Below are 72,089 nucleotides of genomic sequence, written 5' to 3'. Positions count from 1 at the left end.
CACGGATCACTCTTGCCCTTTTTAGCCCCGCTAGTACTTGCGAAGGAGACCATAGTTTCACTCGAGCTATGACGAATTGGTGATTGCTAGCACCTCATGCCCGTACCTTCGTGTATATAAAAGAGCCACAGCCCTACTGCTGTGCTTAATGGACAAGCTCGTATGGGTGACCCTTTTTCTACCCGATGAAGCCCATGGACCATAGATTTCAGCCCTAGGTACCCCATAGATTTTTATTGTGCTGGATTTATAACCTTATTTTTAAAACCATAAGTTTTAGTGGTAGTTGAGATGAACCAAGTCCTATGCATAAACCCAATTTGTGTATAGGCCCAAGTCCGTTTCAAAACCCGTGTTAAGAAAGAGGATGCTTACTTGGTTAAACTTTAAGAATATAAATCCTTTGCTTGTGAGGGAAGGATTGTCCTGGACCACCCCCGGTTGGTGTGTCTAGTGTACCGTAGCCTAGGATAGAAATTTTTCTTACCCTGCACGTGAGAGTTGAAGGTATAAGGGGGCGAAGATTCAATTCTGGAGATTTTTTTTTTCAGTTTTGATTCAGTCTTTGGTTCGATCTTAGTTCAGTTTATATAGTCTGGTTTTGGTCTATTGGTATGGTTCCGTTTTGGTTTTGTAAAAGGAAAGGCAAAAAAAAAAAAAAAATGGTCCGTTCATGCATTACATTCATGTACATAGCATACTTAGGTTAACCCTTAAATCTTTTTTTTTTTTTAGCAAACATAGCCTCAAAACACACCAAAGAGACTTCTAATCAGGTCACTTGGGTTAGGGAAGGGAAGAAACTAGTAAGGATTTCACCTGCACGACTTAAGATGGAAGAAACTATGGCCGATTTCTGATGAAATATTGAACGCCAAGATGTTTGAGCTCAAAGAGATAATTGTGGTCAACTTTAGAAAGAGGCCCCAAGGTAGTCCAATTAAGTGGCATTAAAGTTATTGAGGTTCAAATTGTGTCTCATACCCCAAAGAGATTTTTCTAATTCAGCCAACCCTTATCCAAAGTTTTGGAGTGTCTCAAAGCTCAAGACCTCCTATAGCTCTTAGTACCTAGACCACTATTAAATCCACTCCCACCTAGCTATGATATCAACCAATGTTGTCGATTCTACTGTGTCCACAAATATGACACCGATCGATGCTTTCAACTTAAGCATGATATCTAAGACCTAATTGATGCCAAAAGAAATAATTGACCCAGAAAATCAACAAAAAAAAAACCACACTAGCCCCATGCTTGTCCAAAATTTCCACCTATACTAGGTCTCTACATGATCTCCATCACCCCAAATAACCCTAACAGAATTATTGACTTTATCCAACCCATCCAAAAGCCCACTGAACCTATCCAACCCATCCAAAAGCCTAATGAACCTCAGTCTATAATGGTTGTTGACATTTCTGATAATTCTAGCTATGATGAGGGTCCTTTGGATGTCTGGACTGATTCTGATAAGGAGATAGTTACATTACAACTAGATAGTTCAGTTCCACTAGTGTCTGATTTTCAAGTTATTGGGATCTATGAAAACTAGATGGATCTAAAAGTGGCTACTATGAAGAAAGGGATGAAGTTTTTTCTTAGCATAGGCCTAGGAGAAAGTATAGATGGCCTAGTGGCTTTTCTTGAGATGAAGGGATAGATCACAAGGTGTGGTTTAGGCTATGAGCTAACTGAAGAGAAAGAAGAACCAAAGCCTCCTAAGTCCCTGAAAGAGGGGGCAATTACCTGAACATATGATTAAGGGTTAGCACATGTGAAAGAGCTAATGCAGAAAATCAGCACCATTAATCTAAGGACTGCATGGACAGCCAAACACCTAAAGCTACACCCCTAAGTTTGAGTCTGTCTTTTGTAATGCTCACAGTAGTGATACTGATGTTTTTAATTCTGATGTACTTGATAAAGATTTTGAGGCAAAGATCATTAACATGACCAGTCCTTTTGCTTACTTGTTTGATGTTTATTCTAATAGGCATATGCATGGCATTCATAATCATTTAGAATCAGTTTCTATTAATGTATCAAAATCGATCTTTATTAATTTGGGTACACCAAATAATACTAAAGACATTAAGTTAGCTGAAGATTTAACCCAAGAAGAAAGAGATAAATTTATAGCCTTATTAACAAAGTACCAAGAAGCAAATACCTTGAGCTTAAAATGATATGGTCGATTCCTAAGCCACGCTGATGTCCTCATAGGAAAAGAGTGATCAAAAGTTGACTAGGCAAGTTATCCTAATGAAGAGTAAAATTTCATGCTATGAAGGATTAGTAGTAGCACATGTGGACCTAGAGGAAGAAGGAAAATGATATGAAGACATAAGGAGGTCTCTGGAAGTGAGAGAATACTCGCAATAAGCCTACAAAAGAGATAGAGCAATAATTCATAGATTAGTCACTCAACTTACTTTAGCTGGAAGGCAATTCTACAAACTCTTATGTGTGATATAAAAATAGGCTGAGCAAATAATGAAAGAAGTACATGCAGGAATGTGTGATCCCCATATGAATGGAAAGGTTCTAGTTGGGAAAAAATGTTCAAAACATATAAGGATAGGCCTGGAAAACTCCCTTATGTTCTTTAAGGTTATCGTAGTACTGCAAGGACATCCACGGGGGCAACCTCATTCTCTTTAGTGTATGGGACTAAAGCAGTGCTATCCATTAAGCAAGAGGTCAAATCCTTAAGAGTGATGCTAGAAGCTAAGATCCTAGAAAATGAGTGGGCCTAGAAGAGATATGAAGAACAAGCTTTGATTGATGAAAAGAGGACGTGAGCCTTGTATCATATGCAGGCTTATCAGAGGAAGATAGCTAAAGCCTTTAATAAGAAGGTGAAGCCAAGAAAGATCAAAGAGGGAGACATGGTTTTGAAATAAGCTCGGCTCGTCCCTTTTGATTTAAGAAGAAAGTTTAACCCAAACTAGGATGGTCCATACATAGTCAAAAAGATCTTGCTACTGTAAGAATATCAGACCTGGATGAGAATGAGTTTCAAGAACTACCAATTTAGACAAGCTTAAATGGTACTTTGTGTGAGACAGTTCGCTAGGTCAAAAACCTACAAAAGGTGGTCTAGGCAAAAGTAAAGGTCAAAGAAAAAAAAAGAAAAGAAAAGAAAAAATGCTAGATTGAAAACCTGCAAAAGGCAGTCTAGGCAAAAGGAGAGATGAGAGAAGATCTGGGTGGAAAACCTGAAAAGGTCATTCGGCAGGTTATAAAGCTTATTTCTACTTTAGAAGGTTAGAAATTTGGCAAAACTAAATGTAAGAGGGAGTAATGGTGTACCTGAATAAATAAAGAAGTTTTTATTGCATTAACTAGGAATGGATTTTATTTAATTATGATTGTGAATGTTTGTGTCTTGAGAGATACATCAAATGATTAAGTACTTGAACTGCATTGTTTTGATTTAATCTATGTCTTCTGAGTATGACAAGATAGGTGCTTGATATGGATGCCCTGGCAATTGTCCAATTTCAAAAAAAAAAAAAGAGAAAAAAAAAAGAGCTCACTAGGTGGAAAACCCAAAAGGGCCGCTTAGGCAAAAGTTAGAGCAAACCCGCTGAGATGAAAACCCAAAAGGGCATTTCAGGCAAAAGTTAGGGCACAAAGAATTGAGTTCATGGAAGAGAAAGGAGTCAAGGCAGAACAAGATTTTGAAATGGCTTTAGAATAATGAACCATGGGGGGAGAGAAGAAAAAAGAAAAATCAGAGAAAAATTGTATTGTGACCTTAAGGAAGTCTTTTTTGGTGAACAATTCTTCTAAAAAACTTTGAGGCTATAAGAAAGTTTTTGCAAAAAGAGGTCCCCCAGAGGACTAAGTTTTTTTAGAATCTTTAGTAAAATCAGCATGCCCATGATAGGAAGTAGCATACAGGAAACATAAAAATCAGAGAGAATTTTGAGACCCAGTTATCCCAATTTTTTCAAATCATGAATTAGATATTTTTTAGTAAGTCTTTAGATGTTGTTTAGGGCGCATGACATAGTTGTGTAAGACATAGAAGAACATGCATCAACATGTCACCTGTAGGTGTGTAAGGCGTAGCATAACATGCATCACCACAGTTTCAAGTGTCAAACTACGAGGGGGTCTGATTCTTCCTTAGGATAGCGAGGGGGATACGTAGGTAGTTTAGGACCGCGGTCCTAAATACGAACCCATAACATTTCATGACAGATATTTTTTGGTAAGTCCTTAGACGTTGTTTAGGGCATATGGCATAGTTGTGTAAGGCGTAGAAGAACACGCATCAACATGTCACCTGTAGGTGTGTAAGGCATAGAAGAATATGCATCACCACAGTTTCAAGTGTCGAACTACGAATGGGTCTGATTCTTCCTCAGGATAATGAAGGGGATACGTAGGTAGTTTAGGACTGCGGTCCTAAATACGAATCCACAACATTTCAAATAACACAGTTGCCATTGTCATGAGACCGTAGCTAGTCTCATGACACAGAGTGTACCGACAGAGCAAGATGCACTCAATTTTCACATGACACAGTTATACTATTATGAGACCGTAGCTAGTCTCATGACGCAGAGTGTATCGACAGAGCAAGATACACTCATTTTTCACAAGACACAGTTATTACTGTTATGAGACCGTAGCTAGTCTCATAACATAGAGTATGTCGACTGAGCAAGATATACTTGATCCTCATAGCCAATGTTTCATAGTTATTATAAATTTGAGTTTCACTTTGACGAAACTTGAGCAATGCTTTCGCATTGATTTCAACTTTCTCCAAAGTGGGGGGCAAACTGTAGACCCTTATTTCGTGATGAGTATGTGCATTAAGGCCGTAGGAAACCCGATGATGAAAAATTATATGACTGTAAGATGTTATTGGAGGCATGGAGCTGAATTATTAATTCCGTGGCATGATCTTGAAAAAATAAAAATAATAATAAAGTTTTGGGGAAATTAATTTAATTAAATTTAAATAAAATTTTATTTTGTTTAAATTTAATATGGGTAGTTCTTAAATGAATCTAACTAAGTTTAATTGGGCTCTATGGGCCTAAGAAAGCCTAGTTAGAAATTTTAAATGAGACCCATTTAATTATTTTCTCAAAATTAAAATTACAAAATATCTCTCTCCTCCTTGGCCCCAGTCTCTTCCTCGCTCCCTATTGGTGCCTTCCATTTTTTCCTATCTTCCTATTTGTTGAAACACCTCACCTATATCCCAATCTTATTCGAATTCTGCAATCGTAGTTGTTTAAGTCATCTAAACTTTATCACCCTAAGACTCCAAACCCTATCACACCTCTTCCTCACTCCCTATTGGTGCCTTCCATTTTTTCCTGTCTTCTTATTGGTTGAAACACCTCACCCATATCCCAGTCTTATTCGAATTCTGCAATCGTAGTTATTTAAGTCATCTAAACTTTATCACCCTAAGACTCCAAACCCTACCACACCTCTTCCTCATTCCCTATTGGTGCCTTCCATTTTTTCCTGTATTTCTATTGGTTGAAACACCTCACCTATATCCCAGTCTTATTCGAATTCTGCAATCGTAGTTGTTTAAGTCATCTAAACTTTATCACCTTAAGACTCCAAACCCTATCACACCTCTCTCCCAAAACCCTATAAATACCCTACTAGAGAAGGGAAGAAAGGAGGATGGGAGGAAGGAGGAAGAGAAAATTCAGAGCTATAAGAAATTTAAAAATATTCAAGACTCTGAGTTCTTCCTTATTTTTTCTTTTCTTCAAGAAGATTTTCATACAAGATTTCTGGAAGGTCAGTTTTCATTATTTTCTTTTCAAGATCTATGCCACACAATATTTTAATTCTATGCTCTTTGTCTTCAATTTATTTTATATGTTCATATAGATCATGTAATCATGTTTAATTTGAGGGGATACACAACTCTGCACATGTTTAGTTTCTGTCTCTTATATTTTTATTATTTTTCTTTATTTTCTGAATCTGTAAAAAATTTGTAAAAATTATATTCATATTCTACACGAAATTCCATTAATTTTAGGCTTAAGAATCACTAAAAAAGCTTTAATATTTTGTAAGTTATGGCTGTTTGAAGTTAGGGTTCCTGTAAAATTTGATTTGCAGGATATCCGATTTGTGGAGCCCATATCTCCCTTGTTCCTTAATATTTTTATGTAAATCTAGTGTCTAAAATTAACTTCAGAATCTTATGAATCTTTTCCAATTGGATTTGCATTCATATCTATTGTGGTTAATGAGTTATGAACTTTATAAAAAAGTAGTACGATTCTGTCATTTAGAAAAGTTACGATTTATGTAGACCATTCGGCTAGAGTTTTATTTGATTTATAAATTTTATGATCTTGTATGATATGTAGGCTGTCTTCTGTAATTTTTTTTATGATTTTTAGGCATGTATGACTATTTTTAAAAAATCGGATTTCTTGCTACTGTTAATCTACCAGAATTTAGAAATTGTATATTTATGCATGTTCTTGTATTTTCTTGGATTTTAATTGATATTTGATCTATTTTTCTGTGTTCTTTTAATTCAAGAAATGTTATGAAGTGTTTGGATCATGTTAAAAGACTTGGACCATTAGGTAGTTATAACTAATTAGGAATCTTAACCCTTTAGGAGACTAGAGTTAGAATCCAATGTAAATTGTTATTAATATTTTCTTTATCTCTTTTATTTTCTTTAGTTTCTTTATTTTTTATTATAAAAAAAATTAGTAAGTAGCCCTAAGGTAAGTACCAAAGAGGGCATTTGCGTGGAGCTTATATGGAGCTAAACGGGAGTAAGCCAGGGATATCATTGCCATACTAGAAGAGAAGACCATTTTTTAAGGGTAGCTTGCCCCAATGGCAACTGCATTTACCAACAGGTAAGTAGCTCTAAACTTCTCGAATAACCATTGGCATGAAATTGTAGTAATAATAAAACTTTTATTTGGTAAATTAAAATTAACTTTGTTTTTAATTTAACTGATCTTTGCATGTAATTAATTTAAATAAATATTTTGTAAATTAAAATTAATCTTATTTATAAATTAAACTAACATTGGCATGTAAATAAATTTAATTTAATACTTGGTAATTGTAAAATAAATTTGCATGTTAGAAATCTTTATTAGGTTGTGATTGTTTGGGCCTTATGTGATATTAGAATAAATTACACATGTACATAATTAACTTAGTTCAATTATCCTTAGGGTAACTTGGTGAAAATTAATTAATTAGGTTAAATAAAAACGTAGGGTTATTTGAAATTGAATTTGTTTGTAAATTAAATTCTAAATAATAAATTAATTTTAGTCATCTGGTAAATATCATTTAAATAATTAGCAACCCCATATATAGGAATTACTTGTGCATGAAAATTATGTGTAAACAACAACTCTTTTGTGAATTACTTGAGTATGTAGGACTAGAATTGCATTTTTTAGGATAAAGTTTAATAAAGAAATAATAAATAAGACTTCTAGAAACATTAGTAGAGGACTAGCACTCGAATCAACGAGGTTAGACCAGGCGTAAGGGGTGCCTAACACTTTCCTCTTACGTACCCACTATCTCGAACCTAGACATTGGGCTATGGTAATGACGGTTGTGGAAATTCTGCAAGGAGTAAGTTGCCATCCATGACCCTCGGAAGAAACATTGAATATGTCCCGGTTATTACCCGGGTGGCAACTTCTGTTTATCTATGCCTTCGTGGCATAAATCCTTAGTACCGTGGTAGTGTTATGGGAAGACGGTACTTACCAGTGGTTTGATTCTATTAGGGTTGTATGAAGTGCATGTCTAGGAAATGCTGTCTAAGGAGGTGGTATTTAAGTGAGACCATTGTGACTCCACCATCTTTCCTGGGCATTACCTGGTGCATTTTATATAATTCCAATGGATGATATTTCGCCTCACGCCCCCCTCCTCACAGGTGTGTGCCTCATCAGGTTCATTTTGTGCAATAAAAAATTGCACATGTTCATGAACATCATCAACAGTAGCAGATTGATTCTTCAACCCAACACGAAGAGGGAGAGACTTTGCAAGAATTAACTGTTAAGAACGACTTACAACTAGTTTCTTCGATAATATATAGTTATGTGGAATTTGGTATCTTCAATTTCTACAACTACTACCTTATGGTTGAAATCCAAAGCTGAATTAGAATGAGAATCCTTGCCGTGTCTTGCTAGATGTGTTTATTCTACATTAATTTTCAATTTTACTTAATTTTATTTTTAAAATCAATCTTCAATAAGATTTTAATTTTAATTCCACTTTCAATTTCAGCTTTAACTTTAATTTAATTTTATTTACATAAAAAAAGAAAGACAAATTTGTTTATATATATATATATATATATATATATATATATATATACACTTGAAAAAACCCAAGTTCAATAAATAACCAACATATTGGTTAGTTGATGCGTTGATAATGATAACTTTTGCACATCAGGCTGAGTAACTACAGCATAATAGGCATGATAAAATACCCTTATATTTTTTATACTATTTATTATATTAAAATTTTAATTAAATTTTTATTCAATTCAAATTTTTATCTATTTATATAAATTTTATATTTTTATTTAATGGCTAAATGATTAAAAAAAATAAAACCTTTATAAATTTTTTTAATTTTAGTATAATCTTTTATTTTTATTAATTTAATCTCAAACTTTGATATTAGTTTTAATTTTAGAAATTAGACTAATTGTATTATTTAATTGATAAAAATAATTTAACTATTTACATACATTATTAATATTAACTAATTATTTTTACTTTTATAATAATTTTAGCATTTATTTTTAAATTGATAAAAATTATTATTTTAATTAATTTATATATGATTTTGAAAATTGTAATTACATTTATTTTTGTTTTATTATTTGTCAATATTTTATTTTAAAATATTTGATTTTTTTTTTCTTTTTTTTTTCCTTAAATTTGAAACAAAATGGTGAGAAAGATGTGAATTAAATGTATAAGTGAAAAGAAAAGAGAAAAAAAATTAAAAATTTAGATAATAATATTAGATATGTTATTCATTTATTATTTTTTTATCAACATAAAATTTGTTAAAATTAACAAAAATATTAAAATTATTGAATATCTTAATGAAACTAAAAGAAGCAGCTAAAAATGATAACAAATGAAAAATTTAAATTATTTTTGTCAATTGATGAGTTAATTATTTTTAATTAAATTTATTATTAAAATTGAAAACATATGGAAAGGTTCATGATTAAATTGATATAATTAAAAGTTTTTGCTATAATTGATAATTAACATAAAGGTTTTGATTTTTTTTGTCTTTTAATTTTATTTAATTATGTAAATATATGAGTATCTAGAGTTATATTAAAGAATAAAATTAATCTATAATATATAATTATAACAATGTATTTTTAAATTATATAATTTAACTTTTCATCAATATATTTACCATATATAATTTTTTTAAATAATTTAATTTTTAATTTACATTATATATATATATATATTTATAAATTAATAAATAATAAAAATTCATTAAATCAGTAGCATAATTTTTTACTTATAATGTTTTATTCTTTTATAATAATTAATTAATAAATATAAAAATATGAATGGAGGAATTTACCAAATGATCAAATTATTTTATATTTTTTTAATTTACAATATATAATTAATATATTAAAATTTTAATCTTATTATAAGTCTTATTTCAAAAAATACTTATATAGATAAAAATACTAACTTATAAATAATTTTATTAATAGTAAATAATAGTATCTAATTTAAAGGCTTAATACTAACAATTTTTTTTTCAAATTTTTATAATTATAACTTTTTTAAGACTTTTAGAATGGTGTTAAAAGTTTTTTTTTTAACCTATAATCAAAATTAATTTAAATTAGTTAACATGATATAATTTTAATTATTGATTTCTTTTAGATATAGTTTTGACTATCAATTTATTTCAAATTTTTATTGTTAACTAAAAATAATAAATATTTAAAATCAAACTAAAATTCTCAAAAATTAAAAAAAAATCAACTATAATAGAAAGAAGTTGAAAAAAAAATTTAAAAGTGGGAAGGGGGGACTATTAGAATTTCAAAAAATACTCTTCATTATTTTTATTATTTACAAAAATACAGGAAATGTTTTTATAAAAAATTATTAGGTAGAGAAATTAATATAAAATTAAAAAAAAATACCAAATAAATCAAAAAAAGAAAATGATGTAATTAGATTTTAAAAAATTTTATAAAAATCACACTAGGTGAGCTCCCTTATGTAGGCCTAATAGTAACTCAATTCAAAATAATCATCAAAGGTTACCGAATATGAGAGGTCATAAAAAAAATATATAAAATAAAATCAAGATGCATGGTTGCCTAACACTTTCTACCTTGTAATTAATGACTATATTTAAAATTTTAATATTTTTTATTTTATAAACTTTTTTAAATCTAAAGTAATAGAATTGTGATTTCTATTTTCTAAGAACAGGTTTTATCCTTTTGGGATCAGAAAGGAAATGAAGGATAGAATAAAAGAAGGATTGTGGATTTTATTTTATTTGTATCCTATTTCACTAATTTTATTTGAGAATAATTAAAAAAAATAAAATCTTTATTGTTCAATGCAATTGAGTTGTGTTTATGGAACACAAGAAGATATTGAACTTGGAATGTGGGTTCATCCAGCCCCCTTCTAATGGGTTGATTTGTATATAGTTTTTGATGGATTTTTGCTTGTAAATCTATGTGAAATTGAAAGGACATCATCTAAATTTGTATGTATTTCTTTTGTATTAGGTGTGCTTCTTCTGTGAGGGTGTAGATCTTAACTTTGGGGATGTCTTTAGTTTATTGGGTTGGAAGGAAGACGGCATCTTGAGCATGTAAGTGTTAGCCTCCTCGTTCGGCTACCCCTTTTGGCTATAAGAGATGAGAAGTCTAGGGCTTTATCTCTTCCTTTTCTTTTCTTTTCCCATAGTCTCAGAGATTCTGACTTTCATGACTTTGTATTTCAATTAATTCAAATAATGCTTGGTTGCTGCCACTCAGATCCTTGATACAATTTTTCTTGGAGTTTTGTTTTAGGTGTTTCAGTCATCTTTTACTTCAACGTTCTTTGGTTGGCTCCATTTTCCTACTAGGTGAGAGGCTTCGTTCTCAATGGTGACATTGCTCTTTGGTCTTCGGAGTTACGGTTCAAGTGGGCAAACTGTCTCAACTAGGAACTAATTTATTTGGCTTGAGGCAATTTTTTTGGGTAGCTAGACTTGTTGTTTTAAACATGAACTTTCTTTTTTTTTTTTTTTTCTAAACCCTTTACTAAAACCTCCAAGTAATGTTGGCTATAGGCTATTGATGTGTTCAGCATCAAGTCCCTTGCAACTATGCATTTGTTATGACTCACGTTGTGACACTTTTTCTAATAGATACTTCCATTTTGGAAATGGTCCATTATTGTAACCGTATTTTCTTTTGCCAAAATTTAAATTGCTGGCTGAGCTCCAATGACACCGTAGAGTACCTGAAGCCATTAGTATATCATTAATAATAATAGTAATAATTTTATATGATGTAACAGACTCTTACCTATGTCCAAACCAAGAAAGAATGAACATTTGTTACAACAATTGAAACCCAAAAGCCTGGCGCTACAGATTCGAAAAGGAAGCTTGGAGCCTCTTTATCATCTTCTTTAACCAAGCATCAGTGAGCAGTAACTGGAGTATGCTGGTCAGAGAATATGGAACAGTGAAGTGGTACTAAATATCCATGTTTAACTGCTTCTGCGAACCTTTCCTCATTAGCAACTAAAGAAAACCAAATCAGAGGAAAATCAAATGTCTAAATAAGGGTCCTAAATTTAACATGCAAATCCTCAAAATTAAGTACTGTATTACTTTTGCCCAAAAGAGCTAAAAACAGTTTCCATCTGATTATATTTAACCATTTTTATTTGTTGAAATTTTTCAGAGAAGCTAAAATGGCATAAAAAAATTTTTAAAAATATTTATTATTTACAGAAAAAACAGAAGGTCTTTTATAAAGACAAACAATTTAAATTATACTTTACACCACAAGAATCTCAAAGAACATAAATTTCTAAAATAAAATTTCAAATAGCCCCTCTTGATTCTATAACTTTGTTTGTGGCACTCCTTTGTGCTTGCATTCTCATCGTTCATCTTCTTAAGAAGAATAGATGGATGAATGAGTCAATTACAACCTTTTTCATTGTGAGTTGCTCTGTATATTGTACGTATAGTTGGTTTTTAAATTGACACTAAAATTCAATTTATTGCTGTAATTGTGAAGTTGTTAGTTGAATATGTGGTTTGGGCTTGTGGAAGGCATTAGGCTGATTATCTGGCTGTTTTATCATAGCGCCTCCATGCTGGGCTTATTATCCTGCTAATCACTGAAGGAAAAGCTCTCACCCTTTTCTCTTCAATGAAGAGCTTTTCTATATATATGTTCTTCCACTTATCATATTCAATCTTGGGTAAGTTTTATGTCTTATTTATTCCTCTCTCTCTCTCCCCCTTTGTTATCCCATTGCAATTTGGCAAATATCTTAGAAATATGACACATCATTCTTAATATTTTTTGAGGTTTAGAGTCTGTCCGTTGCCTATTTGTATATTTCGTGTGTGTCATTTCCCTCCATTTTCATCTAGACTTGCCAATGTATTGAATCTTAAGTTTAGCATGATGCTGAAGTTATAATCAGATGAACCTGACGAGGTATCCATTTTAAGTCTTATACTTCTTTCATTGCCAACAATTTTTGGTGCCTATTATGCAAGACACTGGCCTTTGGTGGGTAGCTGTGTTATGTATTAAATTGAAAAGCAAACTTGCCCATAGCAGAGTCACATTTTCAAAGCAACAATCAAGGTTTTTCGTTGAGTTCTTTTTTAACACCCTTTGGAAGTATACTTGGGTTGTGGAATTGCTCAGATGTGATCAGTCAGAATTTGCTGCAACTGGGCAAGCTACTTCCCAACTTGCAAAAGGTTCCAAGATCCAAATATCTAATTCTTTCATGGTGCAGTTTGATTTGTAAAAAATTTCTTATTTTTTGGTTTGTTTTGGTTTGGTTTTTCTATATTAACTGAAATTATGCTTGATATATACATGTTGATACTCGTGCTAAGTTTTGCTTTTAAGGGCTTGACTGTAAGTTGTAGAACTTAGAAGGTACTTCTTAGGTGAATCGTAATTGAAGTCTAGAGAGGGAATTGATCTGCCAAATGTTACAATCGGCATTTGTTATTTTGCTCAAATGTTGAATGCAATTCATGGAATTCAAATAGAATGCTTAGAGAACTTGGTTTTGGTTTACGGATAATGCTGGCATTTTTTTTCTTTTTTTATTATGTTTATGCGGATGTCATGTCATTGAGATTCTGTTTGGTGACCCAGTATCTGTTACTTTGTCGACATCTCATACTTGCACTTAAAATTCATTTGAATGAGGTAAATGTTACATGGTCAAGTTCGGAATTCTCTTATCTGATGTCAATTTAACTGGATGAGTGATTCAAACTTGCTTTTCATTTCACAATGCTCTGTGAGCATGACGCTAATCATTGTTAATTTTTGTTACCATCCTTCATTCTTTCTCTTACCCATGTAATCCTTCATTCCTATGTAATAGCTATACATCTTAATTATATTGAAAGTGGTTTGCTAAGTTACTTTGGATAGATTCATGGTGAAACTTTTAGCTTAATTCAGTCATATTGACAGAAGGAAATGTGAATTAAGATTATAAAGCTCTGTGCATTTATTTATTTCCTTCTTTGCCTTTCTTTTTAACATGAACTTTCTCATCAAGTTCTTGATCTTATACTCTTACTTTTCATTGTTAATGATCTCTTCCTTTCTGCTGGGTAGCTGGGTATGGGTCCCTATTTACACGAGTTGCAAGTTTTACTTGCAGCAAGATAAGTGTTTCAGGATTTCTCCTCTCGTACTTTGTTTTAATAGATTCTAAATTTTGCATCTTTGGTTGCAGAAATAACAAGCTAACTCAAATCCCTAAAAATTCCTTGTGCAAGGGACTATCCTTTAATTGTGAGGCATTGCCATTGCTTTTTATATTAGCTAGCTATAAATGATAAGCCTCATTTGTTGGAGGCATGGGACCCTGCGAATGAATGCAGGAATAAATGACAAAATTAAACTCAACAGATATGCATTGTTATGTCTTATGACTCTAATATCTTAAAATGTTATTGCCAGCAAAAATTATGTGCCATTTTTATGTGGTTAGAAAGTGCCTATTATGTTACCGGAGTAGTTTTCGCTTGCTGTTGGTAGCTTAAAAAATGTCCCTTTTTCTTCTTCTTCTTCTTCTTTCTTCTTCTTTCTTTTTTTTTTTTTTTTTAATTCCAATTGCTACAGGTGATGGTCATGCTTGAATCACTAATTCTAACCTTAACTGTGGTTTGCTCTCTAACTGGATGCACCTTTTGGGCTTCTAAGAATGGTCAAGACTTCAGCTTTTTGGGACTAATTTTATTCACCAGCCTTATTATACTCATCCTAACCAGTTGTATCCAGGTTAGATGTCTCATTTCTCTTTGTTTATTGAAGCCATCCAGCCATGAATACAGTAGTTTACAAATATTGGGAAATATATAGTATTTTTCTTACTTTTATGTTTTATTATGAAGATGTTTCTGTTGCAATATAAAAGATACAATGTTTTCTTAACTCGAGTATGATCCCAAGCCATTTGCAATACCGTTTGACTGCATCAACACTGGGGCCTGCTTCTAGTTTTTGTTAAGAGTTATTTGATTTTATGATAATTCAATTAAATCTAAATTTAATGCTATTAATTGTCTTTAAAAATCTAATAAAATAGGTTATTAACGTTTAAAAAGTTGGATAAGCCCATTTTTCAGCTTTCTAATCCACGGGGTCATTGCAGTTCTTTTCTTCCTTGTCAATTTGAGTGTATATTCTGCATTTGTATTTGCAGTTCAAGAGGTAAAAATTGCAATTCCACCTGTTTGCTGTATTTAAAGATTAAATTGTTCAAAGAACATCAAATTATTTGGATGATAGTACCTGTTTTATGGAATCCTTTGCGGAGTTGCTTTGACACATTGGATATTAACAAGATCTGAGAATATAACAGCTGTGAAGTGCAAATTCCTAATCATCCAACTACATGGAATGAATATTGACAGAATAGAGTTACAACTAGTCTATATATTGTCCATTGAAAAGTTCCGTGATTGGCTTTCAAGAAGACTCTTATTTTCAAGCTATTTCTCTGCTTTGAGTTAAGAATTCATGTTTTCGAGGATTCAAATCGAGCAATTGCTATGTATTGTGTCCGATCGCAGATATTGAGTAATCTTCTAAATTTTAGAGAGATTTTGCACTTGGGTTATACCTAAGAATTATTAGATCATTGAGAAAACCTTAACCTCATCTGAGATTAGATCATTGCATTGTGAAATAACTATTATTAGCAAGTCACAAAAGATAGCTAAAAGAATGCTAGATTTGATACGTTGATAATAACTTCAAATTCTAAACTAATATATGGAATGGGAAGTTGAAATCAATAAAAACAACAAATTAATTAATCATCTTTTTTAAACCTGGAAATGTTAAGTTCCCAAAAAGAAAAATAGTCTTAGAGACTATGGCAAATCAAGGCAAAGAAGTAAGTATACTGGAAAGAGTGAACCAAAAGGGTTTTCTTCCTCTTCTCATTGACGAAATATAGCGAATTTGAATGGAAGAACCATTACATTAAAATTATAAAATCTAATGAATATAATTATTTTACGTTAGAAATTAAAGCGAAATGATTAATTTCTTAAATTGTTTTTTTAATAATTTGATTGGCCTAATAATTTAGACTAAAATTAATGTTCATAAGGACATAATACATGTCCATGTGATTATTTTCAAATTATGATTTTAAAAAATAATTTATTTTTTAAAATATATATTGAAAAAATAGCTAATATAAGAAAATAATATATATATATATATATATATATATATATATATATATATATATATATATATATATATATATATGGATAATAGTCATGTTCTAATTGTGTTACCATCATATTTCAGTTGTATGACTTCCAAGATAAATTATTAAATTATTTTTTACCATTTAATTTTATTTTAAAATTTATAATTTAAAAATTAAATAATTCAAAGAATTTATTCTAAAGCTATTTGTTCTTTTCTTTTATTGTCCTATTTTTTTTAGTAAATGATAATATTGTCTAATAATTATTTGATTAGTATTATAATGATCAAATGTTTATGTCTTATAAAAAGTGGAGAAACTTCCCACATATTCTCTTTCTGGCCTAGTAGGGCAACAGTTTTTTTTTTTTTTTTTTTTTTCGTTTGGTGGTGTATCTCAACTGCTAGTCAACCAGATTAATCATTCCTTGAGCCCCAATAATAGCCTGAAAATCACAGGAGTCAAATAGCGAGTTGTAAGACCTCAGATCAAATGGTACACTTACATCCCTCAAGTTTGAACCTGTAATCTTTTCCAAGCCCGCCTCATCATTAACCATTAGGTTAATAAATCATTGGTTAGTAACGCAACAATTGAAAATATTAAAAGGAAGAAATAACTTTTTTTTTTCATGGAATATATCCCATGATCTCCAAGGCCTTCAATATGATGTTGAGAGATTCTATACTATATTCTACCTTTTTAAGTAGAAATTGGCACACTTGTTGATTTCTTCAAAGTGAAAGCTCTTCGTCAACATTCTCTGGACATGTTCATTATATGCCATTCTGATTCTGAGCAATTCTTCACATGTGAGATTGAGTCCTGCATAGTCCATACATAAATATGTGGAATAATAAGATATTCTATCCATAAAATATCACATTTATAAGGAAAGATAAGATATCCTGTCAATTAATAGTCATGGGGATCACATATTAACAAGCATCCTATCATCTGTTGATATTCTTTTCACTATAAAAGTTCACATGCCATTTGTTTTATGCCAAAAATTTATGCACACATATAGGACTATTACCATGCATACGGAACATATATTTATTAGGACTATTACCATGCATACGAAACAAATATTTACTATCTTCCTCCTTGCGTACTGAGTGAAATAATTCCTATTTTCCCCTACTGTGAGCAATCGAGCTCAAAAACTCAATCCTTCTTCCTTATATAAAGGAGTCATATCATGTTCTCTTTTCAAAACCAACTTATAAGCTTTTCAAAACCAACAATGAAGGTGCCTACTTATATCTTCGCACTCACTACTCTCTATATTTTTACTATTGCTGCTAGTGTGACCACATATAATGCTTTTTATTTAGTGTTTTGGTGGCCACCGTCTTATTGTAAATCTAGTGTTCCCATGGAATGTGGCCTGTCAATATTGGTGGCCATAGTCCTAATCCTAAGAAATGCAAAGGACCTCCCTTTGATGCTAACAAGGTATGTGCATGTATTTTTGTATAAAGTTAAAGTTTAGTGTTCTAATTCTCAAAAATTAACAATTTATTTATTTTTAATTATTTTACAGCTGATTAACTCTCCCATTATTAGTGAGCTAAACAAGTTGTGGCCAAATTTCGATGCCAAACAGTCTAATACTGACTTATGGGAACATGAGTGGGTTAAACATGGCATTTGCACTGGTTGGGACCTATTCCAGTTCTACAAGAAATCAATAGACAGGGTTGAGCAAGTAAATATTCTCAGAGTATTGGAAACAGCAGGTAGTAATTACTCTATATTTTCTTAATATTTTTGTTTTTATCTTATATAGTATTAAAACTTGTTAAAATTCTTTTTATTGGAACAGGCATTACTCCAAACAATGCTAAATACAATATCGATGATATTAAAAGAGCTTTCAACCACCTGACAAGACCCATCATACATTGCAATAAAGAAAAGTCCATTCCGAAGAAGATGTTATTTCAAGTATATTTCTGTCTTGATAGGAATGGAGAACAATTTCAAGACTGCTCATTGATGCCAGAGAATGAATTAGTATTTGGATGCAAGACAGGAGATGAAGTTGTATTTCCTTCAGCATGAATAAGTCCTGCCAAAAAGCTGAAGCATGTTAAAATTGAGTTTGCTAGGAGAGGAGCCAATCATTTGGCCGTCTAGTTAACAAAAGCTGGCTGTTCTAAAGCTGAAGTCTCCAATTTACCTCTGGTTTTTTTATATTACTTTGGTTGTTGTTTTCTGGTGTTATATATATATATATATTTGGCTAATAATGTAAATGACTTTGCTCATATGAAGTACTCTAATTTTAGACATTTTACATACTGTTTTGCATGGCATAATGATTAAATTTAACACTTCACAGCAATGATTATGCTCGTATTATCGAAGATGAGTTTTAAATTTAAAGTTGAATTTATATTGAACATAATATTTAAAGCCAGTATTCTGTGGTGAGAGAGTGAAAACAAACTTTGTCCCAACTGATCCTGAGAAGCCATTAGAATGCGAGACACACCAGTCAATATCCCCATTACCCCAAATGCTCCTCTGATTGTTGAAAAGGAAAGTGAGTCAATTTTTCAAGAGATGTGCATGTGGTAGATTCCAATTCCAAAACCCAACTCAATAAAAATTGTGCCAGAACCAAAATGCAGAGAGGTGTGTGCCTCGTCAACAGCAGCAGATTGATTCTTCAACCCAACACGAAGAGGGAGAGACTTTGCAAGAATTAACTGTTAAGAACGACTTACAACTAGTTTCTTCGATAATATATAGTTATGTGGAATTTGGTATCTTCAATTTCTACAACTACTACCTTATGGATGAAGTCCAAAGCTGAATTAGAATGAGAATCCTTGCCGTGTCTTGCTAGATGTGTTTATTCTACATTAATTTTCAATTTTACTTAATTTTATTTTTAAAATCAATCTTCAATAAGATTTTAATTTTAATTCCACTTTCAATTTCAGCTTTAACTATAATTTAATTTTATTTACATAAAAAAAAAGAAAGACAAATTTGTTTTTTTTTTTTATATATATACACTTAAAAAAACCCAAGTTCAATAAATAACCAAGATATTGGTTAGTTGATGCGTTTGATAATGATAACTTTTATACATCAGGCTGAGTAACTACAGCATAATAGGCATGATAAAATACCCTTATAGTTTTTATACTATTTATTATATTAAAATTTTAATTAAATTTTTATTCAATTCAAATTTTTATCTATTTATATAAATTTTATATTTTTATTTAATGGCTAAATGATTGAAAAAAATAAAACCTTTATAAATTTTTTTAATTTTAGTATAATCTTTTATTTTTATTAATTTAATCTCAAACTTTGATATTAGTTTTAATTTTAGAAATTAGACTAATTGTATTATTTAATTGATAAAAATAATTTAAATATTTACATACATTATTAATATTAGCTAATTATTTTTACTTTTATAATAATTTTAGCAGTTATTTTTAAATTGATAAAAAATATTATTTTAATTAATTTATCTATGATTTTGAAAATTGTAATTACATTTATTTTAGTTTTATTATTTGTCAATATTTTATTTTAAAATATTTGATTTTTTTTCTTTTTTTTTCCCTTAAATTTGAAACAAAATGGTGAGAAAGATGTGAATTAAAAGTATAAGTGAAAAAAAAAAGAGAAAAAAAATTAAAAATTCAAATAATAATATTAGATATATTATTCATTTATTATTTTTTTATCAACATAAACTTTGCTAAAATTAACAAAAATATTAAAATTATTGAATATCTTAATAAAACTAAAAGAAGCAGCTAAAATTGATAATAAATGAAAATTTAGAATTATTTCTGTCAATTGATGAGTTAATTATTTTTAATTAAATTTATTATTAAAATTGAAAACATATGGAAAGGTTCATGATTAAATGGATATAATTAAAAGTTTTTATTATAATTGATAATTAACATAAAAGTTTTTATTTTTTTGTCTTTTAATTTTATTTAATTATGTAAATATATGAGTATCTAGAGTTATATTAAAGAATAAAATTAATCTATAATATATAATTATAACAATATATTTTTAAATTATATAATTTAACTTTTCATCAATATATTTATCATATATAATTTTTTTAAATAATTTAATTTTTTTAATTTTTAATTTACATTATATATATATATATAAATTAATAAATAATAAAAATTCATTAAATCAGTAGCATAATTTTTTACTTATAATGTTATATTCTTTTATAATAATTAATTAATAAATATAAAAATATGAATGGAGGAATTTACAAAATGATCAAATTATTTTATATTTTTTTAATTTACAATATATAATTAACATATTAAAATTTTAATCGTATTATAAGTCTTATTTCAAAAAATACTTATATAGATAAAAATACTAACTTATGAATAATTTTATTAATAGTAAATAATAATATATAATTTAAAGGCTTAATACTAACAATTTTGTTTCAAATTTTTATAATTATAACTTTTTTTAACACTTTTAGAATGGTGTTAAAATTATTTTTTTTAACCTATAATCAAAATTAATTTAAATTAGTTAACATGATATAATTTTAATTATTGGTTTCTCTTTTAGATATAATTTTGACTATCAATTTATTTCAATTTTTACTGTTAACTAAAAACAATAAATATTTAAAATCAAACTAAAATTCTCAAAAATTAAAAAAAAATTAACTATATAATAGAAAGAAGTTGAAAAAAAAATTTAAAAGTGGGAAGGGTGGAATATTAGAATTTCAAAAAATACTCTTCATTATTTTTATTATTTACAAAAATATAGGAAATGTTTTTATAAAAAATTATTAGGTAGAGAAAATAATATGAAACTAAAGAAAATACCAAATAAATCAAAAAAAGAAAATGATATAATAAGATTTTAAAAAATTTTATAAAAATCACACTAGGTGAGCTCCCTTATATAGGCCTAATAGTAACTCAATTCTGAAAATAATCAGACCAGTGAGTTACCGAATATGAGAGGTCATAAAAAAATATATAAAATAAAATCAAGATGCATGGTTGCCTAACACTTTTTAACTTGTAATTAATTACTAAATTTAAAATTTTAATATCTTTTATTTTATAAACTTTTTAAAATCTAAAATAATAGAATTGTGATTTTTATTTTCTAAGAATAGAGGTTTTATCCTTTTGGGATCAGAAAAGGAAATGAAGGATAGAATAAAAAGAAGGATTATGGTTTTTATTTTATTTTTATCCTATTTTACTAATTTTATTTGAGAATAATTAAAAAAAATAAAATCTTTATTGTTTAATGCAATTGAGTTGTGTTTATGGAACACAAGAAGATATTGAACTTGGAATGTGGGTTCATCCAGCCCCCCTCTAATGGGTTGATTTGTATATAGTTTTTGATGGATTTTTGCTTGTAGATCTATGTGAAATTGAAAGGACATCATCTAAATTTGTATGTGTTTCTTTTGCATTAGGTATGCTTCTTCTATGAGAGTGTAGATCTTAACTTTGGGGATGTCTTTAGTTTGTTGGGTTGGAAGGAAGACGTCATCTTGAGCGTGTAAGTGTTAGCTTCCTCGTTCGGCTACCCCTTTTGGCTATAAGAGATGAGAAGTCGTGGGCTTTATATCTTTCTTTTCTTTTCTTTCCCCATAGTCTCAGAGATTCTAACTTCCATGACCTTGTATTTCAATTAATTCAAATAATGCTTGGTTGCTGCTACTCGGATCCTTGATACAATTTTTCTTGGAGTTTTGCTTTAGGTGTTTGAGTCATTTTTTACTTCAACGTTCTTTGGTTGGCTCCATTTTTCTAACATTGCTCTTTGGTCTTCGGAGTTACGGTTCAAGTGGGCAAACTGTCTCAACTAAGAACTGATTTGTTTAGCTTGAGACAATTTTTTTAGGTAGCGAGACTTGCTGTTTTAACCATGAGCTTTCTTTATTTTTTTTTTTTAAACCCTTTTCTAAAACCTCCATGTAATGCTGGTTACAGCCTATTGATATATTGAGCGTCAAGTCCCTTTTCTAAAATTTGAAACTTAAATATGTATTTTAAAAAATATAAAATATTTATTATTTAATTTTAAAATAATTTGATTAAAATTTCAAACTAAGCTTAGACATGTTTTTTAAATAATATAAAGATATGTCATTATAATTTAAGTAATAAATTATATGTTTGTGTTTATTTTTTTAAGCCATATATGGCATGTCGTATACAATTGGAAGCTTCCAAATCAGTATGCCATTGAAAGCTTCCAAATCAGTGTTCTTACTTAGTGGCTAAGAATTTGATATTTGTGAGAAGTGTGCTCTCTTCTTTCGGCTATCTTTCTTGGCATTCTGATCAAGAAAACTAGTATCTACCATGGCTGTTGATTATCTGCCTAAACATTTGGTACTCAACATCTTGTTCAGATTACCCGTCATATGCCTCATCAGATTCAGGTGCGTCTGCAAATCTTGGTGTGCTCTCTTTTCTGATCCTAATTATATATATAAGAACCTACTCTCTGATTCTGATTCTGAAGATTTGAATGCCAATCCCCGTGTCCTTGTCAAATTTCAGGATTATAACGCTGAGGATTTTGAGGATTATGCTTTTTCCTTCCTCTCCTCTGATACAATCGATTTGTCTGCTCCTCAGGAGATACCATATCCAAAGGATATAATTGAAAAATGTTCATTTATTGACATTGTGGGTTCTTGCTGTAATGGTTTAATTTGTCTCCGTGATGTATATTACATTGAGAATTTGCTAGGATTATGGGATGATATTTATGACTCTGAGAGTAACATCGTTCTATGGAACCCTACAACCACAGAAACTAAGATCCTACCTGAATCGAACGTTCCGCGTCCTCCTCATCATTCTATTTCATTGGAAATAGTAGAATTCGGATTTGACCCAAGAACTAGTGATTGCAAAGTTCTCAGGATTTTTGAATATTCATCTGTTGATTCCCAATGGGATTACCTGGTGGAGATATATAGCCTAAGGGATGATACATGGAGAAAAGTTGATGTCACTTTGAATGCTTGGATTTTGCCTTCTTATAAATATCGTGATGGCTTTTTTAATGATCATAGAGGCCATACGGGTGCAAATGGTACATTTCATTGGAGGACAAGATACCATAGTCCTGAAGATGTAATTGTTTCTTTCGACTTGTGCAATGAGGTTATCAAAACAACAGGTCTACCAGATCCTGTCGATTCTTTTGAGTCAATTTTTTCCTTGAATGAGTATGTTGCTCTGCCCCTCCATGTTCCTCATCATGTTGAGTTGTGGATATTGCTTGAATATGGAGTTAAAGAGTCTTGGACTAAATTATTTACCATAGCATACCCTGAGGTTATGCGCCCGTGCTTGCCATTGGGATTTTCAAGGAATGGTGAGCTATTTTTTTCAGATTTGGGTGGGCAGCTGCTGGTTTGGAACCCTACTGCGGAAGCAATTGCCCGTGTTCAAGTGGGTGGACGTGTACCATGGGATTCCTTGCAAACTGTCGCTTACAGGGAGTCCCATATTCCATTGAAAGGTGGAAACCAATTAGAAGATGAGCAAAATTCTGGAGATGCAATTCAAAGTTGAAGGTTCTTTCATTAGAACTCTAGTGCTTGATTTGATCTCACTTGTGCATCCTATCTATCATGTCTTTATAAATGTCTCTCATTGAGTGCCTTTTATTCCTATTTTTATTCCTCAACTATCTTCTTTTATACTAGCTCTATAATATGCTCTCAAACCTTTAATAGTTTGTTGTAATTAAATTTCTCTTCTTCCATCTATTACAATTCGTACAAAGTTTTAATACTACTTTTTTTAAATTTGGCTTTGCTTGTGTATTATAACTGACACGTGGCACTTCGAAGAACCAAAATGACAATGTGTTTGATGGAGCTAGTGTGATTTCGATGAGACTTTGGCAAGGTGAACCAAAAAAAAAAAAATTTTGTGTTTATGTTCTTTAAGTACATCTTTATGTTGGTTCAAACCTTATGTTGCTGCTGGGAATAACTTAGCCTTATGTTTGCTTGCACAAAAATAGATTGATTTTTGATAAAACTTTTTAAAGAATTGAAAATTAGAATTTTGTGTGTAAATGTGATAATATCATAACAAATTAAAAAGTTCTCATATATTAAGCTTATTTTTAGGAAATTAGGAAAGCAATAGAAGTTGGTTAAGCCCAATTTTTCAGCTTTATCGTCCACATGGTCCTTTTCAATTCTTTTCTTCCTTATCAATTTGAGTGAATATTCTGCATTTGTATTTACTGTTTAAATATTAAATTGAGTGAATATTCAGTGCCTTCAAACAGGTGTTTTGGCTTGGGAACATTACTGTACCTGGTTTTTTCTCTGTTCCTAATCTTTGATTTTGTGATTTTTGAATTCACTACATCTGTTGATTGCCCTTTGTGGTGTTGTTGAGTGTTTTGATAATTTTAGAAGAAGTTTATATTGTGAGACGGTTATTTGCTATTGTATTGTGGGTGCCTGCTCAGTATTGGTCCCATAAAATGGCAGAAAGTAAGACCATGGTTGCTGACGTGATTCCAGTGATGACAAACAGTTTTTGATCACTGGTTCTTCTTTTCTTCCCTTTTGAAAGGGCATCAGATGAACCAAGCAAGAGGAAGTCTTGCTTGCTTCCAGAAAAACAGTTTTTTATCACTCAGAAGTCGGAATGGTAAATGATGCCATCTTCCACCATTTTTTCTTTTTAACAATCTCTATTTAGTTATGCAATTTTCAAGAATCGTAAAAAATGTTAGTATACATTTATGGCATTTACCAGGACGGATGGCTATTGTTATTCTTAGGAGAAAATATGGTTTAGGGAATTTGTAAGTCTCATTGTTTTGAATGTTAAAAGAAGTACAAGTTTTAGTCCTGTGAAATCACTGAAAAAGTGAAAATATATCCATATTCAATTAGAATAAATATGGACCACTAGCATTTTTTTTTTTTTTTTTTAGGGCTAGAAAATTTCTACACTGACCATGTAAGTTCATGACAAGATACGAGCTTCCTTTTAGTTCCCTGCCTGTGAAGACCTGCATCCTGATGCAAATCCTTCCCCAGCAGAACCTAAAGGGAGAGAAAAGAGAATCTAGAGGGTGTATTCTAGAAGAAGCAAGAAAGTTGTGGAAGGAGGCCAGCTCAGCTTAATTCCGTTGGAGTGATTCTCAGGAGTATGCGATGCAGCAGCTAGGAAAGTTTATATTGAGAGAATAGAGTTGAGTGGGGGTCATAACTATTTTGTGGCTATTTTCTTCCAGCTAATAGATAGCTTGGGGGCAGTGTGATTACTGCTGGGGTGGGAGAATGATCTTGTATCCATTTTCACCTGTATTTTGAATATTGATAAATAAAATTCCTCCATTCTCATTGCTGCTGCAATACTTTGTCATTATCTCTGTTCCTAACTTGTTTTTAAGCACTTTTTGATTCCTTACTCTTTATCACATCTGTTGAAGAAGAATATGAAGCTACTGAAGGTGAAGTTCTACTTGATAATGAAGATAATGATGGCTGGCGGGTGAGTCATTGGAAACCAAAAGGTACATTTCTTACTAAAAAGCTGGATATTTTGTAATTTATGTTTAGTTATTTGCCTTCATGTGTTATTTATTTTTTTATTTTTATTTACGGGGAATTTGCTAGTCTTGGGTGATGAAGGTGTAACTGTTTTCTCAGATGTTGAACATGTTATCATGAAAAGGTATGCTCATTTTCCTCTTTTCCTGGTTGGTTCTCTGTTTGATAGCTTAAAAAGTGTAGGAAAGAAGAGCTTCCCATGTCTAATCCTCAATTTTGATAATTCATTGGTAAAAGGGCAAAACCTGTTTTAATTGTGCCAATTCTGGTGGAGATTATAATGTAGCAATGTACAGTGACATTACCAATTTTTTGCATATTATATATCATTTGACATTGGACATTGCAAGCTAAGCGCCCAATCATTAGATAAAATCTTCAGTAGTAGTTTAATTAGGCTGTATATTCAAAGAATTGATAAGTTTATGACTGAATTGTGCTTTGAAAAACAAAAAGAGTATTATAGAACATTCAATTCATCTATAAAGTTTCATACCACATAAAGTTTCTGGAAGTTCAGTAATAACCTGGCGTTTCCAACCCTCTGAAATTCTTCTTGGTATTGTCATTGGATCTTCAAAAAACTCATCAATCAGCAATGTAGCATGGTTTCTAAAATGTGGGTCAGTAAGTAGTTTCAAAAAAGAGTAAGTATGGTCTCTATTCTGATAGCCAGGACTATAAATGAAAGGTCAGGGTTGGTGGGAATTAAGAACATCATATTCTTTAATTTATATCATGAAACGGAATTATCAAATGCTGCTCCAATCTATATGTTTACCAAATACTCCAACCCATTTGTTGGGAGTTCAAATGCCAAAATGTAAATTTCAGATGTTAATGAAAATAGAAACTCAATTGATATCTCCTTAGAAGATCAGATACAATGTCTGGCAATTCCGTCCAAAACATTCCAATGTACCAAAACATAAGGAATTGTACAAAAGTTAAAAGGGTTTGATACAAGTTCTTGCGGCAAGGTTAATTTCAAAAAAAAAAAAAAAAGGGGCTAGAAAATCTGACTACAATATCAATCCTTCATGTGTTTCAGCTTCAATGAGGTACCAGGCAGCAGTATGGTTTAAGGCAAATGGACCAAGGTACATCAGCAACTCTACCCAAAGATCCCTCTGAGCAAGAGTTTCGCCTCGCATTAAGAAATGGTGTCATTTTCTAGAATGTTCTCAACAAAGTCAATCCTGGTGCTATCCTCAAGGTATTTTCACCTTGCAACTATGCATTTGTTATGACTCGTGTTGTGACACTTTTTCTAATAGATACTTCCATTTTGGAAATGGTCCATTATTGTAACCTTATTTTCTTTTGCCACAATTTTAATTGCTGGCTGAGCTCCAATGACACTGTAGAGTCCCTGAAGCCATTAGTATATCATTAATAATAATAATAATAATAATAATTTTATATGATGTAAGAGACTCTTACCTATGTCCAAAACAAGAAAGAATGAACGTTTGTTACAACAATTGAAACCCGACAGCCTGGCTCTACAGACTCGAAAAGGAAGCTTGGAGCCTCTTTATCATCTTCTCTAACCAAGCATTGGTGAGCAGTAACTGGAGTATGCTGGTCAGAGAATATGGAACAGTGAAGTGGTACTAAATATCCATGTTTAACTGCTTCTGCGAACGTTGCCTCATTAGCAACTAAAGAAAACCAAATCAGAGGAAAAATCAAATTTCTAAATAAGGGTCCTAAATTTAACATGCAAATCCTCAAAATTAAATACTATATTACTTTTGCCCAAAAGAGCTAAAAACAGTTTCCGTCTGATCATATTTAACCATTTTTATTTGTTGAAATTTTTCAGAGAAACTAAAATGGCATAAAAAAAACATTAAAAAATATTTATTATTTACAGAAAAAACAGAAGGTCTTTTATAAAGACAAACAATTTAAATTGTACTTTACACCACAAGAATCTCAAAGAACATAAATTTCTAAAATAAAATTTCAAATAGCCCCTCTTGATTCTATAACTTTGTTTGTGGCACTCCTTTGTGCTTGCATTCTCATCGTTCATCTTCTTAAGAAGAATAGATGGATGAATGAGTCAATTACAACCTTTTTCATTGTGAGTTGCTCTGTATATTGTACGTATAGTTGGTTTTTAAATTGACACTAAAATTCAATTTATTGCTGTAATTGTGAAGTTGTTAGTTGAAGATTTGGTTTGGGCTTATGGAAGGCATTTGGCTGATTATCTTGCTGTTTTATCATAGGGCCTCCATACTGGGCTTATTATCCTGCTAATCACTAAAGGAAAAGCTCTCACCCTTTTCTCTTCAATGAAGAGCTATTCTTTATATATGTTCTTCCACCTATCATATTCAATCTTGGGTAAGTTTTATGTCTTATTTATTGCTCTCTCTCTCCCACTTTGTTATCCCATTGCAATTTGGCAAATATCTTAGAAATATGACACATCATTCTTAATATTTTTTGAGGTTTAGAGTCTGTCCGTTGCCTATTTGTATATTTGGTATATGTCATTTCCCTCCATTTTCATCTAGACTTGCCAATGTATTGAATCTTAAGTTTAGCATGATGCTGAAGTTATAATCAGATGAACCTTCCTAGGTATCCATTTTAAGTCTTATACTTCTTTCATTGCCAACAATTTTTGGTGCCTATTATGCAAAACACTGGCCTTTGGTGGGTAGCTGTGTTATGTATTAAATTGAAAAGCAAACTTGCCCATACCAGAGTCACATTTTGAAAGCAACAATCAAGGTTTTTCGTTGAGTTCTTTTTTAACACCCTTTGGAAGTATACTTGGGTTGTGGAATTGCTCAGATGTGATCAGTCAGAATTTGCTGCAACTGGGCAAGCTACTCCCCAACTTGCAAAAGGTTCCAAGATCCAAATATCTAATTCTTCCATGGTGCAGTTTGATTTGTAAAAATTTCTTATTTTTTGGTTTGTTTTGGTTTGGTTTTTCTATATTAACTGAAATTATGCTTGATATATACATGTTGATACTCGTGCTAAGTTTTGCTTTTAAGGGCTTGACTGTATGTTGTAGAACTTAGAAGGTACTTCTTAGGAGAATTGTAATTGCAGTCTAGAGAGGGAATGGATCTACCAAATGTTACAATTGGCATTTGTTATTTTGCTCAAATGTTGAATGCAATTCATGGAATTCAAATAGAATGCTTAGAGAACTTGGTTTTGATTTACAGATAATGCTGGCATTTTTTTCTTTTTATTATGTTTATGTAGATGTCATGTCATTGAGATTCTGTTTGGTGACCCAGTATCTGTTACTTTGTTTACATCTCATACTTGCACTTAAAATTCATTTGAATGAGGTAAATGTTACATGGTCAAGTTCGAATTCTCTTATATGATGTCAATTTAACTGGATGAGTAATTCAACTTGCTTTTCATTTCACAATGCTCTGTAAGCATGACGCTAATCATTGTTAATTTTTGTTACCATCCTTCATTCTTTCTCTTACCCATGTAATCCTTCATTCCTATGTAATAGCTATGCATCTTAATTATATTGAAAGTGGTTTACTAAGTTACTTTGGATAGATTCATGGTGAAACTATTAGATTAAATCATTCATATTTACTGAATTAAATGAGAATTAATATAATAAAGACCTGTGCATATATTTATATCCTTCTTTGCCTTTCTTTTTAACATGAACTTTCTCATCAAGTTCTTGATCTTACACTCTTACTTTTCATTGTTAATGATCTCTTCTTTTCTGCTGGGTAGCTTGGTATGGGTCCCTATTTACACGAGTTGCAAGTTTTACTTGCAGCAAGATAAGTGTTTCAGGATTTCTCCTCTCATACTTTGTTTTAATAGATTCTAAATTTTGCATCTTTGGTTGCAGAAATAACAAGCTAACTCAAATCCCTGAAAATTCCTTGTGCAAGGGACTATCCTTTAATTGTGAGGCATTGCCATTGCTTTTTATATTAGCTAGCTATAAATGATAAGCCTCATTTGTTGGAGGCATGGGACCCTGCGAATGAATGCAGGAATAAATGACAACATTAAACTCAACAGATATGCATTGTTATGTCTTATGACTCTAATATCTTAAAATGTTATTGCCAGCAAAAATTATGTGCCATTTTTATGTGGTTAGAAAGTGCCTATTATGTTACCTGAGTAGCTTTTGCTTGCTGTTGGTAGCTTAAAAAATGTCCCTTTTTCTTCTTCTTCTTCTTCTTCTTTCTTCTTCTTCTTTTTTTTTTTTTTTTTTTTTTAATTCCAATTGCTACAGGTGATGGTCATGCTTGAAGCACTAATTCTAACCTTAACTGTGGTTTGCTCTCTAACTGGATGCACCTTTTGGGCTTCTAAGAATGGTCAAGACTTCAGCTTTTTGAGATTAATTTTATTCACCAGCCTTATTATACTCATCCTAACCAGTTGTATCCAGGTTAGATGTCTCATTTCTCTTTGTTTATTGAAGCCATCCAGCCATGAATACAGTAGTTTACAAATATTGGGAAATATATAGTATTTTTCTTACTTTTATGTTTTATTATGAAGATGTTTCTGTGGCAATATAAAAGATACAAGGTTTTCTTAAGTCGAGTATGATCCCAAGCCATTTGCAATACCGTTTGACTGCATCAACACAGGGGCCTGCTTCTAGTTTTTGTCAAGAGTTATTTGATTTTATGATAATTCAATTAAATCTAAATTTAATGCTATTAATTGTCTTTAAAAATCTAACAAAATAGGTTATTAACGTTTAAAAAGTTGGATAAGCCCATTTTTCAGCTTTCTAATCCACGGTGTCATTGCAGTTCTTTTCTTCCTTGTAAATTTGAGTGTATATTCTGCATTTGTATTTGCAGTTCAAGTGGTAAATATTGCAATTCCATCTGTTTGCTGTATTTAAAGATTAAATTGTTCAAAGAACATCAAATTATTTGGATGATAGTACCTGTTTTATGGAATCCTTTACGGAGTTGTTTGACACATTGGATATCTACAAGTTCTGAGAACATACCAGCTGTGAAGTGCATATTCCTAATCATCCAACTTCATGGAATGAATATTGAGAGTAATAGAGTTACAACTAGTCTACATATTGTCCATTGAAAATTTAAAGGAGAAATACAGCCACATATGACCTGCAACCATGTTCCGTGTTTGGCTTTCAAGAAGACTTATTTTCAAGCAATTTCTCTGTTTAGAGTTAAGAATTCATGTTTTCCAGGGATTCAACTCTGAGCAATTGCTATGTATTGCGTCCAGACTGCAGATATTGTGCAATCATCTAAATTTTAAAGAGATTTTTGCACTTGGGTTATACCTAAGAAAAATTAGACCATTGAGAAAACCTTAACCTTACTGCTGAGATGAGAGCATTGCATTGTGAAAGATCTATTTTTAGCAAGTCACAAAATTTAGCTGAAAGATTGCTAGTTTTGATACGTTGATGATAACTTCAAATTCTAAACTAAAGTATGGGATGGGAAGTTGAAATCAATAAAAACAACAAATTGATTAATCATCTTTTTTAAACCTGGAAATGATAAGTTCCCAAAAAGGAAAATAGTCTTGTAGACTATGGCCTTATAAAATCTCAAGGCAAAGAAGGAAGTATACTGGAAAGAGTGAAGCAAAGGGTTTTCTTCTTCTCATTGATTTAAATATAAAACAATTTGAATGTAGAAATTATACATTAAAATTATAATATCTACTGAATATAATTATTTTACATTAGAAATTACACCAAAAGGATTAATTTCTTTAATTGTTTTTTTAATAATTTGATTGGCTAAATAATTTAGACTAAAATTAATGTTTTAATAAGGATAAGGACATGATACATGTCCATGTGATTATTTTCAAATTGTGATTTTAAAAATAATTTATTTTATAAAATATATATTGAAAAAATAGCTAATACAAGAAAAGAATATATATATATATAAAAGTCATGTTCTAATTGTGTTAACATCATATTTCAGTTGTATGACTTCCAAGATAAATTATTAAATTATTTTTTATTTTTAATTTTATTTTAAAATTTATAATTTAAAAATTAAATAATTCAAATAATTTATTCTAAAGCTATTTTGTCACGACCCAACCTATGGGCCTGATCGGCACTAGGACCTGAGCCAGCCTAAAGCTCCCGAGGCCCGTAGTAAGCCTAACTATTCATCAACCCAACTCTAAGGCCCATTTGGGCCCAATTTCAAGAATTCAACCGGACAGAGTTCGGCCATAACATGGACCATTTAACGGGAAGTTTTTAACTCACCCGACCTATAAACACACAATATATAATCATTTGGGGAGCTCAGCTCACCCTCCATATAATCAAATGTCATAAAAATAAATGGGAGCTCGGCTCCCTCATCCCATCCAACCATACATGCATTTAATAAGTTTACAGGTCCAACATGACAATTATATTATAGACCCAAATCAAATAAATATTTCTAACACATGCAGAAATTTTAAGAGTTAACAGAATTACACAAATATTAATAAACGACCTGCGAAGAAGAAAAGCAGGTTAACCACAACAATAATCCTCCTATAGCCTGGAAAAATAATGAACAGGAGTGAGCGTTCGACTCAGAGAGTAAAATATCAATTTTAACTATAATCTTTATAGCTATTTAAAGCTAATGCACCCTGTAGAGTGAAATGCAACAACGTCAATATTTTCATATCATAACAGCAAAAAGGCAATTTGGAGCACTTACACACTCAACACTGTCAAACAATACATATATGGGAGCTGATCCCCTATACATTCTCTTAATCCAACCTCTGCTAGTGAAGATCTCAAGCTGGACTTTCTCTTAATAAGCCAAATATGCGGTCCCAGCGAAGATCTCAAGCCGTGTCTACCCCGTAGGACTGGGTCCCAGCGAAGAACTCAAGCCATGTCTACCCTTCCTGTCCATATCCAAGACCATACCACACGCACCCTATGCACACACACTGCTCCAAATTACCATAAGCAACATCCATGGCACTTTAATAGTTGTGAATGCAACATAAAACGTGCCTAGAGTTTAACTACATAGATACATATTTATAAGTGATGCATGGGCATGCTTGAACATATAATAATATCGAAATTACAATTAAAATTAATATTTTACTCACAGACTCAACCGAAGTCACTGTGGTGGCTGGGCGGAGGAGGAAGGCTGTCCCAGCTCACCTGACAATTTTATTACAATTATTTAATACTTTTGACTCAATACAAACTAAGAAAAAGACCAAAGATGTCCTAAGTCGTGTCGAAAATCCGGCAGAGTCTCCCCTATACCTAGGACTTACTCAACCTGCAAAATGGCTTAAAACGCACTTCTATATCCACAACCCATACACCCACAACTCAATCACATCACACAGCCCCTCCTGGGCCCATCCAAACAGTCATCAATCACAATATGTAAAATTACAGTTTAGTCTTTATAATTGACCCTTTTGCTAAAACTACCCAAATGAGTTCTAAAAATTCTGAAACTTTGCCCCGCAGTCCTTAGCATTATTACTAAGCTAATGCAAAAGGAATTATAATTTTCTGAGCTGCCACCAATATTTTATAGATTTTTAATCCCATTCAAGCACTAGAAATTTAAGAAAAAGAAATGTTCGGGTTTACCTGTGCTGATTCCGACCTCGAGAACGCTCTCGGGACATCTAACAACGGTGGGGTAGCTAAAATCTCGACCCAATTTCGAGACTTTTTCAGAGTCTGTCTCATGCGCCGTAAATTCATGCACTCGCAACCGTCGAATTTCCGTGAATTGAAGGTACCTACACGAAGCCCACAACACGGGTGTAGTATATAATTTTTATGGAATTTTTTAAGCTCATTTAGTGCTCGAAAAAATACTATAAAGTTTCGTGGGACCCACCAAAAAACGGTGTCTAAAAATTTTGAATTTTATATTACCGCGAAGCTCTCGACGAATGGAGTGCTCTGGTACTCTCGGTTTTCTTGTGGGGTTCACGGTTTGCGAGAAATCTAGCCAAAAAATCGAAATGGGCTAAAACTTTCCGGACAAAAATTGGGCAAACCACTCAATGGATTTTAGTATTCTTAGTGTCTATGAAAAACTCTCGAGGTGTAGATGGGTTTTGACACAAGACTCGGCCCAAACAGTGGTCGGATCGGCCGGATTTTGGCTGGGAAGGTGAGGCGTTGCGCTGTGCGTCGCATGTCTTCGCGCGCACTTTCCTGGCTTTCCGTGGCGGCGAGGGGATGGTTGCTAGAGGGGCACAAGGAGCCTGGGAGGCTGGGCGATGGCTGGCGTGGGGAGGAGGAGGAGAGAAAACGGGAGAGAGAGGGAGAGAGACGGGACGCGCGCAGGGAAGAAAGAAAAGGAAGAAAGAGGCCAGTCCGATTCGACTGGTCCAGTTCAAGATACAAATTTTTGAATTTTTACTCTGCCTTGGGACCGAAAACGAGGCCCAAAAATTTCGAAAAAAATTTTAGAAAACTCAGAAAAATTCATAGAATCCAAATATATTTTTAGTTTTGCCACGTGGTCTTTAAATTAATTTTTAAAAATCATCAAAGTTTTATATTTTTAGAAAATCGAACCTGATTTCTAAAATCCAAAAAATTTCAAATAATTTTCTAAAATTTAAATAAAATAAAATATTAATATTTACCCACAAAATAATGAATTTAAAAATTAGGGGTGTTACATTCTTTCCCCTTTACAGAAAATTCGTCCTCGAATTTTACACAAGGCAAAATAAAGTATAGAATTTCACATTGAATAGATAAGGGTGCTTGCTACGCATATCCCGCTCTGACTGCCAGGTGCACTATTTCACTGATTGGCTCTTCCACAAAACCTTAACCATAGGGATATGTTTTAATCTTAGCTGCCTCACTTGGTAGTCCACTATGGCTACAGGTTGCTCCTCAAACGTTAAGTTTTCTTCACTCTATTACATTCTGTCAGAACACATGAGAAGGATCAGAATGTATTTCTGAGCATGGAGATGTGAAATACAGGATGAACATGAGAAAGGTTGGGTGGTAACTCCAATCGGTAGGCAACTGCTCCAACTCTATCAGTAAACTCAAAAGGTCCAATATACCGAGGTGCCAACTTGCCCTTCTTTCCAAATCTCATGACTCCCTTCATCGGAGAAGCTTTCAGGAATACGTAATCACCTACTGCAAACTCCACATCCCTCCGTCTGGGGATCTGCATAACTTTGCTGCCTACTGAAAGCTGTTTTCAATCGTTCCCTGATTAAAAGAACTATCTCTGAAGTGTACTGCACTAGGTCTATATCATGCACCTTCGCTTCTCTCATTTCCATCCAACACAAAAGGAGACCTACACTTTCTGCCATATAGTGCCTCATAGGGTGCCATCCCTATGCTGGAATGATAACTATTGTTGTAGGCAAACTCCACCAAAGGTAGCTGATCATCCCATTGACCTCTAAAATCCAAAACACTCATGCGAAGCATGTCTTCCAGTGTTTGGATTGTCCTATCGGACTGTCCGTCTGTCTGAGGGTGAAAAGTGATACTAAAGTTCAACTGCGTGCCAAGTGCCTCCTGCAACTTTCTCTAAAATCGAGAAGTGAACTGGGGCCCTCTGTCAAATATTATAGAAGCAGGAACTCCATGCAATCTGACTATTTCCCGAATATAGAGTGGGGCGTACTGTGCAACAGAATATGTGATCTTCACAGACAAGAAATGAGCTAATTTAGTTAGGCGGTCTACAATTACCCATATCGAATTATATCCCTACATGGTACGAGGCAACTCAGTCACAAAATCCATAGTAATCATTTCCCACTTCCATTCTGGGATAGGGAGCTCTTACAGCTTCCCTGACGGCCTCTGGTGTTCAAACTTCACCTTCTGACAAGTCAAGCACTTGGACACGAAGTATGCTCTGTCTCTCTTCATGCCATTCCACCAATAGCTATCTTTCACATCATGGTACATCTTGGTGGAGCTTCAGTGGACATTGTACAGTGTATAGTGTGGCTCTTGCATGATTTCATTTCTGAGATTGTCCACGTCGGGCACACATATCCTGGAACCTTGCATAAGGGCGCCATCACTAGCAAATCCAAACTCACCACCTTCACTCTGCTGTACTCTTTCTATGATTTTCATCAGTTGTTGGTCTCTGTGCTGGGAAACTCTGACTCTGTCTCATAAGTCTGGCCTCACTGAAAAATGAGCCAACAACTCATGTACTTCCTGAATCAACGGTCTCTTCTCCGCTGATATGTACGCCAAGCTGCCAGAAGATTTTCTGCTCAAAGCATCTGCTACTACATTGGCCTTCTCAGGGTGGTACTGGATGGTACAATCATAGTCCTTCAGAAGCTCCATCCATCTCCTTTGTCTCAAATTTAAATCCTCTATTGGAAGATGTACTTCAAACTCTTGTGGTCAGTGTATATCTCGCACACTTCACCATACAGGTAGTGTCTCCAGATCTTTAGTGCAAAGATTACAGCCGCCATTTCCAAATCATGGGTGGGGTAGTTCTGCTCATGCCTCTTTAGCTGCCTTGAAGCATAAGCCACTACTTTTCTATTCTGCATCAAAACACACCCTAAGCCAACTCTGGAGGCATCACAGTACACGGTATATCCTTCACCACTCATCGGTAATGTCAGCACAGGGGCGGTGGTTAGATACTCCTTAAGCTTCTGGAAACTCTCCTCGCAATCATCTGTCCAAATGAATGGAACATTCTTCGGAGTTAACTTTGTTAGGGGAGCCGCTATCCTGGAAAAATTCTGCACAAAACGCCTATAGTAGCCAGCTAAGCCGGAAAACTGCACCTCGTTGGATCATATAGGCCTAAGCCAATCAGTTATAGCCTCACTTTTCTTGGGATCCACTTGAATGCCTTCACTAAAAACCACGTGTCCTAAGAATGAGATGCTTTCTAGCCGAAATTCACATTTTGAAAATTTGGCATATAGTTGGTGCTCCCTCAAAGTCTGCAATACCATTCTCAAATTCCACACGTGTTCTTTCTCGGTCCGAGAGTATACCAAAATGTCATCTATAAATACGATGACAAAACGGTCCAGGAATGGCCTGAACACCCTGTTCATCAAGTCTATGAAGGTTACTGGTGCATTAGTGAGTCCAAAAGACATCACTAAGAACTTATAATGACCATATCTTGTCCTGAATGCCATCTTGGACACATCCTTATTCTTGATTCTCAACTGATGATAGCCTAATCGTAGGTCTATCTTGGAAAAGAATCTAGCCCCTTAGAGTTGATCAAATAGATCATCGATCTGAGGAAGTAGATACTTGTTCCTCACAGTCACCTTATTCAGCTGTCTATAGTCAATGCACAACCTCAATGACCCATCTTTCTTTCTCACAAATAGAACAGGAGCACCATAGGGTGAAGTGCTCAGATGTATGAAACCCTTGTCCAAAAGCTCCTGTAGTTGTTCCTTTAACTCTTTCAATTCTGCTGGTGCCATCCTGTACGGCGGCATTGATATGGGGTTTATACCCAGCACAACATCAATGCAGAACTCTATTTCCTTTCCTGGTGGTAACCCTGGAAGCTTTTCAGGGAAGACATCCATGAATTCTCTAACAATAGGAACATTTTCCATGTTGACACCTTCTACAGATGTATCTCTCACCAATGCCGAATACCCTTGACATCCACACCTCAACATTTTTCTAGCACTAATTGCTGACACCAAATTATATGGAGCCACGCTCCTATCAACATCAAAGCTAAACTCTTCCACACTAGGTATGTGAAAATACACCTTTTTATTCCTGCAGTCTAAAGTGGTATAATGAGTTGCCAACCAATCCATTCTCAAAAGTACATTGAAATCCATTACTGGTAGAGGAACCAAGTCTGCTGGGAGGATTCTTCCATCCACTACTACTGGGCTACTCGAAAAAACCATATTTACATCTATGTTGTCACTAAATGGGATAGCTACAGACAAAGGGCATTCTAAAGTTGTAGGGTTCCTACCCAATCTCATGGTAAAAACTGGGAAGACAAATGAGTGCGTAGCACCTGGATCTATCAAAACACGAGCCTCATAGGAACAGACTATAAGAATACCTGCCACAAATGCATTGGAAGCCTGAGCATACTGGTGGGTTAGGGTGAAAACCCGTGCTTGACCCCTACCCTGCATTGCAGAACCCTGATACTGACTTCTACCTCCTGATCTACCTCTAAATCCACGTCCTCCTTGTCCTCGCCCCATACATCGAATTGAGTGCTCGCCATGTTGGAAGCACCATGATACAGCTGACGAGGAACATTTGCAACAGAACCCTGTGACCCCATCTGTGGCTCGCTGAACACGGGGCATTCCCTAGCGAAGTGACCTAGTTGGCCACACCTGAAGCATACTCCTGAACCCATCATACAAGCTCCTGAATGTCCTCTTCCACACTGCACAAGGTGCAAAGGAGGATCTCAACTGCACCCAAAACTGATGTATCCCAAACTGTGATAACTGCTGGATCCGTACTCTGGTTTGAATCCTCGAAATTTGTGTATAAAACCACTCTTCTTATTCCTACTTCTTCCTTTGTAATTACTTTGGCCTCTACTATCCGTAGAACCCATGTGGGGATCACCTGAAGAACCCTTTGCTCTATTTTTCTTTGCTCTTCCACTGTCATCTCCTGTATAGCTAATCTCAATCTGTCGGGCTCGATCAACTACCATATCAAAAGACTGATCAGACATCATGGCCAGGTTTGCATACCTCCTGTCCAGCCCCTTTAGGAACCTTTTCACCTTCATACTTTCTGTAGCCACTGCTGTAGGGGCATATCTGCTCAGTTCCAGAAATTATGTAGCATATTCATTTACAGACCTTCCATTCTGCCTTAAGGCCTCAAAGGCCCACTACTTTTGGTCTCTAAAACTTTCTAGCATAAACATGTTGATAAACAGCTTCACAAACTGGGTCCATGACAAACCTTCCATCCGAGATAATATGTAGTTATTCATCCATTGTCTAGTGTCACTCCACAAAATTAGTCTCCCGAAGAAGTCCAAATTTTTTCCGCGAGGTTGCCTACCGAGGGAGGTTCAGTAGGTGTAAATCCTTGTGGGGTGAAGGGAAGGTGCATTACTGGGAGGCAATGTTTGCGGGAGTCAATTTTCGGGGCAAACAGGTCAACCGAGCGAGCAGGAGAGTTGCCGAGAGGAGCAGGCCAAAATGAGATTAAGTTTGCCTACTACATGCCAAAATGAGGTTCAGAGAGGCTGGAGGCGTGCTGGGCGCTTGCTGGGCATGCCGGGCTGATGGGAGGCCCAAAACGAGGTTCACGGACCAAGTCTGGCGCACAATGGGCCTGCTAGGCATGTGGGCAGCGTGGGAGCAGCAGGCGAGCAGACGAGGCGCGAAACGAGGTTCATCGCGCGGGAGTAGGCACGTGGGAGTGCCAGGCGCGCCCGGGAAAGGCTTGCGCGGGCGAGGTTTAAACGTGCGCGGGAAAGGCTAGGCGCGCGCGGCCAAGAGAGGTTCAAACTGGCGCGCGGGAGTGCCAGGAGCGCGCGAGAAGCCAGCATACGGAAATGAGGTTCAAACTGGCACGCGGGAACGCCAGGCGCACTGGCAAACGAGGTTCACCCGCCAAAGGTTCTGGAAACGCCTAGAGAGCGCGGGGCGTGCTCGGGCTATCAGCCCATCCAAACGAGGTTCACCCGCGCTGGCAGCCTCCCAAAACAAGGTTCTCCGCCAGTTTTCTGCCAGCCCACCGAAATTCGAATTTTGGCCGCCCAAACCACTCCAACTCGATATGAAGGCTATAAATAGGGGTCTTTAGCTTTCATTTGGGCATCCAATGGTCTCAACAAGCATCCAAGCCATACCAAAGCTCTTTAGTGTGTTCTTATACATTTAGCCCACTTTATTACTCTCTTGTAAGCCTTAGGCTTGTAAAGCAATTTTCATTGAGTAGTAAAGTTACTTCCCTTTGCCAAACTCTTTCCAAGTGTGTTCTTTGTTTCTTACTCACTCTCTCACCATTTTTACCCTTTGTCACCCTTATTAGTCTATCTATATAGACTTGTAGTGTGGGAAGGCTGACTTAGTCTTGGGGGAAGACTAAGGCCGCACGGTTTGAAGCAAGTTTGAGGTGAGCAAACTTCTTACTCCGTGACAAGTGGTATCAGAGCTTCGGTTGCTCTTGAAGGTGACAATGGCAGATCAGAGTGAGATCACCCTTGGTGTGGGTGTTGCTACTATGAGTGTGGAGCATAAAGGCGGTAAGAGAAAAGGTAGAGGTAAGTCAAGGGAGACTAGCCGAGCAAGAGAGGACTTGGGAGACTTAGAGAAACGTCTCGCTAAGGTCGAATTGCACCTCGTTGATGGAGAGGAGAAGTTCAAGGAGATGGACACTCGCTTGGTGGAGCTCGACGGGAGCATGGAAGAGCTTCAAGGGGACATGCAGGGTGCCTTGAACGCTGCAATCGACAAGCTGGCTAGTGAAGGTGAGTCCCTACGCCTTTCTCAAATGGGTAAATATGTTGCCTTAAGAGATGAGAATAGGTCCCTAAAGGAACAGTTAGATAAGGTAGTAGAGGAGAATAGCTACCTTAGGAGGGAGTTGGACCAGGCCATGGGAAAGTTAAAGTAGAGCAGCAAGTGTCTCTTGTTGCTATGGCCGTGGCACGTGGGGGAGTTTCCACCGCTTCTGGGGCTAGCCTAGTCATCCCTTCGCGTGTGGAGGTTCTGAAGCCAAGTGTGTATAGTAGCGCTAGGAATGCGAAGGAGATTGATAATTTCCTTTGGAGCGTGGAGCAAGATTTGTGGCGATAGGCATTACGGATGATGCCAAGAAGGTGGACCATGTGCCCTTGTATTTGGTGGATACTGCAATGGTTTGGTGAAGACAGAGGCATGGCAACATGGAGAAAGGGCTTTCCACCATTGCCTCATGGGATGAGTTCAAGAGAGAGCTTAAGAGAGCAATTTTACCCGGAGAATGCCGCGCACGAAGCAAGGGCCAGATTGAGGCGTCTGTCACAGAGGGGGAGTATTCGGGACTATGTGAAGGAATTTATGGAGACTCTGTTGGAGATCCCGGACTACCCAGATGCGGAAGCTCTCTTTGCCTTTACGGATGGCCTACAGACTTGGGCCCAAATGGAGATAGAGAGGCGAGGAGCATGAGATCTAGCTACTGCCATCTCCATAGCTGAATCCCTCATGGAGTTCCAGAGGAGCGAAAAGAGCAGACTCAGTCCACAGAAGGACAGGAGCGAGGGAGGCAACAGCCAAGGCAAGGATGGAAGCTCCAAATCCTACAAGCCGAAGGAGGGGCACCCTAGGAATTAGAGAGAAGACCGAGGTATGGAACGCCCTTTTCTTAAGTGCTTTTTTTGTGATGGACCGCATAAAGCTGGAGAGTGCCCAAAGAAGAGCAAGCTCTCAGCATTGGTCGAGGAAAGGGAGGGGACACCTTTCTAACCTAGGGAGGCGACCATGGGATCCTTGCAGTCGAGTGCCCTTAAGGTCCAGGAGTAAGGGATCGTGAATGTGGAGAAGGGGCGACCTTTTGTCCAAATCAAGGTGGGAGGACAAGAGTTACGGGCATTGTTGGACACCGGGGCATCCCACAACTTCCTAACGGTGGAGGAAGCCAAGAGGTTGGGCATCCCTTATGAGAAGGAGACGGGATGGTTGAAGGCAGTCAACTCCACACCCAACCTGATACATGGTGTAGCCCGAGATGTCAAGGTACGCATTGGAGACTGGCATGGTTCTTTAGATTTCTTTATTGTCTCCATGGATGATTATCAGTGCGTACTTGGGGTCGAGTTCGTGGACCGAGCTAAGGCGATCCCAATGCTATTCGCCAATAGCATGTGTATCACGGAGGGAGGTGGTACATGTGTGGTGCCATTGTTGCGAGGGAAAGCGTCCAACACCCTTGCAACCATGCATGTTGAGATGCATGATCCTTCATCAGCTGCTCGGGGAGAGAAGCGGCTTGGGAAAAGAGGAGGTACTCTGAAGAAGGATCCGAAGGAGTGTAAGAGGGGACACACTCCGAAGTTACGGAAGGGGCAACCACCAAGGAGGAAGGTGGGTTGTGCAAGGGAAAATGCAGTAGCCAGAAGTCCAAGGGAGGAGTCATCGCCGAGGCGAGAGGGTCTAAGGCGACATCGCTCGCGGAAGAGCAGGCGAAAGTGCAAAGCCGAGGGAAGAGCTGGTGCACTTAGCCACAGGGATGAGGGGAGTACTACAGGAGCACAGTTAGAGGAAGCCTAAAGCAACCATGCGGTGCACGCAGGGAGACATGGGAGGAGGTCCAAACGATGAGGGCATCGTGCGGATTGAGTGGGGGAGAATGTCACTCAACAAAATTAGTCTCCCGAAGAAGTCCAATTTTTTTTCGCGAGGTTGCCTACCGAGGGAGGTTCAGTAGGTGTAAATCCTTGTGGGGTGAAGGGAAGGTGCATTGCTGGGAGGCAATGTTTGAAGGAGTCAATTTTCGGGGCAAACAGGCCAACCGAGCGAGCAGGAGAGTTGCCGGGAGGAGCAGGCCAAAATGAGGTTAAGTTTGCCTACTGCACGCCAAAATGAGGTTCAGAGGGGCTGGAGGCGTGCTGGGCACTTACTGGGCGTGCCGGGCTGATGGGAGGCCCAAAATGAGGTTCACGGGCCAAGTCTGGCGCACAATGGGCCTGCTAGGCGTGCAGGCCGCGTGGGAGCAGCAGGCCGGCAGACGAGGCGCAAAACGAGGTTCATTGCGCGAGAGTGGGCACGCGGGAGTGCCGGGCACGCCCGGGAGAGGCGTGCGCAGGCGAGGTTCAAACATGCGCGGCAAAGGCTAGGCGCGCGCGGGCAAGCGAGGTTCAAACTGGCGCGCGGGAGTGCCAGGCGCGCGCGGGAAGCTAGCGTACAGAAACAAGGTTCAAATTGACGCGCGGGAACGCTAGGCGCGCGGGCAAACGAGGTTCACCTGCCGAAGGTTCTGGAAGCGCCTGGAGAGCACGGGGCGCGCGCGGGCTGCCAGCCCACCCAAACGAGGTTCACCCACGCTGGCAGCCCGCCAAAATGAGGTTCTCCGCTAGTTTTCTGCTAGCGCGCCGAAATTCGAATTTTGGCCGCCCAAACCACTCCAACTCGGCATGAAGGCTATAAATAGGGGTCTTTGGCCTTCATTTGGGCATCCAATGGTCTCAACAAGCATCCAAGCCATACTAAAGCTCTTTAGTGTGTTCTTATACATTTAGCCCACTTTATTACTCTCTTGTAAGCCTTAGGCTTGTAAAGTAATTTTCATTGAGTAGTAAAGTTACTTTCCCTTTGCCAAACTCTTTCCAAGTGTGTTCCTTGTTCCTTACTCACTCTCTCACCATTTTTACCCTTTGTCACCCTTATTAGTCTATCTATATAGACTTGTAGTGTGGGAAGGCTGACTTAGTCTTGGGGGAAGACTAAGGCCGCACGGTTTGAAGCAAGTTTGAGGTGAGCAAACTTCTTACTCCGTGACACTAGGCATAGACCCCATGATATGCTGCACACACTCTATGAGCCTCCTATCAGTCAACTGCAACTCCATCCCTGCCTGTTGGCAGGAATCCAAAAACCGATAGGCATCATCTGACACATCATAAGTACCAGGCACCAATTTCTTGAAATTAATTATCTGTTTGTAAGGTTCCCCCCTTGGTGCGGTGGACTGCTGCTGTTGGGGAGGGTGGACCATATACTGTGCCATCATATCGATGGTTCTCTGCAAACCAGCTAGAGTAGCTGCCATTGGGTCCACGGGACCCTATGCCATAAAAGACTGATCCTGAACTGGTGGCAGCTGCTCTTCTACTTGAACAGCTCTAGGCCTCCTACCCCGCCTCCTCGAGGCAGGCGCCTCATCCTGTGCCGACACCTCGTCAGGCACATCTGGTTCTGGTGCAGTGGCAGCTCTTCTGCTTCTACGCATTTTCCTGAAATTTAGTAGCATTAGCCCACAAAATTCAAAACTGCATGTTACATAGCTCTATAGACTCATATTTACACACAATTATATAAAGCAGAAACTAGAAGCAAAGATGATAATGCAAGACGAATGTGGACCCTATATTCCGCATGTGACTCCTATAAGACTCTTCCCAACACTTTAGACAATTTTTCCCTATGAATCTAAAGCCTAAGCTCTGATACCACATTTGTCACGACCCAACCTATGGGCCGAACTGGCACTAGGACCTGGGCCAGCCTAAAGCCCTCGAGGCCCGTAGTAAGCCTAACTATTCATCAACCCAACTCTAAGGCCCATTTGGGCCCAATTTCAAAAATTCAACTGGACAGAGTCTGGCCATAACATGGACCATTTAACTGGGAGTTTTTAACTCACCCGACCTGTAAATACAATTTATAATCATTTGGGAAGTTCAGCTCACCCTCCACATAATCAAATGTTATAAAAATAAATGGGAGCCCGACTCCCTCATCCCATCCAACCATACATACATTTAATAAGTTTACAGGTCCAACATGACAATTATATTACAGACCCAAATCAAATAAATATTTCTAATACGTGCGAAAATTCTAGGAGTTAACAGAATTACACAAACATTAATAAACGACCTGCGAAGAAGAAAAGCAGGTTAACCACAACAATAATCCTCCTGTAGCCTGGAAAAATAATGAACAGGAGTGAGCGTTCGCCTCACAGAGTAAAATATCAATTTTAACCATAATTTCTATAGCTATCTAAAGCTAATGCACCATGTGGAGTGAAATGCAACAACGTCAATATTTTCATATCATAACAGCAAAAAGGTAATTTGGAGCACCCACACACCCAACACTGTCAAACAATACATATATGGGAGCTGATCCCCTATACAGTCTCTTAATCTAACATCTGCCAGCGAAGATCTCAAGTCGGACTTTCTCTTAATAAACCAAATACGGAGTCCCAGCAAAGATCTCAAGCCATGTCTACCCCATAGGACTGGGTCCCAGCGAAGAACTCAAGCCGTGTCTACCCGTTCTGTCCATATCCAATACCATACCACAGGCACGCCATGCACACACACTGCTCCAAATTATCACAAAAAACATATGGCACTTTAACAGTTGTGAATGCAACATAAAATATGCCTAGAATTTAACTACATAGATATATATTTATAAGTGATGCATGGGCATGCTTGAACATATAATAATATCGAAATTACAATTAAAATTAATATTTTACTCACAGACTCAACCGAAGTCACTGTGGCGGCTGGGCGAAGGAGGAAGGTTGTCCCGGATCACCTGACAATTTTATTACGATTATTTAATACTTTTGACTCAATACAAACTAAAAAAAAGATAAAAAATGTCCTAAGTCGTGCCGAAAATCCAGCAGAGTCTCCCCTAAACCTAGGACTTACCCAACCTGCAAAATGGCTTAAAATGCACTTCTATATCCACAACTCGTACACCCACAGCTCAATCACATCACACAGCCCCTCCTGGGCCCATCCAAACAGTCATCAATCATAATAGTAAAATTACAGTTTAGTCCTTATAATTGACCCTTTTGCAAAAACTACCCAAATGAGTTCTAAAAATTTTAAAACTTTGCCCCGCGGTCCTTAGCATTATTACTAAGCTAATGCAAAAGGAATTATAATTTTTTGAGCTACCACGAATATTTATGGATTTTTAATCCCATTTAAGCACTAGAAAATTAAGAAAAAGCAAGGTTCGGGTTTATCTATGCCAATTCCGACCTTGGGAACACACTCGGGACATCGGACAACGGTGGGGTAGCCAAAATCTCGACCCAATTTCTAGATTTTTTCGGTAGCCTGTCTATCTGACCAAAAATTCACAGACCCCTGCAACCGTCGAAATTTCAAGAATTGAAGGTACCTACACGAAGCCCACAACACAGAGGTTAGCATATAATTTTTTATGGAATTTTCTAAGCTCATTTAGTACTCAGAAAAATACTACAAAGTTTTGTGGAACCCACCGAAATTTATATTGCCGCGAAGCTCTCGACGAGTGGAGAGCTCCGGTACTCTCGATTTTCTCGTGAGGTTCACAGTTTGCGAGAAATCTAGCCCAAAAGTCGAAATGGGCTAAAACTTTCCGGACAAAAATTGGGCAAACCGCTTGATGGATTTTGGTGTTCTTGGTGTCTATAGAAAGCTCTCGAGATGTAGAAGAGGTTTGACACAAGACCCAGCCCAAACAGTGGCTAGATCAATCAAATTTTGGCCGAGAAGGTGAGGCGTCGCGCTGCGGGTCGCGTGTCTTCGCGCGCACTTTCCCGACATTCCAGGTGGTGGCCAGCGAGGGGGATGGTTGCTGGAGGGGCGCCGGTGAGCTGGGGAGGCTGGGGCGGTGGTTGGCCGGCGTGGGGAGGAGGGAGGAGAGAGAAAATGGGAGAGAGAAGAAGAGAGACGGGACGCGCGCAGGGAAGAAAGAAAAGGAAGAAAGAGGTCGGTCCGATTCGATCGGTCCGATCCGGTTCGGTTCGATTCGATCGGTCCAATTCAATATACAAAATTTTAAATTTTTACTCTGCCTTGGGACCGAAAATGAGGTCCAAAAATTCCGAAAAAAATTCTAGAAAACTCATAAAAATTCATAGAGTCCAAATATATTTTTAGTTTTGCCACATGGTCTTTAAATTAATTTTTAAAAATCATCAAAGTTTTATATTTTTGGAAAATCGAACCCGATTTCTAAAATCTGAAAAATTTCAAATAATTTCCTAAAATTTAAATAATATAAAATATTAATATTTACCTACAAAATAATAAATTCAAAAATTAGGGGTGTTACATTTGTGTTCTAATTCTAAAAAATTAACAGTTTATTTATTTTTAATTATGTTACAATTGATTAACTCTCCCATTATTGTTGAGTTAGACAAGTTGTGGCCAAATTTCGATGCCAAACAGTCTAATACTGACTTATGGGAACATGAGTGGGTTAAACATGGCATTTGCACTGGTTGGGACCTATTCCAGTACTACAAGAAATCAATAGACAGGGTTGAGCAAGTAAATATTCTCAGAGTATTAGAAACAGCAGGTAGTAATTACTCTATATTTTCTTAATATTTTTGTTTTTATCTTATATAGTATTAAAACTTGTTAAAATTCTTTTATTGGAACAGGCATTACTCCAAACAATGCTAAATACAATATCGATGATATTAAAAGAGCTTTCAACCACCTAACAAGACCCATCATACATTGCAATAAAGAAAAGTCCAATCCGGAGAAGATGTTATTCAAGTATATTTCTGTCTAGATAGGAATGGAGAACAATTTCAAGACTGCCCATTGATGCCAGAGAAAGAATTAGTATTTGGATGCAAGACAGGAGATGAAGTTGTATTTCCTTCAGCATGAATAAGTCCTCCCAAAAAGTTGTGTTTCTTTTGTATTAGGTGTGCTTCTTCTGTGAGGGTGTAGATATTAACTTTGGAGATGTCTTTAGTTTGTTGGGTTGGAAGGAAGACGGCATCTTGAGCGTGTAAGTGTTAGCCTCCTCGCTCGGCTACCCCTTTTGGCTATAAGAGATGAGAAGTCTTGGGCTTTATCTCTTCCTTTTCTTTTCTTTCCCCATAGTCTCAGAGATTCTGACTTCCATGACCATGTATTTCAATTAATTCAAAAAATGCTTGGTTGCTGCTACTCGAATCCTTGGTACAATTTTTCTTGGAGTTTTGCTTTAGGTGTTTCAGTCATTTTTTACTCCAACGTTCTTTGGTTGGCTCCATTTTCCTACTAGGTGTGAGGCTTTGTTCTCAATGGTGACATTGCTCTTTGGTCTTCGGAGTGACGGTTCAAGTGGGCAAAATTCTCAACTAGGAACTAACTTGTTTGGCTTGAGGCAATTTTTTTGGGTAGCTGGCTTGCTGTTTTAACCATGATTTTTCTTTATTTTTTATTTCTAAACACTTTTCTAAAACCTACATGTAATGTTGGCTATAGCCTATTGTATTGAGCGTCAAGTCCCTTTTCCAATGAATCAAATATATATATATATATATATATATATATATATAAGAAACTGGTAAAAATGTCAATGATTGGTACAATAAGTTAGAAATTAAATAGCAAGTTATCTAGTGGTAAAAGTGTTAGTGGTGTGATGGATGATCAACATAAAAAATTCACGTTAAAGCCTTCATGCTGTGATTGATTTGTGACCAAATATTTTAACCTTTAGAGATGCTTTCAACCAACTGTGATTAATATGAGAGCTCTTTAGCACTTTCAAGATTGGAACGCATAGACTAGTGTTACTCAAAGCATTAAGATGGCAAAGCGTATTCTCACCCCTTTGGAAAATCATCACATATATTTGATAAAAAAAAAATTGAAATTTTAGCTTTTCCTCCACGTTTTTGTTTGACTTTTGTTTTCATCTTGTTAATATACTAAAAAAACTTTGACGTAATATAACTTTTTTGTTATCCATTTTCCATATTATAGTCATTCAAATTAATTGTCAAAATAAATGTTTTATCACATAAATTTATATTACATTTGAACTCAATTTTAGTCAAATTTAGTATAACCTCAACATTAAAAGTCATGAAAATTTGATGGCCTCAACATAAAAATTGGGCCAAACAATTGGAGTTTTAGACAAAATCAATCCAATTTATAGTTTTAATTTATCTATTAGAATAACTATGAGGACCTGCACATTTGCAAAGTGCATCAAATTATTCATATTGTTTATACTTTTAATACAACTAGATAATTTTACTTTTAATTATTAATTTTTAGTAATGTGACAAAATTTTCAAATTTGAAACTTAAATATGTATTTTAAAAAATATAAAATATTTATTATTTAATTTTAAAATAATTTAATTAAAAGATTTCAAACTAAGCTTAGACATGTTTTTTAAATAATATAAAAGATATATCATTATAATTTAATTAATAAATTATATGTTTGTCAACCACCATTGGTTTATTTTTTTAAGCCATATATGGCATGTCGTACACAATTGGAAGCTTCCAAATCAGTATACCATTGGAAGCTTCCAAATCAGTGTTCTTACCTAGTGGCTAAGAATTTGATATTTGTGAGAAGTGTGCTCTCTTCTTTCGGCTATCTTTCTTGGCATTCTGATCAAGAAAACTAGTATCTACCATGGCTGTTGATTATCTGCCTAAACATTTGGTACTCAACATCTTGTTCAGATTACCCGTCATATGCCTCATCAGATTCAGATGCGTCTGCAAATCTTGGTGTGCTCTCTTTTCTGATCCTAATTATATATATAAGAACCTACTCTCTGATTCTGATTCTGAAGATTTGAATGCCAATCCCCGTGTCCTTGTCAAATTTGAGGATTATAACGCTGAGGATTTTGAGGATTATGCTTTTTCCTTCCTCTCCTCTGATACATTCGATTTGTCTGCTCCTCAGGAGATACCATATCCAAAGGATATAATTGAAAAATGTTCATTTATTGACATTGTGGGTTCTTGCTGTAATGGTTTAATTTGTCTCCGTGATGTATATTACGTTGAGGATTTGCTAGGATTATGGGATGATATTTATGACTCTGAAAGTAACATCGTTCTATGGAACCCTACAACCACAGAAACTAAGATCCTACCTGAATCGAACGTTCCGCGTCCTCCTCATCATTCTATTTCATTGGAAATAGTAGAATTCGGATTTGACCCAAGAACTAGTGATTGCAAAGTTCTCAGGATTTTCGAATATTCATCTCTTGATTCCCAATGGGATTACCTGGTGGAGATATATAGCCTAAGGGATGATACATGGAGAAAAGTTGATGTCACTTTGAATGCTTGGATTTTGCCTTCTTATAAATATTGTGATGGCTTTTTTAATGATCATAGAGGCCATACGGGTGCAAATGGTACATTTCATTGGAGGACAAGATACCATAGTCCTGAAGATGTAATTGTTTCTTTCGACTTGTGCAATGAGGTTATCAAAACAACAGGTCTACCAGATCCTGTCGATTCTTTTGAGTCAATTTTTTCCTTGAATGAGTATGTTGCTCTGCCCCTCCATGTTCCTTATCATGTTGAGTTGTGGGTATTGCTTGAATATGGAGTTAAAGAGTCTTGGACTAAATTATTTACCATAGCATACCCTGAGGTTATGCGCCCGTGCTTGCCATTGGGATTTTCAAGGAATGGTGAGCTATTTTTTTCAGATTTGGGTGGGCAGCTGCTGGTTTGGAACCCTACTACGGAAGCAATTGCCCGTGTTCAAGTGGGTGGACGTGTACCATGGAAATCCTTGCAAACTGTCACTTACAGGGAGTCCCATATTCCATTGAAAGGTGGAAACCAATTAGAAGATGAGCAAAATTCCGGAGATGCAATTCAAAGTTGAAGCTTCTTTCATTAGAACTCTAGTGCTTGGTTTGATCTCACTTGTGCATCCTATCTATCATGTCTTTATAAATGTCTCTCATTGAGTGCCTTTTATTCGTATTTTTATTCCTCAACTATCTTCTTTTATACTAGCTCTATAATATACTCTTAAACCTTTAATAGTTTGTTGTAATTAAATTTCTCTTCTTCCATCTATTATAATTCGTACAAAGTTTTAATACTACTTTTTTGAAATTTGGCTTTGCTTGTGTATTATAACTGACACATGGCACTTCAAAGAACCAAAATGACAATGTGTTTGATGGAGCAAGTTTGATTTCGATGAGACTTTGACAAGGTGAACCAAAAAAAAAAAAAATTTGTGTTTATGTTCTTTAAGTCCATCTTTATGTTGGTTCAAACCTTATGTTGCTGCTGGGAATAACTTAGCCTCATGTTTGCTTACACAAAAATAGATTGATTTTTGATAAAACTTTTTAAAGAATTGAAAATTAGAATTTTGTGTGTAAATGTGATAATATTATAACAAATTAAAAAGTTCTCATATATTAAGCTTATTTTTAGGAAATTAGGAAAGCAATAGAAGTTGGTTAAGCCCAATTTTTCAGCTTTATCGTCGACATGGTCCTTTCCAATTCTTTTCTTCCTTGTCAATTTGAGTGAATATTCTGCATTTGTATTTACTATTTAAATATTAAATTGAGTGAATATTCAGTGCCTTCAAACAGGTGTTTTGGCTTGGGAACATTACTGTACATGGTTTTTTCTCTGTTCCTAATCTTTGGTTTTGTGATTTTTGAATTCACATCTGTTGATTGCCCTTTGTGGTGTTGTTGAGTGCTTTGATAATTTTAGAAGAAGTTTATATTGTGAGACGGATATTTGCTATTGTATTGTGGGTGCCTGCTCTGTATTGGTCCCATAAAATGGCAGAAAGTAAGACCATGGTTGCTGACGTGATTCCAGTGATGACAAACAGTTTTTGATCACTGGTTCTTCTTTTCTTCCCTTTTGAAAGGGCATCAGCTGAACCAAGCAAGAGGAAGTCTTGCTTGCTTCCAGAAAAACAGTTTTTTATCACTCAGAAGTCGGAATGGTAAATGATGCCATCTTCCACCATTTTTTCTTTTTAACAATCTCTATTTAGTTATGCAATTTTCAAGAATCGTAAAAAATGTTAGTATACATTTATGGCAATTACCAGGACTGATGGCTATTGTTATTCTTAGGAGAAAATATGGTTTAGGGAATTTGTAAGTCTCATTGTTTTGAATGTTAAAAGAAGTACAAGTTTTAGTCCTGTGAAATCACTGAAAAAGTGAAAATATATCCATATTCTATTAGAATAAATATGGACCACTAGCATTTTTTTTTTTTTTTAGCGCTAGAAAATTTCTACACTGACCATGTAAGTTCATGACAAGATATGAGCTTCCTTTTAGTTCCCTGCCTGTGAAGACCTGCATCCTGATGCAAATCCTTCTTTAGCAGAACCTAAAGGGAGAGAAAAGAGAATCTAGAGGGTGTATTCTAGAAGAAGCAAGAAAGTTGTGGAAGGAGGCCAGGTCAGCTTAATTCCGTTGGAGTGATTCTCAGGAGTATGCGATGCAGCAGCTAGGAAAGCTTATATTGAGAGAATAGAGTTGAGTGGGGGTCATAACTATTTTGTGGCTATTTTCTTCCAGCTAATAGATAGCTTGGGGGCAGTGTGATTACTGCTGGGGTGGGAGAAAGATCTTGTATCCATTTTCACATGTATTTTGAATATTGATAAATAAAATTCCTCCATTCTCATTGCTGCTGCAATACTCTGTCATTATCTCTGTTCCTAACTTGTTTTTCAGCACTTTTTGATTCCTTACTCTTTATCACATCTGTTGAAGAAGAATATGAAGCTACTGAAGGTGAAGTTCTACTTGATAATGAAGATAATGATGGCTGGCGGGTGAGTCATTGGAAACCAAAAGGTACATTTCTTACTAAAAAGCTGGATATTTTGTAATTTATGTTTAGTTATTTGCCTTCATGTGTTATTTATTTTTTTATTTTTATTTACAGGGAATTTGCTAGCTATGAAGCATGGAAACGGCACTGAGTCACGTTTCCCAGTGTCGGAAACATTTCCGACGAGGAAACGAACGGACCGGGCCGTTTCCGAAAATATTGAAAATCGGAAACGCGTTTCCGTTCTTTAAAGAAAATTAAAAAAAAAAAAGAAAAAAAAAGAAAGAAAAATGGGTAGGTTAAAATCGATTACTTCACAACGTTCAGCAACAGAAAAGGAAGAAGAAGAAAAAGAAAAAGAAAGAGAGTACCTTCAACAGCAGTCCAGTCGGCAGCGTCGCAGCGCAGGTAAGAATCGCAGCCCTTTCTCTTCTTTTCTCTCTGATCTGCCATATTCACTCTTTGATATACTCTCTCCTTTCTTATCAACAGAAGAAGAAGCAGCAGCAGCAGCCACCGAAGGGAGAACGTCGTCGTCGACAGGTAAGTGCCTTTCCTATTTTCTTTTTCTTCCCGATTGTGATTTGTGAATGAGAATAATTAGATTAGGTTTATATTGGGGTTTTATTAATTTATTATTATTTAATTTATTATTTTCCTTTTCTAATTTCTTTGTGAAATAATTTTATTAAGCAATTTTTATTGATTAATTACAATTTTATTTCATTAATTAATCATAAATTTATCATATTTAGTATCAATTTTTTTTCTTTAAATGTATATTCCATAATTAGATTTTTCTCAAACTAAATTTGAGGAGTTATCATAAATATTTTTTTTTTAAAAAGATAAAAAAAAAATTTCCCAAATTCACTAAAAATTTTCAAGATTTGCCATATTTTTATAATCAACATTTTGAAGGAAATTAAGGATAAATGTAAATATATTTTTAAAGTTATTTTTAAAATTATAAAATTTCAAGTTTAAATTCTAATTAATGATAAATAAAAAAAATTCCAACATTCAAAATTTGTATTTTATATTAATATATTTTATATTTTTGTAATAATTTATATATAATGTGTTTAATATAATTTGTTTTAATGTATCGTTATATTATATATTAAAATTTTTCATAATATAGTCAATTTATTCAATTATATTATTTAATTCTTTAATCTTTTAATGTATAATTTGCATTGTGCTTTAATCCTTAGTATATAATTTGTTTAAATAATTTGTAAATTGTATAAAATTGCATTTTCTTTTTGTCATTTTGATAGGACAATATTTGAATGGATTCTTCAAACTCAAATTCTACCCAAGCAAATAGCACTAGTGCCAATTCTTCAAAAACTAGGGAGGAAGAATTTAATCCTTTGTGGAGATATGTAACTAAACTAGAGAAAACTGGATAAGGAGGGGGTAATTGTAAATGGATATGCAATTTTTGTGGACAAGAAAAGCAAGGGACTTATACTAGAGTGAGGGCTCATTTATTGAAAATCACTGGAAAAGGGATTGGTGTGTGTAAAAAAGTGATGAATGATAGTATTTCTGAAATGAGGAAACAGGAGGATGAGGCAACAAACAAAATTACCAATTCACAATCTAAGCGAGTTTCTTTGCCTATTAGTATAACTTCTGTTCCTTCATTGAATATAACTGAACCAAGTATTTCAGCAGCTTTGAAGAAAAGAAGAGTTAATGATTCTCCTCTTGGTATAGCTTTTTGACTTGCAAACTAGAGCTCAATTAGATGCAGAGATTGCTAGAATGTTCTACACTGGGGGTTTACCTTTTAATTTTGCTAGAAATCCTTATTATGTGAGTTCTTATTCTTTTGCTGCTAATCATGTTTTGGGTGGTTATGTGCCGCCTGGTTATAACAAATTGAGAACCACATTACTTCAGCAAGAAAAAGCAAATGTAGAGAGGTTGCTTAAACCAATTAAAAGCACTTGGTTAGAAAAGGGTGTTAGTATTGTGAGTGATGGATGGAGTGATCCCCAGAGGAGGCCTTTGATTAATTTTATGGTTGTTTCTGAGTCTGGCCCCATGTTTATCAAATCTGTAGATTGTTCTGGTGAAGTGAAAGATAAGCAATTTATTGCTAATTTGCTAAAAGAAGTAATTGATGAGGTGGGTCATCAAAAAGTGGTACAAGTCATTACTGATAATGCTTCAAATTGTAAAGGTGCTGGAGAAATCATTGAGGGAATGTTTCCACATATTTATTGGACTCCTTGTGTTGTGCACACTCTTAATCTTGCTTTGAAGAATATATGTGCAGCAAAAAATTTGGAAACTAATCAAGAAACTTATGATGTGTGTCACTGGATCACTGAAATCCATGGGGATGCTTTGCAAATCAAGAATTTTATAATGAATCATTCTATGAGGCTTGCAATTTATAATCGGTTTAGCCCTTTGAAATTGCTTTCAGTTGCTGACACTCGTTTTGCTTCTATTGTTGTGATGCTTAAAAGATTTAAACTTATTAGGCGTGCTTTAGAAGCAATGGTTATGAGTAATCAATGGGCACAATACCGAGAAGATGACCAAAGCAAAGCTAGATTTGTTCGTGATAAAGTGGTAGATGAGGATTGGTGGGAAAAGGTTGATTACATCATTGCTTTTACTGGGCCCATTTATGACATGATCAGAGTTTGTGACACAGAAAAACCATGCCTTCATTTGGTTTATGAGTTGTGGGATTCTATGATTGAAAAGGTGAAGCAAGTTATTTTTGATCATGAAGGAAAGCAAGCAGATGGGTTTTCTCCCTTTTATTATGTGGTTCATCGAATTCTTGTTGATCGTTGGGCAAAGAGCAACACTCCCCTTCATTGTTTAGCCCATTCATTAAATCCAAGGCAAATTTCTAACTTACATACTCATCTTCTTGTTATAATTTTTTTTTATTATTTTCTGAATTTATTTTCTTATTTTTGAAGATTTTATAGTGAAAAATGGCTTCAAGAGGGAGAAGGTAGAGTGCCTCCTCATATGGATGGAGAAGTATCAACTGAGAGAATTAAATGCTTTAGGAGGATTTTTTCTAATGAAGATGAGCGAATAAGAGCAAATGATGAATTTGTAAATTTTTCTTTGAAAAGTGGACCTTTTGCTGATCCTGATTCTATTGGAAGTATGTATGTTACAGATCCTAGGAAATGGTGGGCATATTTTGGTTCTAATGCACCTTTACTTCAAAGGCTGGCTTTTAAAGTGCTTGGACAACCTACTTTCTCCTCTTGTTGTGAAAGAAATTGGAGTATTTATTCCTTCATTCATTCATGCAGAAGGAATAAATTAACTCCAAAACGTGCAGAGGACTTGGTTTTTATCCATAATAATCTTCGTCTTCTGTCGAGAAACTCCTCCCAATATTATGATGAGAAGACAAAATTGTGGGATGTTGGTGGTGATCAATTTGGGAGTATGGAAGATGTGGGAGTTCTTGAATTTGCCAACCTTTCATTGGATGAACCAGAGTTAGAGTCTGTTTTGTTTGATGAAAATGCAACTACAAGCATGGAGAAGGAGAATGAGAAAGACAGTGAAGTTGAGGAAATGTCATAAATTTCATTATCTTTTCTTTTTTAACATTTGAATGTGTTGTAGTTAATATTTATTTTTTATAAGTATGAAACTTCTAAATATGTATTTTTATGGTTGAATTTAAATGTTGATTTGAACTTTATTTATTATTGAACATCTTTCATGATATATTTATTTATTTATTTATAAATATACTCCTATATTTTTTATATTTACACGTTTCCCCCACGTTTCCGTTTCCTATGTTTTTTAAAATACCGTTTCCCCGTGTCCGTTTCCGCGTTTCCCCGTGTCCGCGTTTCCGTTTCCGTGCTACATAGTTTGCTAGTCTTGGGTGATGAAGGTGTAACTGTTTTCTCAGATGTTGAACATTTTATCATGAAAAGGTGTGCATTTTCCTCTTTTCCTGGTTGGTTCTCTGTTTGATAGCTTAAAAAGTGTAGGAAGGAAGAGCTTCCCATGTCTAATCCTCAATTTTTGATAATTCATTGGTAAAAAGGCAAAACCTGTTTTAATTGTGCCAATTCTGGTGGAAATTATAATGTAGCAATGTACAGTGACACTAGGTTTTTGCATATTATATATCATTTGACATTGGACATTGCAAGCTAAGCGCCCAATCATTAGATAAAATCTTCAGTAGTAGTTTAATTAAGCTGTATATTCAAAGAATTGATAAGTTTATGACTGAATTGTGCTTTGAAAAACAGAAAGAGTATTATAGAACATTCAATTCATCTATAAAGTTTCATACCACATAAAGTTTCTGGAAGTTCAGTAATAACCTGGGGTTTCCAGCCCTCTGAAATTCTTCTTGGTATTGTCATTGGATCTTCAACAAACTCTTCAATCAGCAATGTAGCATGGTTTCTAAAATGTGGGTCAGTAAGTAGTTTCAAAAAAGAGTAAGTATGGTCTCTATTCTGATAGCCAGGACTATAAATGAAAGGTCAGGGTTGGTGGGAATTAAGAACATCATATTCTTTAATTTATATCATGAAACGGAATTATCAAATGCTGCTCCAATCTATATGTTTACCAAATACTCCAACCAATTTGTTGGGAGTTCAAATGCCAAAATGTAAATTTCAGCTGTTCATCCAAATAGACACTCAAGTGATATCTCCTTAGAAGATCAGATACAATGTCTGGCAATTCCATCCAAAACATTCCAATTTGCCAAAACATAAGGAATTGTACAAAAGTTAAAAGGGTTTGATACAAGTTCTTGCGGCAAGGTTAATTTCAAAAAAAAAAAAAGGCTAGAAAATCTGACTACAATATCAATCCTTCATGTGTTTCAGCTTCAACGAGGTACCAGGCAGCCGTATGGTTTAAGGCAAATGGACCAAGGTGCATCAGCAACTCTACCCAAAGATCCCTCTGAGCAAGAGTTTCGCCTCGCATTAAGAAATGGTGTCATTTTCTAGAATGTTCTCAACAAAGTCAATCCTGGTGCTATCCTCAAGGTATTTTCACCTTGCAACTATGCATTTGTTATGACTCGTGTTGTGACACTTTTTCTAGTAGATACTTCCATTTTGGAAATGGTCCATTATTGTAACCTTATTTTCTTTTGCCACAATTTTAATTGCTGGCTGAGCTCCAATGACACTGCAGAGTCCCTGAAGCCATTAGTATATCATTAATAATAATAGTAATAATTTTATATGATGTAAGAGACTCTTACCTATGTCCAAAACAAGAAAGAATGAACGTTTGTTACAACAATTGAAACCCGAAAGCCTGGCTCTGCAGACTCGAAAAGGAAGCTTGGAGCCTCTTTATCATCTTCTTTAACCAAGCATTGGTGAGCAGTAACTGGATTATGCTGGTCAGAGAATATGGAACAGTGAAGTGGTACTAAATATCCATGTTTAACTGCTTCTGCGAACGTTGCCTCACTAGCAACTAAAGAAAACCAAATCAGAGGAAAAATCAAATTTCTAAATAAGGGTCCTAAATTTAACATGCAAATCCTCAAAATTAAGTACTGTATTACTTTTGCCCAAAAGAGCTAAAAACAGTTTCCGTCTGATTATATTTAACCATTTTTATTTGTTGAAATTTTTCAGAGAAACTAAAATGGCATAAAAAAACATTAAAAAATATTTATTATTGACAGAAAAAACAGAAGGTCTTTTATGAAGACAAACAATTTAAATTGTACTTTACACCACAAGAATCTCAAAGAACATAAATTTCTAAAATAAAATTTCAAATAGCCCCTCTTGATTCTATAACTTTGTTTGTGGCACTCCTTTGTGCTTGCATTCTCATCGTTCATCTTCTTAAGAAGAATAGATGGATGAATGAGTCAATTACAACCTTTTTCATTGCGAGTTGCTCTGTATATTGTACGTATAGTTGGTTTTTAAATTGACACTAAAATTCAATTTATTGCTATAATTGTGAAGTTGTTAGTTGAAGATTTGGTTTGGGCTTATGGAAGGCATTAGGCTGATTATCTTGCTGTTTTATCATAGGGCCTCCATACTGGGCTTATTATCCTGCTAATCACTGAAGGAAAAGATCTCACCCTTTTCTCTTCAATGAAGAGCTTTTCTTTATATATGTTCTTCCACCTATCATATTCAATCTTGGGTAAGTTTTATGTCTTATTTATTCCTCTCTCTCTCCCACTTTGTTATCCCATTGCAATTTGGCAAATATCTTAGAAATATGACACATCATTCTTAATATTTTTTGAGGTTTAGAGTCTGTCTGTTGCCTATTTGTATATTTCGTATATGTCATTTCCCTCCATTTTCATCTAGACTTGCTAATGTATTGAATCTTAAGTTTAGCATGATGCTGAATTTATAATCAGATGAACCTTCCTAGGTATCCATTTTAAGTCTTATACTTCTTTCATTGCCAACAATTTTTGGTGCCCATTATGCAAGACACTGGCCTTTGGTGGGTAGCTGTGTTATGTATTAAATTGAAAAGCAAACTTGCCCGTACCAGAGTCACATTTTGAAAGCGACAATCAAGGTTTTTCGTTGAGTTCTTTTTTAACACCCTTTGGAAGTATAATTGGGTTGTGGAATTGCTCAGATGTGATCAGTCAGAATTTGCTGCGACTGGGCAAGCTACTTCCCAACTTGCAAAAGGTTCCAAGATCCAAATATCTAATTCTTCCATGGTGCAGTTTGATTTGTAAAAAATTTCTTATTTTTTGGTTTGTTTTGGTTTGGTTTTTCTATATTAACTGAAATTATGCTTGATATATACATGTTGATACTCGTGCTAAGTTTTGCTTTTAAGGGCTTGACTGTAAGTTGTAGAACTTAGAAGGTACTTCTTAGGTGAATTGTAATTGAAGTCTAGAGAGGGAATTGATCTACGAAATGTTACAATTGGCATTTGTAATTTTGCTCAAATGTTGAATGCAATTCATGGAATTCAAATAGAATGCTTAGAGAACTTGGTTTTGGTTCACAGATAATGCTGGCATTTTTTTTCTTTTTTATCATGTTTATGCGGATGTCATGTCATTGAGATTCTGTTTGGTGACCCAGTATCTGTTACTTTGTCTACATCTCATACTTGCACTTAAAATTCATTTGAATGAGGTAAATGTTACATGGTCAAGCTCGGAATTCTCTTATATGATGTCAATTTAACTGGATGAGTAATTCAAACTTGCTTTTCATTTCACAATACTCTGTGAGCATGACGCTAATCATTGTTAATTTTTGTTACCATCCTTCATTCTTTCTCTTACCCATGTAATCCTTCATTCCTATGTAATAGCTGTGCATCTTAATTATATTGAAAGTGGTTTGCTAAGTTACTTTGGATAGATTCATAGTGAAACTTTTAGCTTAATTCAGTCATATTGACAGAAGGAAATGTGAATTAAGATTATAAAGCCTTGTGCATTTATTTATTTCCTTCTTTGCCTTTCTTTTTAACATGAACTTTCTCATCAAGTTCTTGATCTTACACTCTTACTTTTCATCGTTAATGATCTCTTCCATTCTGCTGGGTAGCTGGGTATGGGTCCCTATTTACACGAGTTGCAAGTTTTACTTGCAGCAAGATAAGTGTTTCAGGATTTCTCCTCTCATGCTTTGTTTTAATAGATTCTAAATTTTGCATCTTTGGTTGCAGAAATAACAAGCTAACTCAAATCCCTAAAAATTCCTTGTGCAAGGGACTATCCTTTAATTGTGAGGCATTGCCATTGCTTTTTATATTAGCTAGCCATAAATGATAAGCCTCATTTGTTGGAGGCATGGGACCCTGTGAATGAATGCAGGAATAAATGACAGCATTAAACTCAACAGATATGCATTGTTATGTCTTATGACTCTAATATATTAAAATGTTATTGCCAGCAAAAATTATGTGCCATTTTTATGTGGTTAGAAAGTGCCTATTATGTTACCTGAGTAGCTTTCGCTTGTTGTTGGTAGCTTAAAAAATGTCCCTTCTTCTTTCATTTTTTTTTTTTTTTAATTCCAATTGCTATAGGTGATGGTCATGCTTGAAGCACTAATTCTAACCTTAACTGTGGTTTGCTCTATAACTGGATGCACCTTTTGGGCTTCTAAGAATGGTCAAGACTTCAGCTTTTTGGGACTAATTTTATTCACCAGCCTTATTATGCTCATCCTAACCAGTTGTATCCAGGTTAGATGTCTCATTTCTCTTTGTTTATTGAAGCCATCCAGCCATGGATACAGTAGTTTACAAATATTGGGAAATATATAGTATTTTTCTTGCTTTTATGTTTTATTATGAAGGTGTTTCTGTGGCAATATAAAAGATACAAGGTTTTCTTAACTCGAGTATGATCCCAAGCCATTTGCAATACCGTTTGACTGCATCAACACAGGGGCCTGCTTCTAGTTTTTGTTAAGAGTTATTTGATTTTATGATAATTCAATTAAATCTAAATTTAATGCTATTAATTGTCTTTAAAAATCTAATAAAATAGGTTATTAACGTTTAAAAAGTTGGATAAGCCCATTTTTCAGCTTTCTAATCCACAGGGTCATTGCAGTTCTTCTCTTCCTTGTCAATTTGAGTGTCTATTCTGCATTTGTATTTGTAGTTCAAGTGGTAAAAATTGCAATTCCACCTGTTTGCTGTATTTAAAGATTAAATTGTTCAAAGAACATCAAATTATTTGGATGATAGTGCCTGCTTTATGGAATCCTTTACGGAGTTGCTTTGACACATTGGATATTTACAAGTTCTGAGAATGTACCAGCTATGAAGTGCATATTCCTAATCATCCAACTTCATGGAATGAATATTGAGAGTAATAGAGTTACAACTAGTCTATATATTGTCCATTGCAAAGTTACCAGGGGAATTCAGCCATATGTTACCTGCAACCACGTTCCGAGATTGGCTTTCAAGAAGACTTATTTTCATGTTTTCCAGGGATTCAAATCTGAGCAATTGCTATGTATTGCGTCCGGACTGCAGATATTGTGTAATCATCTAAATTTTAGAGAGATTTTTGCACCTAAGAAAAATTAGACCATTGAGAAAACCTTAACCTTACTGCTTGCATTGTGAAAGATCTATTTTTAGCAAGTCACAAAAGTTAGCTGAAAGTTTGCTAGTTTTGATGTAAAAACAACAAATTAATTAATCATCTTTTTTAAACATGGAAATGACAAGTTCCCAAAAAGAAAAATAGTCTTATAGACTATGGCCTTATAAAATCTCAAGGCAAAGAAGGAAGTATACTGGAAAGAGTGAAGCAAAAGGTTTTTTTCCTCTTCTCATTGACGAAATATAACCAATTTGAATGTAAGAACCATTACATTAAAATTATAAAATCTAATGAATATAATTATTTTACATTAGAAATTAAAGCAAAAGGATTAATTTCTTAAATTGTTTTTTTAATAATTTGATTGGCCCAATAATTTAGACTAAAATTAATGTTCATAAGGACACGATACATGTCCATGTGATTATTTTCAAATTATGATTTTTAAAAATAATTTATTTTTTAAAATATATATTGAAAAAATAGCTAATACAAGAAAGAATATATATATATATGGATAAAAGGCATGTTCTAATTGTGTTACCATCATATTTCAGTTGTATGACTTCCAAGATAAATTATTAAATTATTTTTTACCATCTAATTTTATTTTAAAATTTATAATTTAAAAATTAAATAATTCAAATAATTTATTCTAAAGCTATTTGTTCTTTTCTTTTATTGTCCTATTTTTTTTTTAGTAAATGATAATATTGTCTAATAATTATTTGATTAGTATTATAATGATCAAATGTTTATGTCTTATAAAAAGTGGAGAAACTTCCCACATATTCTCTTTCTGGGCTAGTAGCGCAACAGATTAATCATTCTTTAAGCCCCAACATTAGCCTGAAAATCACAGGAGCCAGATAGTGAGTTGTAAGACCTCGGATCAATTGGTACACTTACAACCCTCAAGTTTGAACCTATAATCTTTTCCAAGCCCGCCTCATCATTAACCATTAGGCTAATAAATCATTGGTTAGTAACGCAACAGTTGAAAAAATTAAAAGGAAGAAACAACTTTTTTATTTTTTCATGGAGTATATCCCATGATCTCCAAGGCCTTCAATATGATGTTGAGAGATTCTATACTATCTTCTGCCTTTTTAAGTAGAAATTGGCACACTTGTTGATTTCTTCAAAGTGAAAGCTCTTCGTCAACATTCTCTGGACATGTTCTTTATGCGCCATTCTGAGTCTGAGCAATTCTTCACATGTGAGCTTGAGTCCTGCATAGTCCACACATAAATATGTGGAAAAATAAGATATTCTATCAATAAGATATCACATTTATAAGGAAAGATAAGATACCCTGTCAATTAATGGTCATGTCATCCGTTGAGGATCACAAATTAATAGGCATCATATCATCTGTTGATATTCTTTTCACTATAAAAGTTCACATGCCATTCGTTTTATGCCAAAAATTTATGCACACAGATAGGACTATTACCATGCATATGAAACAGATATTTACTATCTTCCTCCTTGCGTACTAAGTGAAACAATTCCTATTTTCCCCTATTGCGAGCAATCTCGCTCAAAAACTCAATCCCTTGCTCCTTATATCATGTTCTCTTTTCAAAACCAACTTATAAGCTTTTCAAAACCATCAATGAAGGTGCCTACTTATATCTTTTTACTCACTACTCTCTATATTTTTACTATTGCTGCTAGTGTGACCACATATAATGCTTTTTATTTAGTATTTTGTTGGCCACCCTCTTATTGTAAATCTAGTGTTCCCAGCAAGTGTAATAAACCTTATAAAGATGATAATTTCACTCTCCATGGAATGTGGCTTGTCAATATCGGTGGCCATAGTCCTAATCCTAAAAAATGGAAAGGACCTCCCTTTGATGCTAACATGGTATGTGCATGTATTTATGCATAAAGTTTAAGTTTAGTGTTCTAATTCTCAAAAATTAACAGTTTATTTATTTATTTATTTTTAATTATGTTACAGCTGATTAACTCTCCCATTATTGGTGAGTTAAACAAGTTGTGGCCAAATTTCGATGCCAAACAGTCTAATACTGACTTATGGGAACATGAGTGGGTTAAACATGGCATTTGCACGGGTTGGGACCTATTCCAGTACTACAAGAAATCAATAGACAAGGTGGAGCAAGTAAATATTCTCAGAGTATTGGAAACAGCAGGTAGTCATTACTCTATATTTTCTTAATATTTATGTTTTTATCTTATATAGTATTACAACTTCTTAAAATTCTTTTATTGGAACAGGCATTACTCCAAACAATGCTAAATACAATATCGATGATATTAAAAGAGCTTTCAACCACCTAACAAGACCCATCATACATTGCAATAAAGAAAAGTCCAATCCAGAGAAGATGTTATTTCAAGTATATTTCTGTCTAGATAGGAATGGAGAACAATTTCAAGACTGCCCATTGATGCCAGAGAAAGAATTAGTATTTGGATGCAAGACAGGAGATGAAGTTGTATTTCCTTAAGCATTAATAAGTCCTGCCAAAAAGCTGAAGCATGTTAAAATTGAGTTTGTTAGGAGAGGAGCCAATCATCTGGCCGTCTAGTTAACAAAAGCAAGCTGTTCTAAAGCTGAAATCTCCAATTTACCTCTGGTTTTTTTATATTACTTTGGTTGTTGTTTTCTGGTGTTATATATATATATATATATATATATATATATATATATATATATATATATATATATTTGGCTAATAATGTAAATGACATTGCTCATATGAAGTACTCTAATTTTACACATTTTACATACTATTTTGCATGGCATAATGATTAAATTTAACACTTCACAGCAGTGATTATGCTCGTATTATGGAAGATGAGTTTTAAATTTAAAGTTGAATTTATATTGAACATAATATTTAAAGCCAGTATTCTGTGGTGAGAAGGTGAAAACAAACTTTGTCCCAACTGATCCTGAGATGCCATTAGAATGCGAGACACACCAGTTAATATCCCCATTACCCCAAATGCTCCTCTGATTGTTGAAAAGGAAAGTGAGTCAATTTTTCAAGAGATGTGCATGTGGTAGATTCCAATTCCAAAACCCAACTCAATAAAAATGGTGCCAGAACCAAAATGCAGAGAGGTGTTGTAGACCCTTATTTTGTGATGAGTATGTGCATTGAGGCCTTAGGAAACCCAATGATGAAAAATTATATGACTGTAAGATGTAATTTGAGGCATGGAGCTGAATTATTAATTCCGTGGCATGATCTTGAAAAAATAAAAATAATAATAAAGTTTTGGGGAAATTAATTTAATTAAATTTAAATAAAATTTTATTTTGTTTAAATTTAATATGGATAGTTCTTAAATGAATCTAACTAAGTTTAATTGGGCTCCATGGGCCTAAGAAAGCCTAGTTAGAAATTTTAAATGAGACCCATTTAATTATTTTCTAAAAATTAAAATAACAAAATACCTCTCTCCTCTTTGGCCCCACTCTCTTCCTCACTCCCAATTGGTGCCTTCCATTTTTTCCTGTCTTCCTATTGGTTGAAACACCTCACCCATATCCCAGTCTTATTCGAATTCTGCAATCGTAGTTGTTTAAGTCATCTAAACTTTATCACCCTAAGACTCCAAACCCTACCACACCTCTTCCTCATTCCTTATTGGTGCCTTCCATTTTTTCCTGTCTTCCTATTGGTTGAAACACCTCACCCATATCCCAGTCTTATTCGAATTCTGCAATCGTAGTTGTTTAAGTCATCTAAACTTTATCACCTTAAGACTCCAAACCCTATCACACCTCTCTCCCAAAACCCTATAAATACCCTACTAGAGAAGGAAAGAAAGGAGGATGGGAGGAAGGAGGAAGAGAAAATTCAGAGCTATAAGAAATTTAAAGATATTCAATGTAACACCCCAAAATTTTAAATTTTATGAGCATTTTTGGTATTTTAATTTTATTTAAATTTTAGGAATTTTTTTGAGATTTTCCGGATTTTAAAAATCGGGTTCGATTTTCTGAAAATATAAACTTTGATGATTTTTAAAAATTAATTTAAAGACCACGTGGCAAAACTAAAAATATATTTGGAGCCTATATATTTTTCTGAGTTTTCTGGAATTTTTTCAGAATTTTTGGACCTCGTTTTCGGTCCCGAGGCAGAGTAAAAATTCAAAATTTTGTATTCTGAATCGAACCGGACCGAATCGGACAGGTCAAATCGGACCGACCTTTTCCTTCTTCCCTTTTTCTTCCTAGCATGCGACGTTCCCTCTCCCTTTTCTCTCTCTTTTCTCTCTCCTCCCCTCCCCTGCGTCCCCACCTCGCCAGCCGCCCCTGTATCCCAGTAGGCCACGCCCCAAACGGCCGGAACGCGTAACGCCCCTCCTACGCTGGGCGTTTCGGCTTCCCCGGCCAAATCCGGCCGATCCGGCCACCAATTGGACCGGGTCTTGTGTCTAAAATCATCTACTCGGAGAGAGCTTTCCATAGACACCAAGAACGCCGAAATCCATTTAGCGGTTTGTCCAATTTTTGCTCGGGAAGATTTTAGCCCATTTCGACTTTTGGGCTAGATTTCTCGAAAACCGTGAATCCCACGAGAAAACTGAGGCTACCAGCGCGCTCCACTCGTCGAGAGCTTCGCGGCGACATAAATTTCAAATTTTTCCGACACCGTTTTTCGGTGGGTCCCACGGAACTTCGCAGTGTTTTTCCGAGCCTTTAATGAGCTTAGAAAATTCTGAAAAATTTATGTACTAACCCCCGTGTTATGGGCTTCGTGTAGGTATCCTCAATTCGCGGAAATTCGGCTTGACCGGTTTGTGAATTTCCTACGCATGCACTGCATCGGAAAAGTCTCCGAATTGGACCGAGGTTTTGGCTACCCCCCCATTGTCAGACGTCCCGAGTGCGTCCCCGAAGTCGGAATCGGCAAAGGTAAACCCGAACCTTGCTTTTTCGTAATTTTCTAGTGCTTAAATAGGATTAAAAATCCATAAAATATTCGTGGTAGCTTAGAAAATTACGATTCTTTTTGCAATAGCTTAGTAATATTGCTAAGGACCGCGGGGCAAAGTTTTATAATTTTTAGAGCTTGTTTGGGCAGTTTTTGCAAAAATGATCAATAATAAGGACTAAATTGAAAGTTTGCGTATTGTGATGGATGACTGATTTGATGGGCCCAGGAGGGGTTGTGTGATATGATTGAGCTGTGGATATATGGATTGTGAATATAGAAGTGTGTTTTGAGCCATTTTGCAGGTTGGGTAGGTCCTAGGTATAGGGGAGACTCTGCCGGATTTTCGGCACGACTTAGGACGTATTGGTCTTTTTCTTTGTTTGTATTGAGTCAAATTTATTAAATGATTGTAATAAAATTGTCAGTGAGCAGACGACCTTCTTCCTCCGCCACCGCCACAAAGTGATTGTCGTCAAGTCTGTGAGTAGAATATTAATTTTAATTGTAATTTCGATATTATTATATGTTCAAGCATGCCCATGCATCACTTATATGCATATATTTATGTAGTTAAACTCTAGGCACGATTTATGTTGCATTCATAACTGTTGATGTGCCATGGATGTTGTTGTGGTAATTTGGAGCAGTTGGCGTGCGTGTGATGTGGTGTGGACTATGGATAGGACGGGGTAGTCACGGCTTGAGTAATTCGCTGGGACCCGATCCTTCGAGGGGTAGTCACGGCTTGAGTAATTCGCTGGGACCCTCGATTTGGTTATTAAGTGGAAGTCCGAGCTTGAGTAATTCGCTGGCACCAGGTTGGATTTAAGAGAGCTGTATAGGGGATCAACTCCCATATGTTATGATTGATACTACAGGGTGTGTGAGTGCTCCAAATTACCTTTTTGATGCTATGATGTGAATTTATTGCTGATGTTGCATTTCACTCTACAGGGTGCATTAGTTTTAGATAGTTATAGGGATTATGGTTAAAATTGATATTTTACTCTCTGAGTCGAACGCTCACTCCTGTTCAATATTTTTTTCAGGCTACAGGAGGATTTTATTTTTGGTTAACCTGCTTTTCTCCTTCGCAGGTTGTTTATCAATATTTGTGTAATTTTATTTACTCCTAGAATTTCCGCATGTGTTAGAAGTATTTATTTGATTATGGTCTGTAATATTATTATGTTGGACCTGTAAACGTATAATGATATGTATGTTTGATGGATTGGATGAGGGAGCTGAGCTCCCATTTATTTTTATGAGGATATGAGTATGTGGAGGGTGAGCTGAGCTCCCAAATTGAGTATTTATTATGTTTACAGGTCGGGTGAGTCGAAAACTCCCCGTTGGAAAGTCCATTTTATGGCCGGACTCTGTCCGTTTGGTTTCTTGAAATTGGGCCCAAATGGGCCTTAGAGTTGGGTTAATGAACAGTTAGGCTTACTACGGGCCTCGGGGGCTTTAGGCTGGCCCAGGTCCTAGTGCCGGTCCGGCCCATAGGTTGGGTCGTGACATTCAAGACTCTGAGTTCTTCCTTATTTTTTCTTTTCTTCAAGAAGATTTTCATACAAGATTTCTGGAAGGTCAGTTTTCATTATTTTCTTTTCAAGATCTATGCCACACAATATTTTAATTCTATACTCTTTGTCTTCAATTTATTTTATATGTTCATATAGATCATGTAATCATGTTTAATTTGAGGGGATACACAACTCTGCACATGTTTAGTTTCTGTCTCTTATATTTTTATTATTTTTCTTTATTTTCTGAATCTGTAAAAAATTTGTAAAAATTATATTCATATTCTACACGAAATTCCATTAATTTTAGGCTCAAGAATAACTAAAAAAGCTTTAATATTTTGTAAGTTATGGCTGTTTGAAGTTAGGATTCTTGTAAAATTTGATTTGCAAGATATCCGATTTGTGGAGCCCATATCTCCCTTGTTCCTTAATATTTTTGTGTAAATCTAGTGTCTAAAATTAACTTCAGAATCTTATGAATCTTTTCCAATTGGATTTGCATTCATATCTATTGTGGTTAATGAGTTATGAACTTTACAAAAAAAGTAGTACGATTCTGTCATTTAGAAAAGTTACGATTTATGTAGACCATTCGGCTAGAGTTTTATTTGATTTATAAATTTTATAATCTTGTATGATATGTAGGCTGTCTTCTGTAATTTTTTTTATGATTTTTAGGCATGTATAACTATTTTTAAAAAATCGGATTTCTTGCTACTGTTAATCTGCCAGAATTTAGAAATTGCATATTTATGCATATTCTTGTATTTTCTTGGGTTTTAATTGATATTTGATCTATTTTTCTGTGTTCTTTTAATTCAAGAAATGTTATGAAGTGTTTGGATCATGTTAGAAGACTTGGACCATTAGGTAGTTGTAACAAGTTAGGAATCTTAACCCTTTAGGAGACTAGAGTTAGAATCCAATGTAAATTGTTATTAATATCTTCTTTATCTCTTTTATTTTCTTTAGTTTCTTTATTTTTTATTACAAAAAAAATTGGTAAGTAGCCCTAAGGTAAGTACCAAAGAGGGCATTTGTGTGGAGCTTATATGGAGCTAAACGGGAGTAAGCCAGGGATATCATTGCCATACTAGAAGAGAAGACCATTTTTTAAGGGTAGCTTGCCCCAATGGCAACTGCATTTACCAACAGGTAAGTAGCTCTAAACTTCTCGAATAACCATTGGCATGAAATTGTAGTAATAATAGAACTTTTATTTGGTAAATTAAAATTAATTTTGTTTTTAATTTAACTGATCTTTGCATGTAATTAATTTAAATACGTACTTTGTAAATTAAAATTAATCTTCTTTATAAATTAAACTAACATTGGCATGTAAATAAATTTAATTTAATACTTGGTAATTGTAAAATAAATTTGCATGTTAGAAATCTTTATTAGGTTGTGATTGTTTGGGCCTTATGTGATATTAGAATAAATTACACATGTACATAATTAACTTAGTTCAATTATCCTTAGGGTAACTTGATGAAAATTAATTAATTAGGTTAAATAGAAACGTAGGGTTATTTGAAATTGAATTTGTTTGTAAATTAAATTCTCAATAATAAATTAATTTTAGTCATCTGGTAAATATCATTTAAATAATTAGCAACCCCATAGATAGGAATTACATGTGCATGAAAATTGTGTGTAAACAACAACCCTTTTGTGAATTACTTGCGTGTGAAGGACTAGAATTACATTTTTTAGGATAAAGTTTAATAAAGGAATAATAAATAAGACTTCTAGAAACATTAGTAGAGGACTGGCACTCGAATCAACGAGGTTAGACCAGGCGTAAGAGGTGCCTAACACCTTCCCCTTACGTACCCACTATCCCGAACCTAGACATTGGGCTATGGTAATGACGGTTGTGGAAACTCTGCAAGGAGTAAGTTGCCATCCATGACCCTCGGAAGAAACACTGAATATGTCCCGGTTATTACCCGGGTGGCGACTCCTGTTTATCTATGCCTTCGTGGCATAAATCCTTAGTACTGTGGTAGTGTTATGGGAAGACGGTACTTACCAGTGGTTTGATTCTGTTAGGGTTGTATGAAGTGCATGTCTAGGAAATGCTGTCTAAGGAGGTGGTATTTAAGTGAGACCATTGTGACTCCACCATCTTTCCTGGGCATTACCTGGTGCATTTTATATAATTCCAATGGATGATATTTCGCCTCATACCCCCCTCCTCACAGTTTGGCGACTCCACTGGGGATTAAATGGATAGTTACTCCAACTTGTTTCTATCAGTCTAATATTATTCCTCTGTTAAACTTTTTGCATTGCACTACACTATCACACGGATCACTCTTGCCCTTTTTAGCCCCGCTAGTACTTGCGAAGGAGACCATAGTTTCACTCGAGCTATGACGAATTGGTGATTGCTAGCACCTCATGCCCGTACCTTCGTGTATATAAAAGAGCCACAGCTCCGGCCGTTGTGCTTAATGGACAAGCTCTCGTATGGGTGACCCTTTTTCTACCCGATGAAGCCCATGGACCATAGATTTCAGCCCTAGGTACCCCGTAGATTTTTATTGTGCTGGATTTATAACCTTATTTTTAAAACCATAAGTTTTAGTGGTAGTTGAGATGAACCAAGTCCTATGCATAAACCCAATTTGTGTATAGGCCCAAGTCCGTTTCAAAACCCGTGTTAAGCAAGAGGATGCTTACTTGGTTAAACTTTAAGAATATAAATCCTTTGCTTGTGAGGGAAGGATTGTCCTGGACCACCCCCGGTTGGTGTGTCTAGTGTACCGTAGCCTAGGATAGAAATTTTTCTTACCCTGCACGTGAGAGTTGAAGGTATAAGGGGGCGAAGATTCAATTCTGGAGATTTTTTTTTTCAGTTTTGATTCAGTCTTTGGTCCGATCTTAGTTCAGTTTATATAGTCTGGTTTTGGTCTATTGGTATGGTTCCGTTTTGGTTTTGTAAAAGGAAAGGCAAAAAAAAAAAAAAATGGTCCGTTCATGCATTACATTCATGTACATAGCATACTTAGGTTAACCCTTAAATCTTTTTTTTTTTTAGCAAACATAGCCTCAAAACACACCAAAGAGACTTCCAATCAGGTCACTTGGGTTAGGGAAGGGAAGAGACTAGTAAGGATTTCACCTGCACTACTTAAGATGGAAGAAACTATGGCCGTACTTGATGAAATATTGAACGCCAAGATGTTTGAGCTCAAAGAGATAATTGTGGTCAACTTTAGAAAGAGGCCCCAAGGTAGTCCAATTAAGTGGCATTAAAGTTATTGAGGTTCAAATTGTGTCTCATACCCCAAAGAGATTTTTCTAATTCAGCCAACCCTTATCCAAAGTTTTGGAGTGTCTCAAAGCTCAAGACCTCCTATAGCTCTTAGTACCTAGACCACTATTAAATCCACTCCCACCTAGCTATGATATCAACCAATGTTGTCGGTTCTACCAGGTCCACAGTCATGACACCGACTGATGCTTTCAACTTAAGCATGATATCTAAGACCTAATTGATGCCAAAAGGATAATTGACCCAGAAAATCAACAAAAAAAAAAAACCACACTAGCCCCATGCTTGTCCAAAATTTCCACCTATACTAGGTCTCTACATGATCTCCATCACCCCAAATAACCCTATTGACTTTATCCAACCCATCCAAAAGCTCACTGAACCTATCCAACCCATCCAAAAGCCTAATGAACCTCAGTCTATAATGGTTGTTGACATTTCTGATAATTCTAGCTATGATGAGGGTCCTTTGGATGTCTGGACTGATTCTGATAAGGAGATAGTTACATTACAACTAGATAGTTCAGTTCCACTAGTGTCTGATTTTCAAGTTATTGGGATCTATGAAAACTAGATGGATCTAAAAGTGGCTACTATGAAGAAAGGGATGAAGTTTTTTCTTAGCATAGGCCTAGGAGAAAGTATAGATGGCCTAGTGGCTTTTCTTGAGATGAAGGGATAGATCACAAGGTGTGGTTTAGGCTATGAGCTAACTGAAGAGAAAGAAGAACCAAAGCCTCCTAAGTCCCTGAAAGAGGGGGCAATTACCTGAACATATGATTAAGGGTTAGCACATGTGAAAGAGCTAAGGCAGAAAATCAGCACCATTAATCTAAGGACTGCATGGACAGCCAAACACCTAAAGCTACACCCCTAAGTTTGAGTCTGTCTTTTGTAATGCTCACAGTAGTGATACTGATGTTTTTAATTCTGATGTACTTGATAAAGATTTTGAGGCAAAGATCAATAACATGACCAGTCCTTTTGCTTACTTGTTTGATGTTTATTCTAATAGGCGTATGCATGGCATTCATAATCATTTAGAATCAGTTTCTATTAATGTATCAAAATCGATCTTTATTAATTTGGGTACACCAAATAATACTAAAGACATTAAGTTAGCTGAAGATTTAACCCAAGAAGAAAGAGATAAATTTATAGCCTTATTAACAAAGTACCAAGAAGCAAATACCTTGAGCTTAAAATGATATGGTCGATTCCTAAGCCACGTGATGTCCTCATAGGAAAAGAGTGATCAAAAGTTGACTAGGCAAGTTATCCTAATGAAGAGTAAAATTTCATGCTATGAAGGATTAGTAG

At 35.1% G+C, this 72,089-nt stretch overlaps 5 protein-coding genes across 5 annotated transcripts; all 5 read left to right on the top strand.

Annotated features, from left to right (window-relative positions):
- The first annotated feature begins 17,417 nt into the window (after nucleotides 1–17,417).
- Nucleotides 17,418–18,101, top strand: LOC131183223 (intracellular ribonuclease LX-like). The gene is made up of 3 exons (XM_058153579.1): nucleotides 17,418–17,492; nucleotides 17,581–17,776; nucleotides 17,863–18,101. Exons 1-3 carry the CDS (start codon nucleotides 17,418–17,420, stop codon nucleotides 18,099–18,101), a joined length of 510 nt encoding a protein of 169 aa, XP_058009562.1.
- Nucleotides 18,102–22,317: 4,216 nt separating this feature from the next.
- LOC131179247 (F-box/kelch-repeat protein At3g06240-like) lies at nucleotides 22,318–23,648 on the top strand. Its single transcript, XM_058145478.1, has one exon. It carries the CDS (start codon nucleotides 22,403–22,405, stop codon nucleotides 23,627–23,629), a length of 1,227 nt encoding a protein of 408 aa, XP_058001461.1. The 5' UTR covers nucleotides 22,318–22,402; the 3' UTR covers nucleotides 23,630–23,648.
- Nucleotides 23,649–48,633: 24,985 nt separating this feature from the next.
- LOC131169021 (F-box/kelch-repeat protein At3g06240-like) lies at nucleotides 48,634–50,223 on the top strand. Its single transcript, XM_058146174.1, has one exon. The coding sequence runs from the start codon at nucleotides 48,772–48,774 to the stop codon at nucleotides 49,996–49,998; it is 1,227 nt and encodes a 408-aa protein (XP_058002157.1). The 5' UTR covers nucleotides 48,634–48,771; the 3' UTR covers nucleotides 49,999–50,223.
- Nucleotides 50,224–50,926: 703 nt separating this feature from the next.
- On the top strand, nucleotides 50,927–55,529 carry LOC110640551 (uncharacterized). Its single transcript, XM_058153578.1, has 8 exons — nucleotides 50,927–50,936; nucleotides 51,019–51,096; nucleotides 51,845–51,967; nucleotides 52,059–52,186; nucleotides 52,272–52,352; nucleotides 52,437–52,487; nucleotides 53,673–54,721; nucleotides 54,902–55,529. Exons 1-8 carry the CDS (start codon nucleotides 50,927–50,929, stop codon nucleotides 55,527–55,529), a joined length of 2,148 nt encoding a protein of 715 aa, XP_058009561.1.
- A 7,115-nt stretch (nucleotides 55,530–62,644) lies between these two features.
- Nucleotides 62,645–63,509, top strand: LOC131183222 (intracellular ribonuclease LX-like). Its single transcript, XM_058153571.1, has 3 exons — nucleotides 62,645–62,899; nucleotides 62,996–63,191; nucleotides 63,277–63,509. Exons 1-3 carry the CDS (start codon nucleotides 62,645–62,647, stop codon nucleotides 63,507–63,509), a joined length of 684 nt encoding a protein of 227 aa, XP_058009554.1.
- The last annotated feature ends 8,580 nt before the right edge of the window (nucleotides 63,510–72,089 follow it).

The sequence above is a fragment of the Hevea brasiliensis genome, chromosome 1 (genome assembly GCF_030052815.1).
Source record: "Hevea brasiliensis isolate MT/VB/25A 57/8 chromosome 1, ASM3005281v1, whole genome shotgun sequence".
Taxonomy (NCBI): Eukaryota; Viridiplantae; Streptophyta; class Magnoliopsida; order Malpighiales; family Euphorbiaceae; genus Hevea; species Hevea brasiliensis.
The sequence above is the reverse complement of the archived record's forward strand: the minus strand, read 5'-3'. Positions and strand labels throughout refer to the sequence as shown.

Coding starts and splice junctions, on each gene's coding strand:
- LOC131183223 (XM_058153579.1), top strand. CDS start 17,418: ATGTGGCCTGTCAATATTGGTGGCCATAGTCCTAATCCTAAGAAATGC. Junction 17,493..17,580: donor CTCCCTTTGATGCTAACAAG/GTATGTGCATGT, acceptor ATTATTTTACAG/CTGATTAACTCTCCCATTAT. Junction 17,777..17,862: donor CAGAGTATTGGAAACAGCAG/GTAGTAATTACT, acceptor TTATTGGAACAG/GCATTACTCCAAACAATGCT.
- LOC131179247 (XM_058145478.1), top strand. CDS start 22,403: ATGGCTGTTGATTATCTGCCTAAACATTTGGTACTCAACATCTTGTTC.
- LOC131169021 (XM_058146174.1), top strand. CDS start 48,772: ATGGCTGTTGATTATCTGCCTAAACATTTGGTACTCAACATCTTGTTC.
- LOC110640551 (XM_058153578.1), top strand. Junction 51,968..52,058: donor GAGTCATTGGAAACCAAAAG/GTACATTTCTTA, acceptor TTTTATTTACAG/GGAATTTGCTAGCTATGAAG. Junction 52,488..53,672: donor GAGAACGTCGTCGTCGACAG/GTAAGTGCCTTT, acceptor CTCTTGGTATAG/CTTTTTGACTTGCAAACTAG.
- LOC131183222 (XM_058153571.1), top strand. CDS start 62,645: ATGAAGGTGCCTACTTATATCTTTTTACTCACTACTCTCTATATTTTT. Junction 62,900..62,995: donor CTCCCTTTGATGCTAACATG/GTATGTGCATGT, acceptor ATTATGTTACAG/CTGATTAACTCTCCCATTAT. Junction 63,192..63,276: donor CAGAGTATTGGAAACAGCAG/GTAGTCATTACT, acceptor TTATTGGAACAG/GCATTACTCCAAACAATGCT.